The 72,089-nt window shown below is 40.4% G+C and overlaps 2 protein-coding genes across 5 annotated transcripts; both read left to right on the top strand.

The window, feature by feature from the left end:
* Nucleotides 1–2,732: 2,732 nt before the first annotated feature.
* Nucleotides 2,733–4,903, top strand: tomm5 (translocase of outer mitochondrial membrane 5 homolog (yeast)). Its single transcript, XM_020531998.2, has 2 exons — nt 2,733–2,933; nt 3,812–4,903. Exons 1-2 carry the CDS (start codon nt 2,813–2,815, stop codon nt 3,844–3,846), a joined length of 156 nt encoding a protein of 51 aa, XP_020387587.1. The 5' UTR covers nt 2,733–2,812; the 3' UTR covers nt 3,847–4,903.
* A 21,993-nt stretch (nt 4,904–26,896) lies between these two features.
* On the top strand, nt 26,897–70,918 carry fbxo10 (F-box protein 10). 4 transcript variants are annotated; one of them, XM_048592501.1, is made up of 11 exons: nt 26,897–27,006; nt 34,692–35,282; nt 39,312–40,166; nt 48,375–48,524; nt 50,196–50,332; nt 52,250–52,320; nt 53,529–53,681; nt 58,866–59,141; nt 61,246–61,556; nt 67,008–67,189; nt 69,344–70,918. In XM_048592501.1, exons 2-11 carry the CDS (start codon nt 34,698–34,700, stop codon nt 69,528–69,530), a joined length of 2,907 nt encoding a protein of 968 aa, XP_048448458.1. In that variant the 5' UTR covers nt 26,897–27,006; nt 34,692–34,697; the 3' UTR covers nt 69,531–70,918. The 4 variants fall into 4 exon arrangements, with proteins under 4 accessions (XP_048448458.1, XP_020387586.1, XP_048448466.1 ...); XM_020531997.2 differs by lacking the exon at nt 26,897–27,006 and adding an exon at nt 28,263–28,490; XM_048592509.1 differs by lacking the exons at nt 26,897–27,006; nt 61,246–61,556; nt 69,344–70,918 and adding an exon at nt 28,263–28,490 and having other exon boundaries at nt 67,008–67,163.
* The last annotated feature ends 1,171 nt before the right edge of the window (nt 70,919–72,089 follow it).

Here is a 72,089-nt window from a genome sequence, read left to right as displayed (position 1 = left end):
GGTCTTTGATTGCAAATTGTCACTCATTTCTCAGTACTATCCGAGCCATAGGTGAGCAGAATTTCCAATTACAAATGCACATATTTTCAAGGTTAATGCACTCATTATAAGATCAACATCTGTGTGAAATTGTGCGCTGGATTGCAAAAGCAGATGCAGGATTGCAGTAACAAGCACATTGCAAGTTGGTAAATGAAATTCTGCAAAGAGTTTCTATTCTCTTGTTTACATTTTGCCTACTACAACAGTTACATGATGTGCTCAGCAGAGGGAGACAGGATACAGAGCAGAAGGAGCTGTTGTGATTGTAAACCCATATTCAAAGTCACCTTTGTAATTCAAGATCTAACTACATAGATTAGCTGCATATTCACAAGTAGTCCCTGTAGCACAATTGAAAAAACATACATGGCTTCAAACGTACCATAATTATGGATCTCAAACTTGGGCTTGGACTTTCATATGGGTTCTGAAAACCCAATTTGTCCACTTTCCTACCTTCCCCAAAATTGCACACCAAACACATGGGATTTTGCCAGGGATTGTTGTTCTTCCACACAAGATTTGTGTTTGCAGGATTTTTTTTTGCTGGGTGCAAAGGCAAGCTGGTTAGAAGGACTACCATTATTCCTGAAGACTCCAGCCCTGCTCCCAACACGTTTTAAAATGTGAAACCTCACCCTCATGTACACACACCCATGGTCTTCCCTTATCTGTCATGGCCATTCACCCTGTATCCACTACATACAATCCTCAGAGGCTATGCAAGACATTCAAAATTAGTTTAAATGCAGTCAATACAGAGTGAAGCTGGAGGAACACAGTAAGTCCGGCAGCATCAGAGAAGCAGGAAAGTTGATGTTTCGGGCTGGGACCCTTCATCAGGACCGGGGAGGGGGAAGGGAGCTCAGAAATAAATAGAAGGGGGTGTGGGGCTGGGGGAAAGTAGGTAAGATGGTGATAGGTGGATTGTGGAGTTTCATCAGAGGGAAGGGTGGAGCGGAAAGGTAAGAAAGAAGATGGACAGATTGTGTCAGGTCAAGGAGGTGGTGATGAAAGGGAGGGCTGGACATGGGATGGGGCTAGGGGTGGGGAGATTTTGAAGCTAGTGAATTCTATGTTGAGACCATTGGGCTGTAAGCTGCTGAGAAGGAATATAATGTGTTGTTCCTCCAATTTTTGTGTGGCCTCATTGTGACATTGGAGGAGGCCCAAGATGGTCATGTCACCAAGAGAGTGGGAGGGCAACCAGAAGGTGGTATTGAATGGAGCGTACAGAATGCAGATGCTCCGCGAGTCGGTCACCGAGTCTGCACTTGGTCTCTCTGATGTAGAGGAGACCACATCTGGAGCAATGGATGCTGTAGACCAGGTTAGAAGATGTACAGGTGAATCCCTGTTGGATTTGGAATGATTGTTTGAGGCCTTGGACGGAGGTGAGAAGGGTGGTGTAAGTGTAGGGATTAGTTTAAAGGCAGTTGCAAAGAAAAAAATCTTTGACAATCTATTAAAATTCTAGTTCAAACATATTACCATTGATACACAATGTTATCGCAACTTCATAAAATTGTCAGTCAGCCCCTTGAAGAGCTGTCAACTGCCAATTGAGTGTTGGAACTCAGCCAAGCATTCATATTGGCTACAGTTTTTAAAACACTACCATCCCAACTCCAAAGGCTGAAATTGAAAGAAGAATTTGTATCATCTGCATTTAAACAGATTGTCTCTAATCAATGGAGGGGAGCAAGTGTTAAGGTTGTTCAAATGTCCAAATTTTGCCATTATTTTTCTGTCAGAGTTGGCTGCAGATTTAAATCCCAGTGTTACCACATTGGAAAGCATTTTACAACACATTTTTTCCACATTTTTGAATGCATTATGGCTCTTTCTCTAATGGAAATACTGTAATATATTTCAAAGCTTACACATTACTGGTTACTGTAATAGCTTTCTCTAATCTTTCTCTATTTTTAAATAATATTCATCTCCTCCACAGTGGCTCAGTGGTTAGCACTGCTGCCTCACTGCGCCAGGGACATGGGCTCAATTCCACGCTTGGCTGACTGTGTGGAGTTTGCACATTCTCCCTGTCTGCGTGGGTTTCCTCCCACAGTCCAAAGATGTTCAGGTTAGGTGGATTGGCCATGATAAATTGCCCCATAGTGTTCAGGGGTGTGTAGATCAGGTGGGTTATAGGGGAATGGGATGCTATGATCTTCCTGCAAAAGTAGCCTCATATTTTCCCACATTATATTCCAACTGCCAAGCTCCTGCCCAATCACTTAACCTGTTTATATGCCCACACTAAATAAAAACCGAAAGAACTGCGGATGCTGTAAATCAGGAACAAAAACAGAAGTTGCTGGAAAAGCTCAGCATGTCATTCCTTCACAGATGCCGCCAGACCTCCTGAACTTTTCCAGCAACTTTGTTTTTTTTATACGCCCACACTATTTGCCTTCCCACTTATTTTTGTGTCTTGTCTACTGGCTATTTACATTCACTTTCCTCATCCGGGGGGGAGGAGCAGGGTAGGGAGTGCGGGGGAAGAGGAGCACGGTGGGTCCCGGCTCTCGCTCCGGAGTCGGTTCTGTCCCGGCTCTCAGACTTAACTCACGTGGGTCCAGCATCGGAGCGGGACCACCCATTTCCGTGGTCTGTCACGTGACCCAGAAGGGGCGGGGTCAGAGGGCTGACGTCCGGAGCCGCCATTGGCGCGCCTGCTCTTCCAGCTGATTGGAAGCAGGCGGGTCACGTGTGAGTGTGGAGTGGGCGGGGTAAATCGGTGAAGGGTCAGCCGCCCGGTGTCGCCATGTTCAGGATGGAGGCGCTTGGCCCGAAGATGGACCCGGAGGAACTGCGCAAGAAGATGCGGGCGGACGTGCTCCGCTCGCTCCGCAATTTCCTCATTTATGTGGCCATCCTGCGGGCGAGTGAGTACTATGTGGTGGAGGGCGCGGGGGTGTCGCGGCCCTCCCAGGCCTAGCGGGAATATTCCCCCCCCCGCCTTGAGGGGGTAGGGGGAGGTCATCCCACATGCAAACTGGAGGAACAACACCTCATATTCTGCCTCAGGAGCATACAGCCCGATGGCCTAAACAAAGAATTCGCCAGTTTTGAAATCTCCCTGTCCCTGGCCTCATGCCATCCCCGCCTCATGCCATCCCCACCTCATCCCTGCTTCCTTGACCTGATGCAGCCGGTCCATCTCCTTCCCTGCCCCACCCTTCCCACTGACCAATCCCCACTAGCCCCTACCTGCATCCACCTATTGCTATCCCACCTACCTTCCCCAGCCCCCCCCACCCCTCTTCCCTCTATTTATTTCCTAGGTCCCTTACCCCCTCTCAGCCCTGATGAAGGGTCTGTGCCTGAAATGTCAACTCTCCTCCTCTGCTGCCTGACCTCCTGTGTTCCTCCAGCCCCACACTGTATTGACAGTCTAGCATCTGAGGTTCTTGCGATCTGACTGCTCAGAAATTACATGGAGTGTCAACAATTTCCAAATCCATAATGGTATCATTCTAATAATTGTTGCATTCTGTGGTAATAAATTAATACAGTAAGGTGAGAAATCTCACTATTTCATCTTTCATCATGTTACTTGGGGTCAGTAGGATCCATTGCCTAAATGAATTGCCTGTGCTCTTGGCATGTTAACCATTAGATTTTTCCAAGTTATGTTTATGTACAAGTACTGCAACAAAAGGTCCAAATGTAGTCATTAAACTCAACTTGTCCACCTTACCATAATTGCCTCTGTTAGATGTTATGCTGCCAATTATGTTAAATCATGTCCTCTGTTTTTCAGCTCCATTTGTCCTAAGTAAATTGGATAGTATATGAAGTTCACTGAGACCAACATACTGCAGGACAGTAGTCAAGCCAAACTTCATGCTTGTTGGTACAAGATGATAAACTGAATGTGGACAATTGGAAATCTTATTGCTACTAAGGAATGGGTCTTTTAAACTACAGGATAAACTGTCAACTCTCAACATATTGAAAACGTCTGCCTGTGCTACTGAATTAATTGTTTTGTTGTGCTTCTCTTACATTGAGTAATCTACCATTTTATTTTGTACAAAGCCTTCTGTAATTGTTTTGTCACAGATCCCCTCCTGTATCAGTATGCAAAACAAACCTGTTTGTAATACATGGGTGTCTGTCCAGAGTGTGAATCTGATCCGAAGTGCAGCTGGATAGAAGTCAGCTGAGTTTCCCCAACATTAGCAAATACTGCAAATCTTTCTCTATAGTGATTCTGAGAAACATAACCGAATTTTATGAATCAGTAAGGGAGTACAGGGAAACACTTGGGGAAATTCAACTGGCCTGACAGCAACTGTGGGGAGAGAGTTAACATTTCAAGTCTGTCGTGACTCCTCTTCAGAACTGAGTTCTGAGCATTTTCTCATTTTTTTTTCTCTCCAGTATTGTTTCAATCATTGCAAATGCTTGTCATGCCTCTGGTCTTAAGAGGTGCACTGTCAGAAACGATATGGAATATTGATACTTTCCCAGCTGTGATTTGAGTTGTTTTCTGCTGGATTTGCTTTAAATGGTTTTGTATGAAAATTAATGCATTTTATTATCAATTAAAACAATCAGTAATTATTCATCTCCTCTGAATATGAAGATTTAAACTGTCTTGTTACTGAGTTGTGCATGATTTCAATTTTTTTCCTCTGCTTTTTACACTTTTACATTTTCTTCTAACTCCTGTGGTCTTTCTAAGATCTAAATTGTAAGAGCGGTGTCTGCTACATTTTTAGGTTCCTCTGCCTGTCTTATTTTTGTGGAAGCCTTAAATTTGGTGGTTTTCATTGATCAGTTGACGTTGAGGGTGACTTTGTTCTTTTTAAGCAATAAAGTGGAACCAGCTGTTCTGTTCCAAATGAAAGTGGGTAAGTTATTTTGTACATTGTGCCTGTTAATAGTCACTGTTCCACAACTGGAACAGTGTAGGGACTGTAAGAAATACAAGCAGAAGTAAGCAATATTTAGCCTGTTGAATCTGCTGTGCCATTTAATGTGGTGATCAGACCTGCGCACACAAGACTAGGGTTTTTATGATTGCAGTGTAATGTTTGCATTCCTAATCCCAGCCCTTTAAATATGAAAGCCAGCATTCCAATAGCTGCCTTGACTATGTTATATGCCTGCCTGTGACATTTTTAAGAGCTATGCACCTGAAACCTCCACATCCACTGTCTTTTTTTAAAAAAAAAAATCCCTGATCTATCCATTTTTTGATCCAACATAGATAACCTCACTTGTTTATATTAAAATTCATCTGCAATAGTTTTGCCCTTTCACCTGATCCATTAATATTCTATGGAATTTTATGCTGTTGTCAACACTGTCTACAACATTGTCCAATTTTGTCAGTAAATTTGGATGTTTTGACATTTTAGGCAATTATCTAAGTTACTAATGAAGATTGTGGAGCCTCAATTATTCAATACAGATCCCTGCAGGACACCTCTTTTCAAATTGGTAGGATGTGGCTACTTGCCCTTTATTCTAACTGTTTCTTGCCATTCAACCAATTTCCTATCCGTATCCATAATTTCCCTTCAATTCAGTGGGCTTCTATCTTTAGCTGTGTGGGACTTTATCTGATAATCTTGAACTCCACTTGTTTGTCTCTTCCCAATAAACCTTGATGCCTATACAGATAGGAGAAAAAAAAATCAATCTCAGCCTGGCAAATACTTAGTAACCCAGCCTCTGTTTCTTGCTGGGGAACTGGCATTGAAATTTGGAAGCAGAACTTTGTGGAGCTTCTGCAGTGCATCTTCTAGGGAGTACATATTGCTGGTAGAGGGAGTGAACGCTGGAAGTGGTGGATGGGATGCCAGCCAAACTGGTTGTGTCAGATGGTTTTGAGATTCTAATGTTAATAGAACTGGATGTTAACTTGACTTTAATGCACTGTTTTCTGGGACATGTGGGTGAAATTTGAGTTTCTTTTTGTTTTTTTTTCCTATTTCTAGAGAGCTCATGTTTACAGGTAAAATTCAAACATTTAGTTTCTGAGAGATTCAATTCAACTGCAACAATAATAGATTATATTGGTTTAAAAAGACACCCCAGTGTTTTAAACCCAGCCTGTGTAGCTACAGCTGGTAGGCTCCTTGAATGGTGTGAGGGTTCCCCTCGCACAGGTAAAAATCAGCAAAGGCAGGATGAGGGTCTCCATATTGGCTGTTAATTGGCCTCCCTCACACCTTTAAAATATCAAAATCTATTTACCTTTTTAGTGTAATGAATAGACAGTTGGTGACTTAATCTTCTTTTTAATTATGTTATGAAAAGGCAAGATCAACTCAGATTTTTCTCTTTCTGTCAAGTGCAGATTTCTTTGCAACAAATGAAAGTCTGCATTGAATGTGCATACTATCTTCAGGAACTCCAAAAGATATTTGCTAATTATAAACTCAAATCCCCTCATCAGATTATGATGTTTTCTTTCTATGATAGAAGCTTAGAAAATAGGACCAGGTGTAGGCCATTCTTCCCTTTAGAGCTTGATCCACAAGTCATAGGCTCACTATTGTCTGTGTGAAAACCCCTCCTCATTTCAATGATGACTGAGTGTGATTTAACAAGGATTGCAGTAATAGTCTCTAAAGAGGATTGTTGATCTCAAATTGTACCAGCTCCACTTTGATTAACATCCATACTAATAAGAGCAACATAGGTTGAATTCCCAGTTTTAAATTTGCACAATTTTATTAATGAGAAATTGGAGTTAATGTTTCGGGTCTGCTGACCCTTCGTCGGAACTCAGAACTAGAATCTGCTTCCTGGTTGACCACACATTTTTCAGTGGTGCAGGTCTCATAACCTGGAAGAAGTATTTAAATTGTAGACATGTAATTTCCATTATTTTCCTCACTACTTAAAATGTTCATTCTCCCCAACATTGATAGCCCTGTTAGTTTGATATCGCTTAGCCCCACACCTCCTTGCAATGCTGACCAACTTCTCAATCCCACCAGTGCTTAGCCTTCCCTCATCCCTGACAATGTTTACCCCTCACCTCCTGGCAGTTTGCACCCTGGTGTTGATTTTTTCACATTCACCACCTTCTCCCCAGATAATGTTCACCCCAGTATGTCCCCATTCCTGCCAATCTTCACTCTCCTGACTTAATTCCTGGCTCCTGTCCAGCCGATATTGGAAGAATCAGCATTGTTCAGGGGAGGGAGGAACATAGGAACGCAAGCAGGTATTCAAGCCCTTGAGCCTGTTCATCATTCAATGGGATTATGGCTTAACTCCAGATGCCTGTATTTGGCATACATCCCTTAATACTTTTTGCTTAACAAACGTTTACCTCTCAACCCCTGAAGTCTGATAACGTTCTCGTAAACCTACATCATGGTCCATCCTAAGGTGTGGTGCCCAGATGTACTCTCAGTAAGAGATGCTGCAAGAAAGACAGCCACCACTCCTTTGTGCATATTTCCTGGTTTTCTCTCATAACCAAAATGCTGATGAGTTCCTGGCACTGGTAATGCCCTGATTGCCAGCTCGCAGGTTGGTGGATGTGAAATCTGGTGATACCGTACACCTAGAACTCAAGTACTGCAGCAGCTTGAAAGTCAGATGTTATGGTTTGCTGGTTTTCTGAAACATAAGCTGCTTTGGTAAATGAATACCGTGATTGAATCCAGCAGCCCTTAAAAGAATGGTGCATTTCCAAAGGCAACATTGAAAATCACTGAGGAGGTGAGGAAGAGAAGCTGGGCCTTTTTTGGCAGTGTGCATTGCTGAAGTCTTGGTGAGCCGCTTTTGGAGAATGGTGAAAACATATCTGGAAACAACTAGAAGTAACTGTCCAGCTCAGCTCATATAAAAATATAATTGTTCTATCTATTCACACTATGGCTTACATTTGCTTGCAATTAATTCTTACACTGCTTTAAGCACTTGCAATGTTTACCAAGAATTCTCATAATGTAGCTGGGTAACACTACCTCCAAATAGGCATTACTTCTCTCACATCTACATTGAACCAATGGCCCAATTCAAATGGGGCCCTGGAAAGTATGGAAATATCACCAGGTGTTCAGTGCACAAACTACAGTAGGAGGACAATTACAGTCAGAGGATTGTGATAAAGTTTTGGCTCTGTGTCTGATAATGTGCCTTAATTACTTGGCACCTTAAACATTAGTGGCACAATTAAAGCATTTCATAGATTGCACAGGCAAAACTCATTTGATTTCAGCTGATCTAGATGAACATATACTTTTTGGTATTGGAGCCAGAGCCAGTAAAATATTGACATTGTGAATATGATTGTCAACTCAGTTCCTCAAACCATCCCATTTATTTACCAACTTGAATACAGAATTAATATCTCAAATAGAATTTGTCACGTTTCATCTGTCACAATTCAAGTGTTGATGGATGGTCACTGACTCAGCAATGATGCCCACATCATGTCTGATACATATGTAATTTGTGAATGGTGAATGGAATAGGAGATAAGAAAAAGAGGGATGAAATGGATAAATCTCATAAACATTGTTCCAGTAGCTTTCTTAAAGCTTTCTCTGATGGCTCAGGGGGAGTAGATCCATTCAGTTGAAATAAAAATTTGATGAGGTTGTTAGCTTGCTCACCGAGCGGGCTGGTAATCGTACAGACATTTCGTCACCATGCTAGGTAATGTCATCAGTGCGGCCTCCAATGAAGCGATATTGTTCTACTCCGCTTGGAATTTATATGATCCGTTCTGTTAAGTTGAGATGTGTCATTTCCGGTTCTGTTCTGCATGGGTTTGTATATGGGGTGTAATTTCACATGTTTGTTGATTTTATGGGTTGGAAACCAGGCCCCTAGGAATTCCCCTGTGCGTCTGTGGTTGGTGTGAGCTAGGATGGTCATGTTGTCTCAGTTAAATTGATAGCCTTCATTGTCCAAGTAGGGGGGAGTTGAAAGGGGTGATGGTCTAGTGGTATTATCACTAGACTATTAATTCAGAGACTCTGAGAACCTGCGTTCAAATCCCACCATGGAAGGTGGTGGAATTTGAATTCAATAATAATCTGGAAATAAAAGTTTAATGACCATGAAGCTATTGTTGATTGTCAGGGATAATGGTTCACTAATGTCCTATAGGGTCCTTACCTGGGCTAGCCTGCATTTGACTCCAGACCCACAGCAATGTGGTTAATGCTTAACTGCCCTTTGGGCAATTAGGGATGGGCAGTAAATGCTATTCCAGCCAGTGATGCCCATATCCCATAAGTGAATTCTTAAAAAATATGGAGAACAAAGATTGAGGAGAAAAATATAAGTGGGGATTTAGTCTCAGTGATGGTGACCAGGAACTATCATTGAATCATATAAACACCTAATAGTTTCACTAATAGTTTTACAGAAGGGTATCTACTGTCCTTACCAAACCTGTCCTACTCAATATCCTCAGGGAAATGGCTGACTGTTGTCCGCCTTCCAAAATGGTTTAGCAGGTCACATAGTTGTTTCAAACCACGACCAACTTAGCATTGAGGTTTTACCAACAAAATGTGGACTACCATAGTTTAAGAAGGCAGCTGATCACCACTTTCTCAAGAGCAATTAGTGACGTGCACTGGGCAAGTCTGGCAGCACTCATGAAGAGAGAAACAGAGTTAATGATCAGACCTATGTGACAAGCAGAAGAACTGAGGACCAATAGTAATACCAACTAACATTGGAGCTAGGAGTGGGAATTGGGTGGTCAGAGGTTCAGTGAGACTTGGCTTGTTGGAGCAGCTATGCACAGAATACGAACTTGAAGCAATTATGAAGCAAGATAGAAGGAAAAAATGATGTGATTTTGGGGCTAGAGAACTGTACATTAAGTTAAATGAGGACTGGAATAAAATTGAGCAAAAAAAAAGAAAAATTCACAGATTGGGAGGTTGGGAGATTAGATGGATGAAGAGACGATAGGTAAGATAAAAGGAACGGCTGGTATGTGATCAAAACTCATGTTATGCCTATATTAGTCAATTTGAACCAGGTTCAAGGTGTTAATGGAGATATCTTTATTTTTCTAATTTTTTCCCTAAGAACTTGTACTGAAGAATCTGTACCTAAGTACCTTGTACCTAAGATGGTGCCATAAACGGCAACATGTAAACTTTTCACTGTTGTCATTTGAGTACATCTGACAATAAAGCTAATTCAATTCAATTCAAATGTACTGTGAAATACAATAAGCTGCTTTAAACAAATGTCCTTGCTTACTACAAATTATGGGCAAGAGTAAGGGAGACTGTGAGGGAAAAGTGGGGAAATGGAGGAAATAATGGCTGGGAGAAAATAAGAAAACAAATGAAGTGAGAAGCAGAAGGAAGAAAAATTTTGATGAAGTGCAAGAAGTAGAGGAAGGAATGCAAGGGGCTGGGACAGTGATATACAAGGACAGAGAAACAAAAAGCAGGCACATGGGTGGGCCTTGAGCAGGATGTATAGGCTCATGGCAATGTTTCTCCTTTAATTTCTCCACAAATATACTGTCAAAAACCAATGCCTTCTCAATGCAGAGATAGCAAGAGCTGCAGATGCTGGAGTCTGAGACAACACAGTGTGGAGCTGGAGGAACAGAGCAGGCCAGGCAGCATCAGAGGAATAGGAAAGTTGATGTTTTGAGCCAAGACCCTTCCCAATGCAGTCTCACTTTCCTCCCTCATTTCCTCCCTGTTCTCAAATTCCTGATATCATCAACATTCCTCTCTCCTCATAAAGTCAAAGAGTCATACAGCATGGAAACTGACCCTTTAGTCCATCTCGTCCATACTGATCATAATTCCAAACTAAACTAGTCCCATCTGCCTTCTCCTGGACCAAAACCCACCAAACTTTTCCTTTTCATGTACTTATCTAAGTGTCTTTTAAATGTTGTAACTGTGCCCACATCCACCACTTCCTCAGGAAGTTCATTCCACACACAAACCGCCTGCTGTGTAAAAAGTTTGCTCCTCATGTCTTTTTTTAATCTCTCTCATCTAACCTTAAAAATATTCCCCCTAGTCTTTTCATCCCCCATCCTAGGGAAAAGACACCTACCATTAACCCTGTCTATACTCCTCATGATTTTATAAACCTCTGTAAGGTCACCTCTCAACCTTCTACGCTCCAGTGAAAAAGGCCTCATGGCTCCATTCCCCAATTATGCAAATGCATTCAGTTTGTCCAAGTGTAGCTTTATTTACTCCTGTTAGTCCTGCAATCCAGTGATCAGGTACCGTATTAAGATATCTATGAAGATTTGAAAAGTGAAAACAGAAGGTTAACATTCCAGATATAATCAGAACTGTTTGAAAAATAAATTCACACCCTGAGCCATTAACTTGTTTTTCTTCTTTTTCAGAAGATAGTTGACCTACTGTATGTTTCTAATTTTCTACTATCTACAGTGTCTTTTTAAAATCTCAGGATTAATTTTGTTTGCCATAATCGGTTCCGATGATTCCGTATCTACAAAGACTATTGTTGTTACAAACCAAAAGATCTGTCAATGCTGTAAATTAGGAACAAAAACAAAGTTGCTGGAAAAGCTCAGCATGTCTGGCAGGATCTGTGGAGGAGAAAACAGAATTAATGTTTCAGGTCTGGTGACCCTTCCTCTGTTATTGTTGTTACAAACTAATTTTGACTTGATTTATTGATTGTCAGTTATCTGTTCAAATAATGAATAAAATAAGGACCTTGGAAGGTTTTGTAGAATTTGCCAAACCTAAAATAGGACCTGCACCTACAATTCCTGTGCCTGCTATTGGGGAACCATTCAGCGAAGTGGGATTCGCTGCGTGGGATCCTTGCCCAAAAGAGGGACACCATCCATAGCATCCAAGGCTACTCCATCACCAGGGGCCATTCCCCTGAGGACTATATCTGCAGAAACAGCAGCAAGAAAGTTGACACAATTTTTCTCCTTGTATAGTCTTCCTACCAAGATCCAGTCAGATTTTCGTCAAATGCCATGCCCGAAATATTCCAGGAAGTCAGCGATAACCTGTGAGTGACCCACCAGAAATCACCAGTGTATCACCTGCAGTCGTATAGGGTGGCCCCAGACCCTAAAAACTATGATCGAGACAAACTGTCACTAGCATTTCTGATGAAGGGTCTAGGCCCGAAACGTCAGCCTTCCTGCTCCTATGAAGCTGCTTGGCCTGCTAAATTCATCTAGCTCTACACCTTGTTATCTCTTACCAGCTCCCCCATGACTGGGATAAAAATCTAAATTATCCTCTGTTCACCACCAGGGGGCTCAGCCAATGAGACCAGCAGTTTTATTCTTCAATTAGTTTACAGGCACCAAGAGTGACAGCCTCCAAAACTAATCGAAGGGTATTCTTAACAAACGAGGATGAGGAGAGGGGTCCTTGTTACACAATGATAGTGTCCCTATCTCTGAACTAGGAGGGAGGGTTCAAGTCCCACTTGCTCCACATGTCATTACCAATCTAAACATGTTTGTTAAAAATATCCAGGAGAAAAGGTGGGGCTCCTGTGGTGCAGTGATGCTCTCCCTATCGCTGGGCCAGGAGGCCTGGCTTCAAGTCCCACCTGCTCCAGGGATGTTTAATAATATATCTGAACAGACTGATTAGGAAATGTTGTAGATATTAAAATATAAGATTGGCTGAGTTAGCCAAAATAAACATATGTTCTATTGAAAATTTAATGGTCAGGTTATGACCTAATAATTAAAAAGGTCACTGGCCTGATTGTTTCTGAAGGAATGCATGTGTGTTTAATTAAATATTTTAAACTCAGCAGTAATGGACTGAACTGTCAAAGTAACTCTGAAAGGCTGGAGTCTTGGTTTCCAAACAGACCCAGTGAATTATATGTGATATATCATTTTCCAGAGAAAAAGAGCAAGTCTTAATGGGTAATTGATTAATCTAGCTGTGGAAAACGTGACATATTTCTGATGTTTGTCAGTGGTCAAACCGATCAGATCATCGGAAATTGGACAGTATCAAAATTCTAATGCACAGCCTATCTAAAAAGAGTGGAAAAGAACCTGTCTCAGAGCAATAGCTCAGGAGGTCACCTGATCAGCAATTCGGGTTGAGAAAGATCGGACTGATCGTCTGTTTTGGTATAATCCTTGGACAAGTCCACAGGAACCAGTTCACTTGTGATTGCTAGCGTTGCACAGGTAAGAGTTTTGCTGTGTTTTTTGTAGCGTACTTTGCTTTAATAAATATGTTTGGGTATAACCCATTGTTCAAACTACCTTGGGTTATTGAAATCTAGAGTAAACCTGACAGATCCAGGAAAGTAGGAATAATAGCTTTCAATATCTAGAACAGGAGGTAAGGGAATCTTGTGGTGCAATGGTGGTATCCCTATTTCTAAGCCAGAAAATTTGGGTTCAAGTCCCACCTGTTCCAGAGGTGTATCCTAGCATTAGAACAGTTTGATTAAAAATATCTAAAACAGAAGGTGGAAGTCTCCATATTACATTGCATACCCAAGTTCTGAGAAAGGTTCTTATGAGCCAAAGATGTGCAGGTTAGGCAGATTGGCTATGCTAAATTGCCCTATTGTGTGCAGGCTGGGTGGGTTAACTATTGTAAATGTGGGGTTAAAGGGATAGGGTGGGATGTTCCTTGGAGGGTCAGTACAGACCTGATGGGCTGAATGACATCTATCCACAATGTAGGGATTCTATGATTCGATGAGTCTGTAATGTAGTCTGAGTATACATGGAAATTTCCAAGATGGTGATGAAAAAGCATGCAGATAAATTGACAGTATCCAAACCTTCCAGCGAGGAAACTACTGGTGATGACCAAACTGGCATTCCTCCAATGCCTGGCAGGAAAGTCTGGAAGCACAGATCTGCATTGCAGGGCACACCAACATCTAGCATTGAAAGGCTATTGTAGAGACACCTTATACACAAGGACAGGCACATAGAACATACAATCCCTACAGTGTGGAAGCAGACCATTCAGCCCACCGAGTCCACATCAACCCTCTGAAGAGCATCCCATCCAGACTCAACCCCTACCCTAGACACTATGGGCAATTTAATATAACCAATCCACCTAACCTGCACATCTTTGGACTGTGGGAGGAAACCGGAGCACCCAGAGGAAACCCACACAGACACAGGGACAACGTGCAAACTCCACACAGACAGTCACCTGAGGGTGGAATCAAACCCAGGTCCCCGGTGCTGCCCCGGTGAAGAATCGGAACAGGCACCATCTCAGGCTGCTTGCTAGCTCAATTAGTGCTCACTCATTTAGCATCTCCCTACTTACTCACATCATCTATGCCTTGCTCTGCCTGCATTGCCTTGCCGTGCCAGTTAGTGTAGTCAAACAACCAGGATGTTTGTGCCTGCTCCTCCTGCAATTCTTGGACATTCGCACCAAGGAGAGTCAACGTGCATCAAGCAAGAAAACCCTCAGCATGCCTGACCCATCCAGGAGCGAGCAGCCCCAGGATCTCCCAACAAACCATAAGGGCCAAAGTACCCCAATACCAAACACCACATAAGGAACGTGGGACCACACGAAGACATAGAATCCCGACAGGGCAGAAAGATGCCATTCAACCCATTGAATCCACACTGATCCTCCGAACAGAATCCCACCCAGACCCAGTCCCACACCTTATCTCCACAACTCCACATTTACCTTACCTAATCCACCTAATCTACACATCCCTGGACACCACGGGTCAATTCAGCATGACCAATTTAGCATGACCAATTCAGCTAACCTGCACATCTTTGGACTCTGGAAGGAAACTGGAGCACCTGGAGGAAACCCAGGAAGACATTGGAGAATGTGCAAACTCCTTACAGACAGCAATGCTAACCACTGAGCCACCGTTCCACCCATAGTGTAGGACTTCTTTATATTTTGTGCAACCTGAGTTCTGAGGAAGAGTCACCAGACCTGAAACGTTGACTCTGTTTTCTCCTTCACAGATGCTGCCAGATCTGCTGAGCTTTTCCAGCAACTTTGTTTTTGTTCCTGATCTCAACAATACAACCTGGGAACAAAGACAACCAAATTATTTTTCCAGTGTTTCCCTTCTGCCCAATAACCTTCCTTCTCTGTATGACTGTTTGTGTGTTTAAGAGATAGTTTATAAGGGGTTAGAGTTTTAATTGGTAATATTATATGATATTGGTTTATAACTGTTTACTTGTAATTTCCTTTTTTTATTCATTCAAAGATGAGAGTGTTACTGGCTAGACTGGCATATATTAGCCATCCCTAATTGACCAGAGGACAATTAACAGTCAACCACATTGCTGTGGGTCTAGCATCACATGTAGGCCAGGCCAGGTAAGTATGGTTGTCTCCTTCCCTGAAGGGCAATAGTGAACCAGATGGTTTTTTTCCAACAATCAATGATAGATGCCATTGCCCATCATAGTCAAACATCCCTATTCTTACCCTAATTTATGTGTCCAAAAGTGTTAGTGTGAATGAAGTGGTCAGCTATGTCTGGAGCAGAGAACTGTACAGTGCAAGGGGAGTGAATGCCTTTCGTTTGACTGGGATTTTTTTTGACTGCTCAGTTTTTAGTTTCAGTGCATAGGTCTGAGTGTAATGTTGTTTCCCTCTAAGGGGCCTTACATAAATGGGTCTCGAAGCCCCTTCCCTCACAGATCAAAGCACTTACCGCACTGCAGTAATGGTCACAGCTACCTTCTTTCCCATTACGCACTTTCAATGTTCATTATGATGGAAGGTGAAAGTGAACACTACTCAGCTATGGGCTTCTAGCTTCAGCCTCTTCATGTTGGTAAGGTCCCAAACACCCAAATCTTCATCCTGATTATCCTTCATGGAAACTCCACAGATGTTGCACATCCCCAGATCCCCATCTACGGAAACCTGCACCTGTCCAGCCCCTGGCATTTGAGGTGACCATGCCAGGTGTGGTACTACATTGATACCCCCTTAAAGCCAGGGTGCTCCTGACCGTGTATAACCCCTTCCTCCTTATGACCCTATTCTCTTCCATGCTGTACTGCCCCCTCCCCCTTTACAAATCCAGTTGCCCCTCATTTCACTGTTGTCATTCTCCGTCCACCCTAGTCTTGGAGCTCCCAATACACACAAATCGTTTCCTGCAGACTTAATGGGCCTGTTTCTGTTCCTGTTCTTTGTTTTGTTTGAGTTTCTTTCCTGAAACAGCAGCTCCACTCATTCTCCCCATTCTCCTTTCCCCCTAGTTTCTGTTGATGGACCTGACAGACTGACCCCCTTGAATGACCTAGCTCAGACAAAAAGTGCCCAAATCCCTGACTGGTGCCTGTAGATCTCCTCTAGCCACATTAACCCTATCAGGCTGGATGCTATGGAGTCACAGGAGCTACAGTAACTCTCTCCCCAGACAGCAGAGGCACAGGTCCCCTGACCAAGAACACCCTGGCCAGATGCCTGACCATGGCCAGTACCCTAGATTGGTATCAGAGGCTGCCTTTGACTGACTGACATGGGATCCACTGACTGATGGGTGCCTCTGTGGACCTTGGTGAGAATTACTCCCCTAAGACCTTGAGACATGGCTGCTTGCTTGCTGCACGTGTAGTGTGTTTGTTACATGGTGCCAGGGGTGAGATTGACATTGCACACTGGTATACAGCAAGATGCTCACCCCATGGGCTGAGGGCTGTTTGACCAGTGAGCCAAACTGCTGGATTGTGTGTCTTCAGTGATTGGCATGGAACGGCAAGGGAAAACATGGACGCTGTGAACGTGCAGGTGGTCGCTAAGTGAGGAAGCACTAAGAAACCGCATGAGAACTCCTGAAAAAATGGGAATCCAATGATGCATTGACCCCCTCTGTTGATCCACAATGCCCTCAACTGCATCTCTTGCATTTCCTGCATTTCTGCCCTCAAACTCCATCCCCCCCAACAAAAGTTTGGACACAGTTTCCCCTTGTCCTCACATACCACCCCACCAACCTCCACACTCAGTGCCATCATGCTCTGCCTCTTCTGCCACCTGCAATCCGACCCCACCACCAAAGAGATATTTCTCTCCCCGTCGCTATCTGCCTTTTGTAGGGACCGATCACTCCGCAGCTCCCTCTTCCGTTCCACACTCCCCACCAACCCCATCACACCCGGCACCTTTCCCTGCAACCGCAGGAGGTGCTACATCTGCGCTTACACTTCCCCTCTCACTTCCACCCAAGGCCCAAGACAAACTTTCCAAATCGGACAGGATTTATTTATTTCCCAGCTCTCTTCCCGCTATCCAGTCCTGACGAAGGGTCCCGACCCAAAACGTCGACTTTCCTGCTCCTCTGATGCTGCTGACCTGCTGTGTTCCTCCAGCTCCACACTGTATTGATCCAATGAGCAAAGATGGGGAAGGATAGAGACCATGGTGTGCATGTGTGTGTGTTTCAGATGTGGTTGGTGTGTGTGAATGTGTATGAATAGATTTACATTATAGAAGGCCTGGATGTCTGTTATTCATCATTTGTTGCCATTTAAAAAGTTCATGTTCAGATAGTTTCATATAAAATCAAAATAACGATGACGGCAGATGTGTAAAAACAAAACTGCTATGGGACATTTTTGTACCTTTCAGCTAACTTCCTATTACTATATTTTTCACACCAAACTGTCTGCTCTCACACATTCATGGTGATCTTTAAAAAGTCAACCGTTTGAATTAGCACATTCATATATTCTTCGATGACTCACTCATTTCAGAGACATGACTACCACTTGCAAATAAACCCATGCTCACATTTGACAATTGTTAAGAACAAATTTCTAGGGAAGGGGAAGTCAAGGAGTTGAAAATATGCTAAACAGGAACCTCCATTCATCAATTTAAGAAAAGACACCAAGCAGCAAATGATAGAGTTGTTGAGAGTTGAAACTATTACTGAGAGCAATCACAGGATCTATAAAGGTAGTCAGTACAGCCTGTCAATTTGTAGAGTGTGATATATCAAGATTGCATCAGTGCAAATTACCACAAAGCTGTTATTTTTCTAAAAATCCAAAACAGTTTGCTAATGTCCTTTGGGAAAGAAAGCTTGTCACAATATCTGGTCTGGCCCATATATGATTCCAAGCCACTCACAACAATACAGTTGATGCTTATCTGTCTCCTGAACGGGACTAGCAAACCACTGATTTTTATCAAAGCACTTCCAATCGTTCAAGAAGGAGGTCCCTCGCCGTTATGTTTTCAGGGCATCTAGGGGATAGACAATAAATGTCAACCTTGCTAGTGATGCCCACAGCTCAAGAATGATTACAAAGAGAATTGTGTGCAGAATAATACATTATGTAAACAGTGCCTTGTTGCAGCAGGATGGCTCCAATTCACAGAACGGGGACTGCTTGCTGGAGTACATCACCAAGCATTGTCCATTTAATCTGGTCATTCAAAGCTCCGTGAACCCAGGTGCCAAACGCATTCCAGAGATAGCCTCCAGTGATACTGTGACCAATGTAACACATTACTTAATGTTGAAACTGGTTAGTTCTTGTCTAAACTGTATAGAGTTGTTTCAAACATTTTTAATTAACGGTGAACTAATAACCAACTTATATATACCAAATGTTTACTTAATAAGTTTAAAATAATAGCACAGTATTTAAAAATCCGTACGATCAACCAATGTTCATTATAGCTGCTTGGCAGCAATTTATGTAGATATTTTGTACAGAGATTATTTTCTGTGTCTGCATAACATATTCCTCTTACAGATATATGAGTACACAATTCCCAACCACAGAACTTTAAATCCTGTTGTCACAGTTTTCCCATGCCTTTATAGTCATTCTTTAAGGAAAATTCCAGACTGATAGCAAGAGTGGAAATCATTGTACCTTCCTATCAATGGTGGTGTAAGAGAGCCTCAGTTCAACATCTGTCAGTTCTCTGGCCTGGGCTGAAAATACTCTAATCAATTCTATTTCTCAGCTTACTAAGTTGCTATAAGTTTCCAATTTAGTTAGAAGTAATGATGTAATGTAAGAGGCAAAAAGGAGCAGTGTGTCTGGTCAGGGTGGCATAGTGGTTAGCACTGCTGCCTCACAGTGCCAGGTACCTGGGTTTGATTCCAGCCTTGAATGACTGTCTGTCGGGAGTGTGTTCTCCCTGTATCTGCGTGGGTTTCCTCCAGGTGGTCTGGTTTCCTCCCACAGTCCAAAGATGTGCAGGTTAGGTGGATTGGCCATTCTAAACTGCCCACAGTATCCAAGGATATACAGGTTAGGTGGATTAGCCATGGGAAATGCAGAGTTACAGGGATTGGTCTGTGTGTGATGCTCTTTGGTGGGTCAGTGTGGCCTCGATGGGCCAGATGGACTGCTTCCACACAGTAGGGTTTCCATGATTCTAGATTCCTACAGGCAATCTGGGACACTGTCATATTACTTTACATAGAATCTACAACACAGGCACAAGACTTTCAATGCAAAGGTGCAAGCTGTTGTTATCCTTAGCCTCCTCCTTCCTCACTTTATGTAATCCTATTAGCATAATCTTCTGTTTCTTTCTCCCTCATGTGTAAACATCTTCTATAATGCATTTGTGTGGTATCAATTATTCCCTGTGATAGCAAGTCTAACAGTCTTAAGGAAGTTTTTCTTGACTTTCCTGTGGGATTTATTAATGACAATCTTAAATGATTGCCTTTAGTTTTGGATCCACAATTAAGGAACATGGGCATTGTTGTACCAGGCACGGGTGATAAACTAAGGAACAGATGTTTACATATGACCATACAAATATGGAACAATTGGCTATTTGACTCCTCAAACCTTCTCCACCTTTAATCAGATCATGGCTCATCAGATTGTAACTTCCAATCTACATTCCCATCTACCCTTGATAAACTTTGACCCACTTGCCAATCTTTCCCTAAGACAAACTATCCATTCTGGATATTCTCCTTGCAGTCCTGCCACCAGACAATTATTTTTTACTCTCTGATGTCTAGAAGTGCTTTCAAGCACACCTGAATATTTTTTCCGAAATTCCAAATCGGCTGTAACTTTTCACCTGTTATCCACCCCCACCATATTATTTTCCAAATAATAACCAATTTACATGCAAATGCCTTTAAGACCACCAGGCAACTCTAAAAGTTATAGCAGTGATAACACACTGCCAATTTAAGTGATTAATTGATGCCCATTGTCCTGGGCTGCTGATATTTTCCTGAGGCATGAAGTCAGCTTCTCTGCAGCTTCCTTGGTTGAAGGTTGGGAGAGTTGCATTTGGAGACTCCCTGTCCCAGGGAAGGGACCCCAAGTGACAAAAGCCAAAACTGCAAAATTGCCTCCTCCACTGTAAGAATTACCCTCTAACAACCATATCCTACCTACCTGTTTCCAGCAGAAAAAAATATTTCCTGTTCTCCTCTGAGTTACATCAAAATGGAAGTGCTCAGTCAAACTTCATGCAACCTCAGCACTGGCCATCTCTATTGGTTGCGCTGCTGAGGCTGTAATGGATGGGTCCTCTGACTGAGATGATATTGTGGGCAGCTTGTCTCCTGTCCTTAATTGAAGGCTGCCCGAGGGAGATCACTGCTGCAGCCTCACTGCCCCCTGCAGATGCTCAGAAGGAACATACTGACCCAATATCATGAATTAACTTCTTCAAGTAAAAATCCGGTCTACTTTTCTACAGCTGCCCTATCGAACCCTTTCATTGCTGTAATTTCCTGCATAGGTCACTACTCTGTCTTTTCTTGCATTAGGAGCTACAGTCTGATAAACCTTTCTGTGTAGATTAACCTTTCAGATTTTTGTATTCTGTTCTTTAAAAGTTCATCTACAAAATCATAGCATAATCAAAGTCATCATGGTTTTATGAGAGTGAGATTGTATTTGACAAATTTTGTGTCTTTTGAAATCTAGCTAGTAGTATAGATAAAGGGAAATCTGTAAGTGTAGTCCGTTTGGGTTTCCATAAAGGTATTTGCTAAGCCACCATGAAGTTAAAATGCAAGATAAGGGCTCATGGAGTTGGAAATAATAGATTAGCGTGGATAGAGGATTGGTTAACAGACAGGAAGCAAACAGTTGGGATAAGCAAGGATTTTCAATTAATGGCAGGCTGTAATAGACTGGAATGCTGCATGGATCAGTGGTGGACAAAGATACAGATAGTAATGTATCCAATGTTGATGGAGATACAAAGCCAATTGGGAATGTAAGGAGGACACTTTAAAATATTTCAAAGAGATAGAAACAGGTTAAGTGAGTGGATAACAAAATGGCAGATGGAGTACAATGTGGAGAAGAATGAAATTATTAGTGGGAATAGAGAAACACAATATTTTCTAAAATTAGGAAAATCCATAAATATTGATGTTTGGATGCAATGTGTATAACCATAGAAGGAACACAGTTAGTTAGTATGCGGGTAAAGCATGCATGTTGATCTTTACTGCAAGGGAGTTGCGGTACAAGAATAAGGAAGAATTGGTACCATTGTAAATGGATTTGGTGAAACCGCACTCCAAAGTTTTGACCTTCATAGTTAAGGAATCTTGAGGCAGCACAGTAAATATTTATTTGATTCCTTCCTGGGCTGGGAGGTATATCCTATGATGGGAGGCTGAGTAATTTAAGCCTACACTTGCTGAAATTTTGAAGAATATGAAGCGACATTATTGAAGTGTGCAGGACTCTGTCGGCTGGCACTGTTCCTACTGAGGTCGTTTGTTTTGGTTAGAGAATTGAGAAGCTGGGGGCACAGTGTCAGAATCAGAAGGCAATCATTTGGAATGAAATGAGGAGAACTTTCTTCACTCAAAGGGTGGTAAATCTCTGGAATCCTGTACCCCCGAGGTTGTGGATGCTCCATAAGTTAATAAATTCAAGATTGAGATGAACAGATTCTCGGTCTCTCAACTAAACAAAAGATATTGTGATCAGGCAGGTTAGAGGCAGCCAATAACCATGATCGTATTGAATGGCAGAGCAGACTCCGGGGTGTATAGTCTAACAGAGTTTGGTGACAACAGCTATTCAGTACACTCGGACTTCTGTTGACTTGCAGAAGTATTTGTTGTCAAGCGTACATTGCTGTAAGTTAGGGAAGTTGAGCTGACATAGTCGATATCATGTTGAATCTCTTCTTCAATAGGAGCATTTTGAGGGGTGGCTCCCAAGCTATAGGAAGTGCTCAATGTATTCCAGATTTTCTCCTTCAATAAATACGGCCAGTGAAATGTTTAGCTGACTATATGTGGGTTAATATGTGAATTATATTTTGGCAACATTCAAGGACAACCCACGTTTCTTGATTCAGAATTCAAGAGATCACGTGAGGCTAGCAAATCCGATACAATGTAGGCGATGACACTGCAGTCATCTGCAAACTGCAGATTGCGTACGTCTATGGTGGTGAACTTAGTTTTGCCACAGAAGCAACAATGTGATGGAGATTTCCATCTCAACATTATTCAATATTGACATCAAATCAAAGGGCAGTTAATCTTTGGTGAAGTGAATAACCACTGTTAAGTAGATTGTGAATAGTATGGTGGCTACCATTCAGCCTTGCTTGACCACAGTCCAGATTTGGAAGCTAGCTGTTTCAGATCTCCCACTCAAGATAGTTCCAGGAATGTGCTAGAGATCTTTTGGAGCAAAACTCAGAGTCTAATGAGTTAAAGGCTTTGATTACGTTGATAAAATAGAGTTGATGATCTTCTGGACAATCTTGAATATGCTGCAAAAAAGACCATGTTTTCTGCAAGATTGTACACAACACTATGTTTATGGATTTCCTCAGCCACAGGAAGTTGGTGATTCAGGAGAATGTTTGTCAGGACTAGACCATTGAGTACAGGAGTTGGGACACAGTTGTGGTCAGGATGTTGGCACGGCCACATTTGGTGTACTGTATACAGTTCTGGTCACCCTGCTGTAGGAAGGAGAAATGATTTACAAGGATGTTACCAGGACTAGAGGGTTTGAGTTATAAGGAGAAGCTGGATAGGGTGGGACTTTTTCTCTGGATCATAGGAGGCTGAGGAATGATCTTATAGAGATTTATAAAATCATGAGGGGCATAGATAAAGTGAATAGCAAAGGTCTTTCGCTAGGGTGAGGGAGTTCAAAACTAGAGGGCATAATTTTAAGGTGAAAGGAGAAAGACTGAAAATGGGCTGAGGGGCAACTTTTTCATACAGAGGTTGGTTTGTATGTGGAATGAACTGCCAGAGGAAGTAGTAGATGCAGGTACAGTTACAACATTTAAAAGACATTTGGACAGGTGCACAAATAGGAAAGATTAAGAGAGGTATGGGCAAGAGCAGGAAAATGGCACTAGTTTAGTTTAGGAAACCTGGTCAGTACAGACAAGTTGGACTGAAGGTTCTGTTTCCAGGCTGTATGGCTATGACTCTAAGAGGAAAATACCACAATAGTTTCCACAGCATTGTTTATGTGCCTTTTGAAGACAGGTACAATTGTCACATTCCTGAAGGTGTGGAGAAGTTCTTTTATTTCTCAATTCCATAGGATGGGTGTATGGAGTCTGGATGTGAGCAGAGGTCCAGTAATTGTGAAGACCTCAGCTGGAAAACCATCAGGACTGCAGACTTTGTTGTTCTTCATTTGTTTGAATGCCTATTGTAGCTTTCCCATTGATAGGTAATTAATCCTGGATTCTATCACAGAGTATCTGGGGATGGTGTGGAGAGTACACTGCCATTGCGGATTTATACTTGAGTTGTTCAAAATGTTTTTTTCTAACGATGACAAATGGAATTGTCATCCTTAGATAGACAGACTTCATCCTTTAAAAGGATGAATGTTTTATATTGGAGACATGAAATATGACTGTTCTTTAGACATTAATTATAGTTGTGTTGTGTTGAATTTCTCTGGTGAAGTATACTTTTAAAAATCTATCTCACTTATGAAGAAACAATTCATACTTCACATCATTCTTCCCAGAAGACTACCCTCTAATTTTAGCATGGAAACAGATCGTTTCAGTCCAGAGTGAGAGATGAGATCGTAAACAACAATTCACTTGTGGGAAATAACATCATTCCAGAAACACCATAACACTTACCAGGTTATAATAGAATATAATAAACCTAAAACTGTGAAAGATTGCAGGCCGAATATTCTTTGAGCAGCTTTAGTGCCTGCTTAAAAACCTACAGTCTGCCTATTCGTATGAGTGAGAGAAGCTTGTTGCTGAGTTTATCCCAAATCTATTAAGATTAACATAATGCAAATGGAAATGAGCCTTTTCTATGTTTGATGCTACAACTTCATTTATAAGAGCATGGACTTAGTATCTGTAGGCCATTCAACCCATCAAGTCTGCTCCACCACACAAATCTGATAACCACGAAATCCACTTACCTGCCTTTTCTCCATAACCCTGGGATTCCCTTGCTGATTAAAGATCTGTCTGTCTCAGCCTTGAATTTCATTTTACACATAATTAGAGACAGTCCCAAAACACATCAAACTAGTTCAATCACTTCAGTTAAGTTGTTCTTGGCCTGCATTGATGCAGGATCTCATCTGAAAGACTTTCTCTATTGTATGTAGTGTCACCTGCTGTGCATTTACTTTTGTTCTGTTTTTATTCCAGATTCTAGCAATTTGGTCCACAAACAATAACTAAAATTGCACCAGGAGAATTGTCAGCTTTTAAATAAGATGCTGTTAGTGGAACATTGTTGGATGATAATTGGTTTGGCAATTTTTGTCCCACTTTAGTTTAGTCCAATGGTCTCCTTTCCCATTTATGTTATATTTAGGCTTGTTCAATTTTCTGTTGATCCTCCCTTTTGTCTTACCCATATAGCTGTGACATTGTCCCATTCCAGTTCAGGGGAAGTTCATCTCATTGGTGTATCTCCTTCCTGCCCTAGTTTTGCTATGAGTACCCGTAAAAAGCAACTAATCATTCTCAAGCTTACACTTCAGCTTAATATTAACTAATGGAAAATAAGGAAATGGCAGAGGCTTTGAATAATTATTTTGTATCTGGCTTCACGGTAGAAGTTACTAAGAATACTGAAAAATCAAGGGACCAAACAGAGGGAGAAACTTCCAGCAAGCACCTTACCTGAGGAAAAAGTACTAGGAAAACAAATGGGAGAAAACATTATCCAGCAATTTGAACTTTTTTCTTTATTTGTTCATAGGATGTAGTCATTGCAAGCTAGGCTAGTACAGTAGTACTTTACTGCCCAATCCTAATCATCCTGGAGAAGGTTGTGTGAGCTGCCTTCTTAAACTGCTGCAGTCCCTGTGGTATAAGGACACCCACAGTATTGTTAGGAAGGGAATTCCAAGGTTTGACACAGTGATAGTATAGCAATGGTGACCTGATAGTTTTATCTCAAGTTCTTAAACAAATTGGCTGTGCATATAATGGATGTATTCGTTATAATCATCCAAAATCCCATAGCGTCTCGACAATGGATTTTTTGTGAACGGAAAGTAGTGTTCCATGGAGCTCAGTTTTTGGGTATTTTGGTGTTCATGGTATATAATAATAATTTAGATTTAAATGTAAGAAGTGTGATTTGGAAACTTGTGACAACACAAAATTGGCCAGTTAATTGGTAGTGAAGAGGATGCTGTTGATTTCAAACGGATATCAATGATTTTGTTGAGTGGTCAGAAAAGTTGCAAATGGAATTCAATCTGGAGAATCACACATTTATGCATTTATGGGGAACAAACAAAGCAAGGGAATATACAATAAATGGGAGGGCATTGAGAATGTTAAAGGTAGTGACAGACCTGGGAGAACATGTTCACAGTGTCTGAAGGTGATAGGACAGGTAGATAAGATGGGAAAGAAGGCATGTGGGATGCTTTCCTTCACTGGGCAGACTATTGATTATGAGAGCAATGATTTAACGCTGAAACCATATAACATACTGGTTAAACCACAGCTTTTGCGCATGGTTCTAGTCAACACATCACTTTAGTCTAGACAGAGGACAGAGGAGACTTGGAAGAATGTTGTCAGGACTCGAAAGTTATAGATAGGAGGAAAGATTAGTTAGGCTAGAGCAGTTTTTCTTAGAACAAAGGTGGTTGAGGGGTGACTTAATCAATGTGCATAAAAATAATGAGGGCCCTGGATACAGTAGACAGGAAGGACCCTGTTTCCCCAAGTGGAGTGATCAAACATCAGGAGGCACAATATAAGTTGATTTGTAGAAGAGTTAGAGGTTACAGGAGGAAAATGTTTTCCACACAGACGGTTGTGGATGTCACTGTCCCATTTGGCGGTTGAGGTGGAAACCCTCTACTCATTTAAAAGCCACCTGGACCTACACCTGAAATACAGTAACCTGCAAGGCTACAGACTAGATACTGGTAACTGCGATTAGAATGGACAGTGAGTTTATTCAGCTGGCACAAACCGGTGGGTTGAATGTCTCCTTCTATATAACTTTCCTTTGTCCATAGTTCCTTAAGGATCATAACTAATTCCTTTCCACAACTTGTTATTTTGGACTGCCAATTCATCTCTGAATGTCCCACATGCTCTTAAAGCAATAGATTTGTTCTTGATGCATTCAGTCCATCCTTTCATCTCGCGTTCCTGCAACAGGAAGGAACTGGAACAAATCTTTTCTTTACAGCAGAGAAGACTGAGGAGGGACATGATTGAGGTGTATAAGATTAGAAGGGGTATGGACATCGTAAATAGAGAGCATCTGTTCCCCGTGGTTGAGAGGTCAATCACGAGGGCATAGTTTTAGAGTAAGGAGCAGGAGATTCAGAGGATGGTGGGCATCTGGAATGCACTGCCTGGGAAGCTAGTGGAGGCTGGAAAACTTACAACCTTCAAGAAATGTTTGGATGAACACTTAATATAATAAAATTCAAGGATATTGGATAAGCGCAGGAATTTGAGATTAGCATACCTTTAGTGGTAATTATGTCGGTGCAGACTCCATGGGCCGAAGAGTCCTTTCTGCGCTGTATGACCGAATGGCTCTATAACAAAAAGTGTGAAGGTAAAGTCACATGATTAATGTTTACCATTTTGGAATTGTATCTAGTGAGTGTATAGTTTTCCTGTGCAAGTTTAGATTCACCTGGATGAGTACCAGCTGGTATTACAGAATATCCAAAAATAATAAATTTTGGGGTGTTGATTTTCTACCCTGTAATGCTGTTGACAAGTTTAAATTCCAGCCATCGGTCAAAAAATATTGGTAGGATTTGAAGATGCTCTGACTGTCACCTTCATATGGACCTTCCGGTAATAACATAACTGGCAACGTTAATGGCTTATGAACTTCTCAACAATAATTGCCCCAGTGCTTACTTAGAGGAATGTTGACTTCCAATTCTTGGGGAATAGAAAGGGAAAAGGTGCCCCAAAATTTTATTTTCAGCGTGAGCTCTGAGGATTTCTTGGTGGGGAAACTTGTCTATTTGAGAGCTTTTTAAAATTTTGCTATCACAATCAGCAAATAGTACCGCTGTTACAAAAAAAAAATCAAAATAGATGAGCATTAATGATTCTTTTCTGTGTTCAAAGTAACTGCTTAAAATATTACAGAATTCACTTCAGCTCTGACGAGGAGTCATCCAGATTCGAAACGTTAACTTGCCCTTTCTCCATGGATGCTGTATGACCCGCTGTGATCTCCAGCATCTGTTGTTTTCAGTTGAGATTCCAGCATCTGCAGGGATTTGCTCCTAAAATATTACACAACTGGCTTTATTTTTTTTTAAAAAAATCAAGTAGTGGGTAAGTGTAGTTGGACAATAGTCTGTTGGAAGACGGAAAAGATGATTCGTCTGCGATGGTTGATTTGTGCATAACCCATAAGCATGTGTAAGTTTATTTCAAACGTGCCTCAGTTGTACCTACAATTTCATGCAACCTATTTAGGATCTGACAGTAAAACTATTTGGAACCAATTGACGCGGCGGTGACTCCTGAAGCGTTCGTGACTGAGGTGCAATTAAATCATATTCCATTCCCCCGAGAAACTGTCAGCATTTTGAGTATTCGGTGCAAGTCTAACTTTTTGAAAATTGCATGTTGGACTGAAAGTGTCAGGGTTTGCAGCACGCCCTTTGAATGGATTTTGTTTTCACTGATGAGATCAGCCGGTGAGTTGCTTTATGTGAGAGTATCTTCTTGCTTTCAGGGATCGGTGTGTGCATTTGGGTTGTCTTGCATTGCTTTGCCTTTTGCGGTTCATCTCCCTAACGACCGTGCGGTTGCTAGGTGATGTCACCCGCAGGCCGGCCGGGGCTCGGGATGCCAAGCGGCGGCGGATCGTGGCGTCCGGGGGGAGGGAGCCGGCTGGTCGGCCGGGGCAGGCAGCCGACTCGGTTCGCTGCTCTCAGCTGCTGTGGGGAGCCGATGGAGCGGTGGAAATCGGGCGGCGGTTGCTGTGGCCAGGCCGGGCCGAGCGGAGAGTGAGAGTCCGCGGTCTCGGGCTGCGGGCGCCATGTGTCGGCCTCACTGAAGAAACAAAAGGTGAGCGCCCCGTCGCTACTCGGTGTGAGTTGGTCCATGAACCCTACTCCTCCTCCCGACATATAACTCTGAAATCGGCACAAACATACTTTTCTAAACGAAGTGTCAAGTAAGAGCAAATCCACAGTGAAAAATCTTTAATTTAAACCCACATTACATGTGGGTGTCTCCATGCATTGTTTTAGTTAATATATAAATATAAACTGTCAGTGATTCCCATGCATTTTCTTAAAAGTTTCAGATCCCATGCATTTTACTAGCAGCTGAGGACAAGGCAAAGTGCTCCATGATGAAGCAGTACCTCACTGAAGGAGACCATTGGGGCCATCCCTAATACTGGGTCCTGTTCGAGTTGTCCAACTAGTTCTACACTCCGGTTTATGCTTTCCAGCATACGATATTTGCCTTTCAAGTATTTATTATTTTCCCTTTTGGAAATTATTATTGAGCCTGATTTCACCGCGTCCCCACCCCTCATTTTCAGGCAGTTTATTCAAGATCATGCCAACTCGCCCCATGAAATAAGTTTCATTATGTCTTCTTTTTCCGCAGTTGCCTTAAATCTGTGTTGTCTGGTCCCAACTCTTCTGTCACTGGGAACAGTTTGTCCTCCTGTCGAAGTCTTTCATGATTTTTGAGCACTTCTAACAAATCTCTTAATTGCTGTGCTGTAAGGAGGACTATCCAAACTTTGCCAGTCTGTAATCCCTGATAGCATTCTTATAAATCTCTTTGACATCCTAAGGGCTTGGAATCCTTTCTAAATGTGCAGTTCCCAGAGCTGACAGCTGAGGCCAAGTTAGTGCTTTATAATGTGACCAACAATTTTCTTTTCATTTAAAGAATCTGGACAGAGAAAAGGTGTTGGATTCAAATTCTAATGTGCTGTTTCCAAATTTCCCCCTCGTCTTAAACAGTATGCGATACGAACACTTGTTCTGGACATTCTGTTAGGTAATTTGACAAGGGGATGCAATTGGAACTTGGTAACATGAGAAAACTCTTAAATCATCTCAATAATAACAGCTCTTTAATGGGTGAACTCATGAACTCTTTTTAGTTATAAGATTGAAATACAGCCACTGTTTAATATCATTGTCAGAGAAATCAATTGTGGTTGAAATATCTTGTAATGTTTTGAAAAATATGATCAAACGTTTTAAGGATAATTTAAAAATAAGTGGCCCATTTAGGACAAAGATGAGGAAATATTTTTTATTTGTGGGTTGTGAATTTTTAGAATTGCTTTCATCAAAAAGCAGTAGATACAGAATATTTAAATAAATTTTTAGGCAGAAGTAGATAGATTCTTGATTACCAATGGGATAAAAGATTTGTTAGGAATTTGCAAGAATGTAGAGTTGAGGTTAAAATCAGATCATCCACGATCTTATTGAATGGTGGATGGGGCTCAAAGGGCCGAGCGACTTACTATTGTTCCTTGGTTGTATGAAAGTTCTTTGTTTTTTCAAGCTATTAAGTGATATCTCACACTTTTTATCTTGGAGTTATGCTTGCTGAGAAAAGATAACTCTAAACAGTAGATAACAAGGTGTAGAGCTGGATGAACACAGCAAGCCAAGCAGCATCATAGGAGCAGGAAAGCTGACGTTTCGGGCCTAGACCCTTCTCCAGCATCTGCAGTTCCTACTAACTCTAACCAGTAATTCAGTTTGGAACTCTTCTGCATAGAATGGTTCAGCTCACCACAGCACTTTTCTCTGTGTTTATGGAAGGCTTGGTCAGTAAAACCAATTTTTGGGTTGCTTCTTGGCAGGAAAGGTTAGTCAATAATCTACTTATGTGAAATATGTATAGAATTCTTGTTTAAGCCCACTTTGCATACTGTGTATTGTTCTGGTCTTTATTTAATAAATAAGATATTGATAGGCACTGGCAAAGGAGCAAAAAAGGTGGGAGGTTAATACCATAACTGCGAGCTTATAGTTCAAGAAAGACTGAACAGGGTGTGGGCTGAGGAGTGACATAACCGGTCTTGAAGGCATTCAGTAAGGTTGATGAAGAGAAAATTGTTCTGATTCTGGTGTGATGTGAGGTGTAGGATTTTATATATATATAAATGTAATTGATTTTAGTGTTTGGGTTTTGAACACGTGTATGAGTGGGTTTAATGTATTTCTGGTGCCTTTTTTTAAATTTAACCTGTATGAGAGGGAGTCCTGGGTTGATAATGGGAATGTATTTGCAGTTGGGAGAGTTTTGTGAGTGGACAGAGTAAATACTGAGGAGTATTAGCTTGCTTTCTGTTTAGAAGGATTAGGGGTTTGTTTTTGTTTAGATTTTGTAAAAAACTTGGAAAACCTTTTTGGTTTTCAGTTTGCAGAGGTCATGGTGGAAGTTAGATGTCTGAAGCAACTTCTTAGGAAGAAAGGAAATAGGTTACTTCAATGTAAAGAGTTTTAGAGTGAAAATTCTAACCCAGAGGTGTTTGGTTGGAACCTGGAAGGGGTTATTTGAAGCTGAGAACTGAGAGCTCCATTGTGTGACTCATCAAGCAAGAGGCTGCCAAAATCCCAAGAGTAGGTGTTGAAAGAAACAGTTATGTTCAACTTAGAGATGTGATATAGAAACACATTCTCTGGTATTTGAGTATTGTAAAGGGATTGTGTTGGGATGTATTTTAACATGTTTTGAACTCTTTTTCAATTTTTTATATATGAAAAACTTTGCTTACTATGCAAAGGAAAAGAAAATAGAATAAACTTCTGATTTATTGTTAAAATTAGTGTGCAACATTGTATGCTTGTTTTGGTGAAAGACTACCTCATTAAATATGATCTATCAAGCCATATATTAGTCTGGAATCTTACTTTGTTCAGACAATAACATCAGCTGGGATTGTAGCATTGGGGAATCTAAAACTAAGGATAATAAATATAAGATAGTCATGAATAAATTCATTGAGCAGAAATTAGTTTAAAATAAGGTTTTGTTGGTCTAGGAGCACATCAGTAAATCAGCATTGGCGATAGCCAACAATTCTTGAATGTGAATTAGGCTACAGGGAGCAGAGTTTTGTATGAGCTTAAGTGTACTAAAGGTGGAAGTTGGGAGGATAATGAAGAAAGTCATGTCTAGAGATAACATTGTTAAGGATGATGTTTAGCTGAGGCAAGAGTAGATACACGTAATCTTTCATACGCTGCAGTAGGCATTCTTCAGTGATTGGAGGATTTGGGATCAGAAGCATAACTCAGAGTCAAATGGAGCATCAAGGTTCTGGTTCAGGCAGTGGCCAGGAAGAGAAATAGAATTGAAAGCTAGGAAATGGGGTTTGTGGCAGGATCTGTGATCTTTCCATTATCTCACAGGAAGGACATTTTAATAATCATCTGACCAGCATGACCAACCAGAGGCATTATATTGTTGAGAAAGGTGGCACTGAGGTAGAGCTGTTCGCTGTCAGGAGATATGTGAAATCTAACTTGCTTTCAAATTATATTGTGGAGAAGCAGCATGCAGATGAGAAGTAGTAGGAGGTGCAGGATGGATCCTTGAGGATCTCTGAGATCATGATGCAGAAATAAGAAGATAAGTCTTTACAAACGGTTCTCTGCCTGTTACTGGATGTATATAAATGAAACTAAGTGAGAATAGTCCTACCCAGTTGGGCAGAGTTTAAGAGATGTTCGAGAACAGTGGTGTGGTCAATCTTAAGACCATAAGACGTAGGAGCAGAAATTAGGCCATTCGACCCATCGAGTCTGCTCCGCCATTCAATCATGGCTAATAATTTCCTCGACCCTATTCTCCTGCTTTCTCTCCATAACTCTTGATCCCCTTGATAATCAAGAACCTATCTATCTCAGTCTTAAATGTACTCAATGACCTGGCCTCCACAGCCTTTTGTGGCAGTGAATTCCATAGATTAACCACTCTGTGGCTGAAGAAGTTTCTCTTTATCTCCGTTCTAATAGGTCTTCCCTTTACTCTAAGGCTCTGCCCTCGGATCCCAGTCTTTCCTACAAATAAAAACATCTTCCCAACATCCAGTGTCCAGGCCATTCGATATTCTGAAAGTTTCAATTAGATCCCCCCTCATCCTTCTAAACTCTAATGAGTATAGTCCCAGAGTCCTCAAACGTTCCTCATATTGTTAAGCATATCTTGTCAAAGGTTGCAGACTAATCAAGAATGAGGACCGAGTTAATTGTACCAGATTAACTCGTTGCTTTTCTAATTTATGCTGAGGTTGTGAAAGACATTATATAAAAGCATGTTCTATTTGGTGTAAACTGGTTCACTGGTACAGTTTTATAGGGTACCGTGCTCCGAAAGGCTTTGGTGAAAAAAGTTGTCGCTCATAGCCTGAGCTACATATTTATTTATTCCTGCTACATATTTGTTTCTGACACTATTTTCATTAATGACTTGGAAGTGATCACACAGAATCTGAGAGTTATTTTTCACAGTTGTCAGTGACCAATCAATCAAAGGCAATCTTCTGACTATGTTGGATTGGATCCTGACTGAAATGATTATAACCATGTAGACTACATGGATTTTTTGAGTTTAACTTGCTAATACTCAGAAACTTGGTGTTAAGTGAATATTCACAAACGATATTAATGGCTCTGAGTGAAAGTGAGTGTTATATTTGGTGTACTATCATAAATCCATTTCTGTACCTTTTTCTGAATTGTAATGGTGTTTATCCAACAACCAAGTCACGATAAATAAGTGATCCAATGCTGAAATTCCTCTGACAGTCTGATAAATATTTCAAATTAAACTCACGTTTGACATCTTAAAAGAATTGTGTATAATAAGAGATACTGAAAGTAGTGGAGAGGATTGAAAATGGGTTAAATTTACCATTCAAAATTTACTATGTTGACCATCGTCCCTTGAGGTCAGTTTTGCTTCTGAATAAGATCTATACTAGGTGTTACACGTCACTGGGGTCGTGCACTGGAAAGTAGCCCTGCTATTCCCTGAGTCATCACATAGGTTAAGATTTTACAAAGTACACAATTCCCCAATTAACCTGATTTTCATTCCCAGGTTCATGGACCAGATTTCTATACTTAACAATAATTATATTTGTTATTAATAAATAAACTCTATCTACAGGTAAACAGTTATGAACCATTAGCATATAATTCTACTATTTAAAACTCTAACCCCTCTTTTAAACTCCCTCTCTATACACACAGATGGACAGGAAAATAAAATGTGGGCATATTGGGCAGAGGGAAAGATTAGGAAGACAGTTCAGTGATCACTGTTCAAAGGGTTTGCTTAGATGATTTTCATGCTTATCTGATTGAAGTTTCTTGATCTTCGTTCTGATACTTTTACTTGTTTTCAGGAGACACGTGACTAGTTCATAGTAATGAAGGCCTCTGCCATATTAATTAAAAGTCTCAGCTTACAGCAACTGCTGAAGGAGAAATAATTGCTTCAAGTTTTAAAGTTTTTTTTTCTGCAGAGAATGGATATAACTCCTGAACCTGTGGAGATCTGATGACCTCTCATTATCTTGCTTTTACCCCCAAGTTATTCAACTACCTGGGAACCCATCATACGGTTGTTGACAGGCGTAAGGCTTTTGTCATCAATTACTCACCACTGGGTCCACAGACCAATCAGCTGCTTGTTGTTGGGTGAATCTCCATTCATACACAGCCCTTGGCTCAAGCTGATCTGCAAATCTTCCACCACTGTTTGAACCAGGAGCTGTCTAAACAGTATGTACAATGAGTGGCATTGGAAAGATTACTTCCTTTCAAAAAAAAAGTGTAGCAATCCTTTAACAGACTTGATTTTTTAAACTGTTCTTTTCCCATTATATCCACATTCAAAACTACAGAAAAATGTAAAGGCGCTGTGAGACTTAACTGGAAAATCTAGGATGACACTTCAATGTTCAGTGTTTCATTGTCCTAAAATGGCATCTTTTCGATGCAAAAAGGTTCTCTCTTCCTATTTGGATGGATGTAGAAGGTTGTGTGCAGCTATGTTGAAAAAGAGCATGGGTGTCCTGTGTAATGTATATTGCCTAACTAACATCAGTAAAGCTGATCAAGTTGTCATTCATTTCATTGCAGTTTGTGCTCAGAATTGGTTATGTAATACGTTATGTTGCGCTTCATCGTCTTTTGTTGGTGTTAACAAAATTTTAAAGACTCAATGACACTATATGAATGCATTTTTTTTAATGGACTGTTTAATTCACAGGTGACGATGGAGATCAGTGGTCTCCCACTGGAGTTGTGGCGCCTGATTCTAGCCTATTTACCTCTCCCAGACCTGGGTCGCTGCTGTGTCGTGTGCAGAGCCTGGTATGAACTGATTATCAGCCTAGATAATACCCGATGGAGACAGCTGTGTCTTGGATGCAGTGAGTGCAAACACCCAAATTGGCCGAATCATCCTGATGTTGAGCCTCAATCCTGGCGGGAGGCTTTTAGGCAACACCATTTAACTTCAAAAATCTGGACCAGAAATGCTCAAGACCTGGAATCCTCAAATTGCTTGTATTTATTTAGACGGAAGAAGGATAGAAAAACTATATTTGTAGGTCCAACAAGCGAACATGTAAACCTCAGGAGTGCCTTAGCAGTTGCCAATGTGTACGATAAGATTATTATTTCACCTGGAGTATATGAAGAACAGAATGAGGTGACATTGAAGGTCCCTGTGGAAATAATTGGACGCGGAAAGCTAGGGGATGTGGCACTCCTTGTTAGTTTTGACCAACACTGTCCAACTGCACGGCTATGCAATCTGGTCCTCATGCCCGCATGGTTCACACCTGTTGTGTACAAGGTGAGCAATCATTCTTGAATATCTAATAGGAATTTAGCAGCATTTCAATTAATGATTCCTAAATTGACCTGCAATCCCATTAGTTGCATGCTGTAATGTTCATCAAGTTGATGACTAATCATATCAGTTAGTCTCTATAAATTCATCTGTAACAGACCCAGCAATGGAGAGCATTGTTCCAAAGTTACCTATTCTTCTCAGACATGCAGCATTCGCCATATGTCATAGTCTCAGATTGCTCATATACAGTATGATTGGTGGCTATTCCTCTTCCTAATTTAAGCAGCTTGTTTCCTAAGAAGGAGATCTTTCACCTTAAGAAACTGAGATTTTCACACCGGATTAATATGTGGTGCCGCAAGGCATTATAGCAAATTCTACAATTCAAGCTGTATTCCAGTACATTCAGTCCCACCTCTTTAAACAATCAAATACCGTGATCATTTTAGAATGTGAAGCCAGATGTGTTTTTCACACTGTGTGACCACTTGTAACATTCAAGTGAGTAGTGTTAATACTTGGAAATAGAATCCATACTGATTCAGACTCCTTGGTGTGAGAGGGCACTGCCAATCACTGACTAGCACCACGAGCTACATTTCCTGCGCCAGCCACCCTGAGTCAGATTGTCAGTTTAGTATCAGACTTGTGTTGAAAGCCAATTCCTAATTTGCATTGTATTAATTATTTTATGTAGGGTCTTTGTCCCAACAGAGGAGATGATTGTCCTGATAGTCTGGATGAATTTGAAACCAGGTTTGAGAAAATTAAAGACTAGAGTTTCATCTAATGTACACCCCAGGCCCAAGAAAATGTCTTGAAGTGAGAGGCCTTCTATCAGTGATCATCCTGCGGCTGTATGCAACAGTGCATTCTGAAAAGGAAGGTTGAGTAAATGCTACAAAGGCTGTGGTTGTCTGGCCTTCTATGAAACTGCTGGTTTATGGATTTAATAGCTGCATGCTCAATCTGGATTATTGTGTACTTTTCCTTGCTGAAACACATCCAATTTCCTACATCTAAGAAGTTTGTGGGTTTAGGTTACAGTAGTAGTATAAATCTGTCAGACATTAGAAGTTCTTGCCTTTTTGCCTAGTAATGGTTCGATTTAGATCTGGTGAGGGAATGGAAGGGTTTTATTGGCTAATGGTGATGTCTGCATTTACTACTTTTTATGCTGTCTTGGCAATTGGTTAAGAAGTAGACTGTAATCATAAGGGCCCTCACATTATTCTGGCCTTCCGAAAAACAATAACCCATAAGGATAGGATTTGCTTACATTTGGAAAAATATGGATTTATTAACGATAGGCAGCCTTTATGCAGAGAAGGATGTGTCTCTCAAACTTGATAAAACGTTTTGAGAAAGTGACAAAGATAATTGAGGGCAGGCAATACATCTTGTCTATATGGACTTTAGCGAAGCCTTTGACAAGGTCTCTTGTGGCAGGTTTGTACAGAAGATGAAGTCACATGGGATCCGCAGTCAGCTGGTAAGATGGATACAGAACTGGCTTAGTCGTAGACAGTAGCGGTGGAAGGATGCTTTTCTGACCAGAGATCTGTGACCAGTGGTGTTCTGTAGGGATCGGTGCTGGCACCCCCCCCCCAATTGTTAGCAATACATATAAATGATTTGGAGGAGAATGTAGGTGGCCTGATAGGTAAGTTTCCAGATGACACAAAGTTTGGGGGAGCTGCAGATATTGAGGAGCACTGACAGAGGATACAGCAGGGTACTGATAAACTGGAGACTTGGGTGGAGAAATGGCAGATGGAGTTTAATCTGGACAAATGCATGTTGGAAGGTCTAATGCAGGAAAGAAGTATGCTGTAAAATGGCAGGTTGGAGCAGAGATGGCAGAAAGTGGTGTTGGTAATAGTGTTGTTGTGGAAAAAATATAGAAATGGAGAGAGCAATTTTTTGCTACTTTTTGAAAATTAGAATTAGAATTATTCACAAAATGGAGCAGGAGGCAAATTCATTTTTTAAAAAAAATCACTCATGGGACGAGGGTGTCGCTGGCCAGGCCAGCATTTATTGTCCAGAGGACAGTTAAGAGTCAGCCACTTTGCTGTGGGTCTGGAGTTACATGTAGGCCAGACCAGGTAAGGATGTTTCTTTCCCTAAAGGACATTACTGAACCAGATGGGTTTTTCTGACAATCGACAATGGATTCAAGATCATCATTGAACTCCTATTTCCAGATTTTTTAAATTGAATTGAAATCCACCATCTGCCATGGCAGGATTTGAACCTGGATCCCCAGGACATGACCTGGGTCTTTGGATTAATGGACCATTGATAATGCCACTAGGTTACCGCCTCCCAGACTTCAGTAAGTATTTACAATGTGTTTTTATACCAGTCCTCAGCTATCATTATCTCTAGTAGCTAGCAGCAATGTCAAGTTAGACTTGTCAGCTCATAGACCACCAGCAAGAGAATACCCATTTCTCACTCGGAGTCCTAACTGCCACAGCTCTTGAATCTGGATAAACGATGATATAGGTATCTCACTGGACACAATGCTGTGTTACTTCTGTGACTGTGGTTATGTGTGATGAAGTTATCACTAGGTCACTGTGATTATACCACTGAGAAGATATACTGCCTTGGTGCAGCACGTGAGAGGATGGGAATCTTATAGTGAGTAATTTGCTTCCTCTCTCTTTTAAAATGCGTCACCTTCTACATTGTGCAAGTCAGGAGCGTAGTGGAATAGTCTCCACTTGTCTGGATGAGTGAACTCCACCCACAAACAAGAAGCTCTGCACCATTTAGCTCAAAACAACTAGCTTGATTAGTACCCTCTCCACCACAGATGTATGTTAAATGGTTGTTGTCATTGCACAGTGCCACAAATTGATGGGGTATAGTTCAATTTTTGTACAGTGCCACAAGCTGAATAGTGCGTGTTTCATTTTCCCCATTTTTGAATGATGCATGATCATACTGATTCAAGATTAAGGAAATGATCCAATCTGTTTCCTCGCACTACTTCACTCACAAAACTGATAGTATATTGCACCAGGGTAACATTTGCACACCACTTAGTAACTATGCCCGTGGACATTGCCTTTAAGGGGTTCTTGTTACCGAGGAGAGTTAGGATAAACAAAATACTAAGAAGATTATAGAGTAAATGCAGATTTCTCTGGAGTTAGAAAAATCCCTATTCCTTAATTGCTTTCTGTTTATCAATGGGGGTTGGTTAGCACAGTTGACTAGATGACTAGATTGTTGTGCAGAACAAAGCCGCCAACTCAGGTTCAGTCCCCCTACTGGTTGTGATAGTTCACGAGTTCACGGAGTCCTGCCTCCTTATCTTACCCCATATTCATGGAGTGGTTATATAACAGTATATAACCAATTGTCTGTCTCTAATAAACATGCCTCTGGATCTTTGTAGACTATCGCTTCTTATATTAATTATTAAACATAACAGTTTAGTTAGTGCTTTGACACAGATCTTGCTAAAATCAGTTGACATGTAAAGGTTGGTCGGATGAATTTGGGGCTGCACAATTATTTAATCACTGAAAAGTCACAACCACTGTAAGTCATACTTAGTTTCACACCTGAATTCCTGATGTATGTTTCAGCCGCACAAAGCCCTTTGTAGCGAAATTAGGAAATCATAAAAATCAACCTTGGACGATTTGGGAATTGTTTGTGTAGATACAGGATACTTCAGCTTATTGACTATTGGACTGGACAAGTGACCCAGAGACTGCAAGTTAAAATGCCATCAATAAATCTGGTAATTTGTGGGTGAGAGTCAGAAATATGACTGTGTAAACTGCTGGCTTGTTTAAAAACCAAATGGTTCACCTGATGTCCTTCAGCAGGGGGGATTTGCCATTTCCTATTTGGTTGACTCAATGCTTTCTGAGCAGGTAGGATTGAACAATAAGTGTTGCCATGTCAGTGAAGCCCCACTCAAAGAAAGGAAACCGTAAAGAACAGTCTTAGTTTAACTTGACATTGATGAACATACATGTTGACTTTGTCACTTTTAATCAACAGACAACGTCCGGCCACGTCCAGTTTGACAACTGCAATGTAGAAAACGGGCAGCTGCAGATCCACGCACCTGGAACCTGTCAAGTGAAGTTTTGTACTTTCAGCCAGTCAAGCATCAGTTTCCACAATGTAGCTCTCAGCATAATTGAAAACTGTGAGTTCAATGGGAGCGAGAGCACATCAGTGACTGTAGAGGGCCCTGGTTTGACTGACAGAAACTGGGCCTGCAAACACTTGGCAGTGGCTGCCAAATCCAACTCCATTTTGAATGTGCCAAGCCAAGCACTTTCAAATGCTTGTAGCTCTGAAAATTATTGTCAGCATTCCTCGAGCAGCTTTAGAACATTTGAATTGAATGATAATGGTTCACGTCACGCTTCGGCCTCCAAACAAAATGTCCAGATACCCTGCATGAGAGATGGTCAATGTAATGGAGACGGATGTGTTAGAAAACGGAGTCCTTGTGAGGGAGATGCCATTACCTTAGAGACTGATTACAGTGACAGTGAAATGAGCACGTACAGTGAGAATGAAGATGATGAGCAGTCTGTGTATAAACTCTCTTACCAATCCCATGGCCTGAGTCGCTTGTTGGCAAGGACCAATCCACTTAGATCTCAAAAGAAGGGAACTGACCTCTTGCAAATGGATTTGGAGTTAAAAACTCTGCAGAAGGAGCTGCAGAAGGATAAAGAGGCCCAGGTTCTTGCCAGCAGCCTACATGGCTGCTTAATCCGGAAGTGCCTGTTTCAGGATGGAAAAGGTGGTGTGTTTGTCTGCAGTCAAGGGCAAGCTAGACTGGAATGTAATATCTTCAGAAATCTGACTTATGCTGTGCGATGCATCCAAAATGCCAAGGTACAGTTAAAGGATAGTGATTTCAATTGCACTTGAGCAAAGTTCAGAGTTTTTAACATCAGGCCACCTCTTGAACACTTTGGGATTTTGCAGTCTGGTGAAATTTGCAGATACTTGACGGATACAATTTAGTGCTGTGAATTATGCCATGTGGAAGAAAGAGAATAAGCAGTGATATGGTCCAGTTTTAAATGGGGTTCAGGACCAGGAAAACGTGGGGTTTATGTACATAAATTTTTGAACATTCCAGAACAAGTCTTTAAGTTTGCTTTTTTAAAAAGTATACAGGATCCTTGGCTTTATTGGTTCAGAACAGAAATGATGAAGTTATACTAAATGTTTCTAAAATGCTGAAGTGTTATATCAATTTCTGGGCACCATACTTTAGGAAGAATGCCAAAGCCTTGGAGAGTGCAGAGAAGCATTTACTAGGATGGCATGCCTCAATTATGAGGAAAGACTTGAGCACCTGAGCTTGCTGTCCTTAGAGCAGAGAAGGTACAGAGGAGTTTTAGTAAAGTGTTTACATTTATGAAGGGTTTTGGTAGATTAAATAAGGAAAACTGTTTCCATGGAGTAGGGTGATTTTAAAAAACATCCAGACTTGAGATAAATGGCAAAAGAAGGAAGGAGTGTTTTGCTTTAAACACGCCAAGTTGTTACGACATGGAATGCACCAGCAGACTACATAGCGGAAGTAAACTTCATCAAAATTTTCAAAAGGGAATTTGATAAATACCTGAAAGTTGGGAGAGTAAGACCAAACAAGTAAACATTGCAAAAAGCCTGGGAATGCTGAATAGACCAAATCATGACTATGGAAATTCAGCTTTCAAAAGTCGCGTTTTTTTTTAGAAAATGGATCCTTGTGAGAACAGAATAATTTGGAGCAGAAGTAAGCCACGCAATCACTCTCAACCTTGCTCTGCATTTGATAAGATTGTGGTTGTTCAGACTGTGATCTCAATTCCACTTGCCTAGTGGCCTTTCAGAACTATCGACTTCCTTTATTGGTCAAAGATCTACTTAATTCAGCTGTGAATACATTCACTGACCCAGCCTCCACTGTTGTCTGGGGAAGAGAATTCAACAGACTAACAACCCTGTAAGAGAAAAAACAATTCCCCCTTATCTCAGTCTCAAATGGGAAATCACTAATATTTATTCTTTGTCTTCTGGTTCCGGTTAACCCAAAAGTTTAAAAATCCTCTCCACATCCAATAGGTTAAGCCCCTCAAAAACATATCTGTTTCAGTAAGATTATATCTAATTCTTCTCAATCTAATGGGTATAAGCCAAATGTGCTCAATCTTGCTTCCTTCCCAGGAGTCAGTCCAGTGGTCTGTCTCTGCACTGCTTCTAACTGATCACAGTGCTATAGCCTAACTAAGGCCCTGCACTGCTGTAGCAACACTTCCCTGCTTTTATATTTAATTCTCCTTGCCGTGAAATGCCAACATTTTGTTTGTCTTCCTAATTACTTGCTGTACCTGCATCTTCATTTTTAGTGATTTCGTGTACTAGGATACACTGATCCCTCTGAGCCATAGAGTTTTGCAATCTCTCCCCATTCAAATGACATATTGCTTTTTGATTATTTTTTCCTGTCAAAGTGGCCAAGTTCATATTTTTGGTCCGTATGTGGAATGAGGTGCCAGAGGGAGTGGTAGATGCAGGTACAGTTACAACATTTAAAAGACATTTAGATAGGTACATGGATAGGAAAAATTTAGTGGGATATGGGCCAAACACAGGCAAGTGGGACTAGTTTAGTTTGGGAAACCTGGTCAGCATGCACTAGTTGGACTGAAGGGTCTTTTTCCGTGCAGTATGACTCTGACTGTTTCCTCTTGAAAACATACTTTCCAACTTCTCTTTGCAACCTGTGTCACATGGAGAGTCTTGTATTTAGTTCTATCATTGTTGAAGTGTCCTGCATTCAGTTCCTTATTTAGTTATAATGTTATACGGATAAGCAATGGCCCTCTTTCTGTCTTAAAAGAGCTGCTTACTGTTGAGGAGTAGTTAGACATCTCTCCACTGTCTGTCCAAATGAATCTGAGCATCAACTGTTGGTGGATTGGTACACGTCAGGTGGTGTGGAACTAAACCTAATCCCTTCCCATCCCATATATCCCAATGGGCACACTTTCCAACACAGGTAAAGGATAGGGAAGAGCAAGAATATTAGCTAAATCTTTGTTTTTGTTGGATTTTCCTTACATTTGTGGAGGGCAGAGATCAGTATTATTCTTTGACTTGACACCATCCAGGACAAAGCAGCCCGCTTGACTGGCACCAAATCTACAAGCATCCACTCCCTCCACCACTGATTCTGAGTAGCAGCAGTGTGTACTGTCTACAGGATACACTGCAGAAATTCACCAAAGATCCTCAGACAGCACCTTCCAAACCCACGACCGTTTCCATCTACAAGGACAAGGGCAGCAGATACACAAGAACACCACCACCTACAGGTTCCCCTCCAAGCCACTCACTTGGAAATCTATTGCTGTTCCTTCAATGTCGCTGGATCAAAATCCTGGCATTCTCTTGCTAATGGCTGTGGGTGTTAACCCACTGCATGTGAACTGCTCACTACCTTCTCAAGGGCAACTAAGGATAGGCAATGAGGGATGGGTAAATAAATGCTGGCCAGCCAGTGATGCCCACGTCACACTAATGCACCAGAGCCTGGGGTTAGTAGTGATGGGCATCTATTGTCATTGGGTTGTATCATTGGATCTGCTGCCAGGCTTCATATCATATTTTTGGGATGATACTTGAAGTAGAACTAAGAAAACATCGCACTGTTAGAAGTACCTTTTTTTCATATGGTCCCACCTTACCCTTCTTGAGTGGATATAAAACTGGCAGCATTTGAAGAACATCAGACTAGTGTTCTCCTGGTGTCTTTGTCAATATTTATCCCTCAACTAACATCGCTAAAACAGATTTTTTGTTTATTCAATTGTTATTTGTGAGATCATGGTGTGCACAAATGATTGTCAAGTTTCCTACATTTCAATATTGACTAAATTTGGAAAGTACTTCCTTAGCATTAAAATGCTTTTGGATTTCCTGAGGTTGTGAAAGACTGTATAAAGAAATGCATATTTTTGCCTTGCTGTGCACTTTTAGCGGGATCCTAGCAACAGACTTTTGCACATGGATTTTCTTCCTCCAAGCTCCTGAATGGCATTTTTATTCATAAACTCCTGAGGAGCCCATGGCTGCTTGTTAGAGATGGCTATTCAAATGGGACACACTGTCTACTATGGACAGTTCTAGCAATAGTGAGGTCAGTTTTCCTTCTAATCTTGGGGTTCAGTACTGTGATGTGCGGCCAAATTCAAATTCCCCTTGAGTAGTGTTTTTGAAAAACCATTTTCAGGGACAGGATTAGTAAATTCTAACAATTACAGAGATAATTACCAACCTATACTTTGGCTGAGGGGAAATAGTTCCTAAAGCCCAGGTTTTTGTCTTTTTGATCTGTATCAAGCCCTGTGCAAACATTTTGTTGACAAAGCTTGCTATTGCTGAACTTGGAATATCTGATGCGAGGAGACGGAGATGTGCCCACTCTGGGATCTGGTTTTACTGTGTTTAGAATATTGGATATTTGGATATTTTGGGATGTTTGTATTTATGGAGGGAACGAACATGTTCACAACTTTAAGATGTCCCAAAGTGCTTCACAGTCAATGAAATACTTCTGAAGCATGCTGTCTTCCAGTTCAGTGACTGGATAATCTATTTTTATTATGTTGGTTGTAGGAATATTATTCTCTCGACATTAGAGAGAACACATCACCTTCTCTTCGAATAGCACTTTACAAATTTTTACATCTGTTTATTCATTTTTACATTTTATTTAGAGAGTAGATAAGGATTATTGTCTCATGAAAATGTAAGAAATAGGAGCAGGTGTAGGCCATCTGGCCCATCGAGCCTGCTCTGCCATTCAGTAAGATCATGGCTGATTTTCTTCCTGGACTCAGCTCCAGTTACCTGCCTGCTCACCATAATCCTTACTTCCCTTAATGGTCAAAAATTTATCTTTGGCTTAAAAATATTCAATAAGGTAGCCTCAACTGCTTCACTGGTCAGGCAATTCCACAGATTCATCTGAAAGCATCTGTTATGTAGCATTCCTTCAGCAGTAAAGTGTATTTATACACTTTCCCTACCTTGTTTATTAACTTGTAAAAAAAAACTACAGCCTTTAAACAAACATTCGGTCTGTGATCACTTTTGATGCTAGTTCAGTAGTTTCTTCTAAACGTTGGATGTGAAACACAGCACCGAATGATTGCACAGTGCAGCACAAAGTTGCATCTGGTAATCCATCTGTTGAACCAGCATCTGTCAGCAGTGACCAATTCAAGATGAAGACTGTACTACTGACAAATAGTACAAATTTGAATGCACGGTTTGTCATATATGAGAGTTGAGGAAGAGGAAAAGAAAACAGAATGTGAACTAGCTGGGAAAAGAATTAATGAGGTAGGAAGAAATGACCAAAAAGTTTCTTTCAAAATTCATTTGTACTAAAGTGCACTAACTGGTGTTAGGCTTGGTTTAGCTCTTCTATTTATGCAACTGAGGCTAAGAATGCAAGCTGATTGATATGACTAGTTTGCAGAAGAACATTGTTTTTCTGGAAATTAAAGATTTTTGACAGGCTAAAACAAGTTAGTTGAATTCACAAGATCAGTCTAGTATTTTCCAAGGTACATACAAACAATGTTTAAAAAGGATATCTCGCCTTTTTTACTTAAATCCTGTAGAGAAATAAATTCTAACTAACAATGTTAGAAGGTTAACCCTTTCTATATACTTTTGACTAACCTGGTGCTGGCGAGAATAGGCTTAAAGAAATATGTAAGAATATTGGACCTATCAGTAAATCTGCTCTAAATAAACATACACAAAGCTGTCAGGATCACAATGTAATGTTTAAAAAGATAGCTTCATTTAAATTTGAGATACTAGTATTCAGACTAAATGTCTGAAGAAAGGTCTTTCATACAGGCATAACACATAGACATTCATTAAATACAATATTTAAAAGTTGGTCTCACTCAGTCGGTAACATTCATAGAATTATGGAAACCCGACAGTGCATATAAAAGCTATTCGGCCCATTGAGTCTGCACCAACCACCCCCACAGCAGAGCATCCCATCCAGACCCATCCTAACCCTGTATTTACCATTGCTAACCCACTTAACCTGTACATCCCAGGATAATTCAGCATGGCTAATCCACCTAACTTGCACATCTCTGGACAGTGGGAGCAAACCGGACCACTTGGTGGAAACCCACACAGACACCAGGAGAACATGCAAACTGCACAAAGACAGTCGCCATAAGCTGGAATTGAACCCGGGTCCCTGGCACTGTGAGGCAGCAGTGCTAACCACTGACCTACCATTTTGCCCATGTCTTGGAGTTCGAAGGCTTTTGTCTCAAAACTCCAGGACCTGAGTACATCAGCTAGCTTCAGTACACTATATGTAATGTGTGCTACAATGTCAAGGTTGCCATCAGGTGGATGCAAAAATTCCACGGCTCTGTTCCATAAATGGAAGTTCTCTTGATATCACAGTTAAAATTCCTCCCTTAACTAGCCTAATTCATCTGTGTAGCATTTTCAGAAAATCCTGAAGATGCAAAAAATGAATTCTGTATTCTCCCTTTACATGTTCTTTCTGGAACAGTGTAGGCCCTTGGAATTATGTGCTCTATAGGTCTGTTTGAGTGGACCTCTCCTTGTTAAGAGATTATACTACAGGTCACTTTTCTTTTGCCCACAAATTCTCAATACTTCTTGTTCTTGACAATTTTCTCTCTCATAAGCCTTTCCTCACTGTTGCTTGGCTGTTTTAATTTGGATAGTACATCAAGAACTGTTAATATGTGCACACATTGTGAATCCTTGTTTGACCCTAGTTTGATGTTGCTTGTGGTCTGCATCATAGCTCCCTCAGCTTTGATTTAAATGTGACTCAAATTGAGGTCAGTTTAAATATGTACCGAGTAATCATTAATTCAAAGTGGTTTAATTTTCAATGGTAAAGTCTTACCATTATAGTGTCACATTTTTGTATCATTTGGAGGAGCACTCGAGTCATCATATTTTTGTAACTATGACAGCAGCAATAGTCAATAATGTATGATTTAATTATTGACACATGGTTCTGAAAAATATAAAAGAAATTCAGCCTCTTCAAATATTGAATTCTAGGATATTGTAACATGAAATAAGATCAGAGGTAGGTCATATACCACTGATGCCTGCTTCATCATCCAATACAATAATCTCTGATTCTTAGCTTCAAATTCATTTTTGTGCTCATTCCCATATCCCTGAGCCTAAAAATCTCGGCCCTAAATTTCTTCAGTTATGGAGCATCCATGATCATTTCAGGTTGAGAATCATATGCTGAGTTTGGTAGGTGATCTCGCACTTCTTCACATTGATCTCCATGAGCCACTGTTCTCTTCACTATTGCTCCCTCTCATCCACACAACTGAATGTGCCACTTAGTGTCATCTATAAATATGGATATTAAACTCTTTCTTTCATTCATTCTTTCATTCTATTGACATATATGGCAAAGATATATATGCCTTGGAACAAGTCTCAGGCAGTACCATTTGTCAAATCTTGCGACAAAAATTTACCATCCTTGCCTGCATGTAACTCCAGACCCATAGCAATGTGACTGACTCCTGACTGCCCTCAAAATGGGTTCGCAAGTCATCTGTTCAAGCGAAATTAAGGAAGGGCAACAAAGGGCACCAACGTTCCCTCTAAGCTGTGCAGCCGTGGGAGGTTTGCATACCTCGATCAGAGTGCAATGCATTGGTTTCTTATGGCAGAGCCTGCGTTGCACAGAACACAGAGGTACCTGCAGCAAAAAAATAATTAGAGCGAACACTGTTTGCCAGCGTTACCTACATTCCATGGAAGAATAAGGAAAAAATATTTTGGTGAATCTGCACTGTTACATCTAGCAAGGCAATTTTCTTTCCGGAGGTACAGTATCCAAAACTGAAAATACTGTCCAAGCGGAATCCGAGCAGGACTCTGTACAAGTGAAGCTTCACTTCCTTACTTTTGAAATCTAATCTCTTCAAGGTAATGGTCAGTACTTTCCGTGGCATGCTTTCACTGCTTTTTGTACCTGTATACAGACTTTTAATGATTTTTGTGTCCTGTGTATTCTTCTAGTATCTCCCCATTAAGTAGATCTTGCACTTCTCCACATTTAACTCCATGAGCCATTTCTTTTCCCTCACTTCTGTTCTCTCAGAAATAAACAACTGAATGTGCTTCTTAGTGTCGTTTGTGAATTTGGATATAAATCTCTTCCTTCGTGCAATATATTGAGCTATAGTGGTAAAGAACTCTTCTCAGTACAGATCTCAGACAGCACCACTTTATCACATCCTGCCAAAACTCAATAAATTTTCTTTATGCCTACTCTTTATTCCCTTCAGCCCAACTAAACATCAGTTCAGCTCACAAAGATTTGCCTCCAATTCCATATCCTGTCATTTTTACAGAAGGCCACTCTCAAACCACGGTAAGGAACTACTGAGATACCCACTTTGAGAAATTTTGGAATCGTAATTTGGAGGTTCCCCTTCCACTCCCATTATTTCCTGACCAAACCCAGTATGTGATACATTCTTTGGCTACAATTTTACAAATTGTTGTAAAAGTAACTTTGAAATAGAATGAAAATTCAAGACATTTGAATATTAATTAATAATAGTAACTTGCATACAACTTTATAATGAAACTTTTCTGACCCATGAAGTAATCAAACAAAAATTGACACCAAGCAAAAAAAAAGTCCTTATTAATGATGACAAATGGCTTGGTGAAAGAGGTGGTCTGAGGTTCTTAAAGGAAAGGTAGGGTGAGGTCCAGGGTGTTCCAGAGATTAAGGACTTTTCAGATGAAGGCACAGGCACCAATGATGAGATGAATGAAAGAATTGGACAAGAGTTCATGCATAAATGCCACCAAGAAGCCAAGGCATGTGCTGCATTTGTATGAAATGTAACTGTTTATTGAATTAATAATGTATGGAATTAGTGGGTTGTGAACATGAGTGGCTGCTATAATTCAATATTAATCGAATGTGCTGTGCTTTCAAAATACCTAATAGTACTGCTTCTCACCCTCCAGATTATAATGATAAGGAATGAAATTAGTCAATGCAAAGCATCTGGAATCTTTTTACGATTGGCAGCAGGTGGTCTAATCGCAGACAACAACATCCACTCCAATTCTGAGGCTGGTATTGATATCCGGAAGGGAGCTAACCCTTTAATACTGGTAATTAACTTCTTATTTTGCGTGGCTGTCTGTTTGCTAACATTGATTTTGACATGCAGCACATCTTCTTGTAACTCTTGATCGCAGTCATAGGAAATGGGAGGTAGAATAGGCCATTTGGCCCTTTGAATCCTTTCTGACATTCAACCAGATCATTGTTGATTTTCTACCTCCGTGCCATTTTCGTGCACCATTCTCATATTGCTTGATATCTTTAATATCTAGAAATCTGTCAATCACTGAACCTCCACAACCCTCTGGAGCAGAGAAATCCAAAGATTTACCATCCATTAAGTTTTTAAAAAACTGCTTCTTCATCTCCGTTATAAATGGCTTGTCTCTTATTTTGTGACCGTACCCTGATTCTAGATCCCAACACGACCACCACCAACGCCCGCCGCCACCACCGCCGCCCCCAGCATTGAACACATCTTTCCTGTATCCATCCTTTCAAGCCTTGTAAGAGTTTTGTACGCTTCCGTGAACAGAAATACCAGGATTTTCTCTTAAAAATGCCAAGAATCTTTTTCCATTAACACCCATTAAAAAATACTCGTGTAGATTTCCTCCTATATAATGCCACTATCATTTTGACATTTCTAATAATATTGCATGTTACATCAGTCCCAAATTGATGGGATAAAAATCTCTACCAGTCTTCTGGCTGTACTGATTCTGCATGAATGACTGTAGGTGTTGTCCTAGTGACCAGGACCTCTTGGCACAAAAGAGCCTTCAACTTGCTAAATTGGAGATCATATGAGAATGGTGATGAGCCATGCTGCTACAAAAAAGAAATGCATTTCACTGATATTGGGATTAAACAGTCTTGAGATAGAATAGAGAGTGACTTACTCCACCTAGTTCATAATTGTCTGTTTGATGTGATGGATGCTTCTCTCCACACCAGCCACATCCTTAATTTCAACATTTGTCATAGGGTGCAGTAAACCTAATTTTTGAATCATCGTTCTTCATAATTTATATGTTTGCATGTTCAATTTGTTTTATCGCTGTTGCTAAGTCTCTGTATTTTTATGAGATAACAAAGTGTAAACAAACCCATCTTCATCATACGAGTTGGAAACCTAGATCATCAAATCCAATACAGTACTGTGTTGATATCAACACAACACTATATTGTGTTGATAGAAAGCGATTGACTTTTCTTCAGGAATAAAAATTGACGGTGAGATTCTGTCATGATGTTAGGTGCAATTGGATCACCAAGAAATACAAACTCTTGTAAACACCTGGTTGGGAGTTGGAACAATGACCTAAGGTCAATTATAGCATACTTTCAACACACTAATGTTGAAATATTTGCCTATCTATCTTCAGTGTACAAACATCATTTAATTAGAGTAAGGCTAGTTCTGCTCAACAGCTTTCCTTAACTCCAGTCTCATTGGTATGCAATCACCCTATCCCTAGCTATACAGACTTAGGATAAATCTGCTGGGTGTGGAGAAAGAGCAATATTCTTGCTCTGTATGGATTAACTACTCAAACCAGAACAATATTTGAGCTATTTTACGATGGCTTAATAATGCATTCAGTTTGAGTCTGATTCTTCAGAAAAAGCAGTAGCTGTTGTGTGGCATAGATCATGACACTCAAGCAGTAATACTCAATTGTGGCACTTCCCTCTTGTTTTGTTTTACTCTGCAGTGCAACCAGATTCACAGTGGCCATCGCTCAGGAATTGTTGTGCTTGGGAATGGAAAAGGCATCATTCGCAGTAATCGAATCTATGGAAATAAAGAAGCTGGAATCTACATTTTGTATAATGGAAACCCTGTGGTGAGGTGAGTACTCCAGTAACCTGTCTCACTTGCAGCTTCTGTCATTTTGGTTCTAATCTCTCACGCACAGCAGTGACTCCCTGGGGTTTTGTGTAATGCCTGACTGAGCAATAAAGATATTTGCATGACCTGGAGTTTTTTAAAAATACATTTGTATTTTGATGCTTACCACCTGAGTTATAATGAGGCAATACACAATGTGTTTTGTTTTTAAAAGAGTAATTGCTGAATTTGGAAAACAGCTGCATTACTTCTGAGTGTATATCATGAATAGTTAAATGTAACCTTCACATCTTCATTAAAAAGTAACAGTGGATAAAGGTGCATTGTACACTCAAAGTCTGGGAGACTTGCCATTAGCCATTCAACTGAGCTTGGTTTCAAAGTATTGATTTTATTTTTTGAAAAGATAGTTTGGAATGTTAAACTCTGACTTAGACACTGACCATGATTTTCCAATACACATTTTTGAAGTGTAGATGGAAGTTGTCCATCGGGACCCCATGGAATGCCCATTGTAGCAGACTCTGAAGAAATTGCCCAGGAATTTGAAGATTCCATTTGGCAATTCATATATGCTTGGAGTCCCCAAAGTATCCATTTAGTTTGGAGGTTTCAGCTTAAAATAAGTAAATACTTACTCAAGATATGTTAGTCTATTAAATACCTGTCTAACTCCTGAGTAACTTGTTAAACTTCCCTCACAATCCCACATCTGCACCTCTCTTAGAGCCCTTATACTCTACACATCTCCAACCCAACACTCCCAGAGCAGATATCCCCCAGAACCTGATTTATTACCCCCACTTACCCCACTCTGAACCTGAGATCCCCTTGCCCAATTCAGGCTGACATCTCCTTACCCCTGCCGATCCAGACCTGATATCTCACTTACCCTGCTTCCAGATCTGACACCCCAACCTTGCCATGCCCAATCCTCCCCCACACTCCCTGATCTTCTCTAAACTCTCCATTGTTTTCATTGGTTCCTTACTATCTTGTGCCCTGGCACCCCACCTTGCTGCTGTCCTACCCGATTTGCACCCTAACCTCACACTTACGAGCACTGTTTCATTGCCACTCCTTAGAGAATCTGGCCCAATGTATTTATTTTCAAAAATCCATCATAAATGACTGGTTCTGATTAAAAAAAAAAAAAAAAATCACCATCAAACAGATATTTGATTGTATTTTTCAGTTTTAGCCTGACTTTTAGGTTATAAAGGTGTTGGTGATTAGGCAATTAACATCTTCATGGTACTTCAAGTAGATGGTAACATTATCTAGTCCCAAAATTACCATAGCCAAAGTTTTTGGCTGATGGTACTGGGGTTTGGCTCCGTGATGGCATTCCTGCCTGTTGAGTCAGAAGGTTGTTTGTTCAATGTACCATTCTGGAGATATGAGCACAAAATGCAAATTAACACTTTGTCGTGGTATTGGGGGAGTGCCACATGCTGTGCTGTCTTTTGGAGGAAACATTAAGCCTGTTTCTCGGGTATCCTTGGTCAATTTCTGCATCTCAATCAATACCACTGGAAAACGGATTAGTCACTTATTTAATGGCTCTTTTGCGAGATCTTGTTAGCACAAATTGGGTGCAATATTTTCTCCACTCCAAAACTGACTGTGCATCAGGGGTACTTCACTGAGTGAGTGGCATTTTGACCTCATGAAAGATTCATCATAAATTTAAGATCTTCCTTCACTCTCTCTAAAAGTGCTGAGTGTCATTTGGTACGGATGTGAAAGAGGAGAAGCATCTAAAGGACAATATGGTAGGGGTAAAGGCTGGAGCCCTGGGATATGCCAGTAGTAACTGCGCTGTGGTCTAATGTTCCCCTCTTTAACCACTCTCAATTGAGACAGTAATTGTTCCTGGAGCAATTCATACCCAGTTCATAATGTGTCTCTTCACAGTGGGAATCACATCTACCAAGGACTTGCAGCTGGTGTTGCAGTGAATGAAAATGGAAGGGGCCAAATATTAGGTCAGTTTCCAGCTTCACACAGTGAAAAACACTGGATATTTTAACATACCTGAATTAAAAAATTTTGTGGATCTATGCTTGTTTTGCTGTTCTACGTTTTATCCAAGACTCAAGCGCACGCATTCTTTCAAGAAACTGATAGAGGGTGTATTTTTATTATAACTCGTTTGTATAACCTCCCCAATGTGTGATTTACCTGCTGTATTTCCACTCAAATGTTCATAATTTTGCAAAAAAACTGCATCCATCAGGATGGATTGCACTTCTCCAAACTTCGTCCACATGCAGTACACAATTTTTGTTTGTGTTCTTGGTTTGATCAAATAATTAGAGTTTGGAGCAATTCCGTTCCTGGAAATGAAAAAAATAATTGAGTGGGGGTCAGTTGGTGGAGATCATTTACAATTGGGCTGTGTTCTGATGCTTCTTGCTGACACATTACCTGGTGACATTCACTGTTTACATCCAATAAGAAGTGGTTAGAATCACAGAATCCCTACTGTGTGGGAGCAGGCCATTTGGCCCATCAAGTCCACGCCAACCATCTGAAGAGCATCCCACCCAGGACCACCCCATGCATGTCCTACCCTAGACACTATGGGCAATAACATAGCCAATCCACCTAACCTGCACATCTTTGGACTGAGAGAGGAAACTGGAGCACCTGGAGAAAACCCACGCAGACACAGGGAGAACGTGCAGAATCCACACAGACAGTTGCCCAAGGCTGGAATCAAACCCAGGTCCCTGGCGCTGTGAGGCAGTAGTGCTAGCCACTGAGCCACCCCTAATCAGAAAACCATAAACATAATAGAACAGCTTATAGAAGCACGTCTTAAGTATTGGTTTATGCTATCAGAAAAGGAGGGAAATGTTGGAGAAAAGAAAATGATAGCGAGTTACTGAAACATTCATGAGTCTTGGAAATGGTACACTTCAGTGTTGTCCAGGCAGGTATAAAACTTGAACACGTTTTCATTTCTTACGGAATTTAATGTCCATCACACTTTGTTGCATTAGTAAATTCCACCAAGGTCCAACCCGCACCCAGGGAAATGGGTGTAAATGGCTAAACACTGCCAGTTCCACCAAAAATCCACTGCTTCAGTTATTAAGTGATGGACTGAAAAATCCTTTACAACGCTTAAAGCAGTTTTCGATTCCAAGTTTATTGCTGTCATATTACATGCATCTTGTTTCATTTTTAGAAAATATTATACGTGAGAATCATTGGGGAGGTGCAGATATTCGGCGAGGAGGAGATCCTGTTCTGCGAAAGAATCTTATCTGTTATGGTTATTCAGATGGTGTCGTTGTGGGCGAGCGAGGGAAAGGCTTAATAGAAGGAAATACCATTTATGGTAAGGGTTCAGTGGATTACATTACAGCTAATCTTGTAAATTTCTGTACCTTGTGTAATGAAATCTCAAAGTAGGTTTGTTTTTTGCTATACTAGCCTGAGTGCAATTTATTTGAGTATGAATTAAAATGTCTTGTCTGACAAAGCTTTTTATTTATGTTGGAAAGGATTTCTGGACCTCAAATCAGAATTTTATAAATTCTCGAGCACAGAAGCAGGCCTTTTGGGCCAGCAAACCTATGCCAAAATGTATACTCCATACAAGCTGCCACCTACTTTCAATATCCATCACAAATAAAACAACGTTGAAACAGCCGTTTTACAAAATGCAATATTCTCTTTGTATTGATCTGTTAGAACCCTTACTGGGGCACCTCAACCATGGAATAGCTTCTGGTTATTTTGCTGCAGAAAATGCCCCAGGCCCACTAAAGTAATGAATGGTATTGAAGTAAATCAGTTCAAAGACATCAAGGGGTCTTGGTGAACACAATATTCAGCATCAAAAGCAAAGTTGCTGGAAAAGCTCAGCAGGCCTGGCAGCATCTGTGGAGGAGAAAACAGAGTTAACGTTTCGGGTCTGGTGACCCTTCCTCAGAACAACATCCGCAATTCTTTTGGTTTTAATTGACAATATTTAGCATGCCCTTCCAGTCCAGAGCTGCAACCAATGAAGCCTAGTAGGATGTTAAACTGCAGCAATTTGTAAAATCGTTTTTAAATCAAAGTCAGTAGTTCCTTGGTCAGATGGCACCTCGAGCACTGTGTCGTGCGACATGAAACAGCCACTCTACCTGTGATGGGGTGTATAGAAGAGCCATTAGGCCCCCTTCCCCAGTATTAAAGATGTTGGATAAAGAGAAGTGAAATATTGGCTTTTCAGTCTGAAATGGAGGTGCCTGACAGTTGACAATGTAAAGCTTTACTCGATGATAAAAAGAATGGAACCAGTCGCTTGGAGAAATGCTATTAGACAGTCAGAAAACAGATCATAAAGTTCAAACTAGTAAAAGGTAAATTTTAGTCTAACGTTACAAAGTACTTTATACAGAGAATGATCAACAATTTTAAATAGACTTTGAGCAATGAAAGTGAAAATCCTTGGATGACTGAAGACACAATTAGATGTTCTGATGTGGTGGGGGTCAAAGTGAAATAGATTTGTATTTTAAAAGGAACGTAAATGCAGGAATATGGGTAAAGAACAGATGAATAGCTCTTTCAAAGACTCAGCACTGATACAATGGGTAAATTACTTGTTTCTGTGCTTTTAAGATTCAGTGACATCCTGTGACCAGTGGTGTTCCACAGGGTTTGGAACTGAGTTCACTTTTGTTTGCCATTTACAAAAATGATTTGGATGAGAATGTAGGAGGCATGGTTAGTAAGTTTGTAGGTGGCGTAGTGGACATAGTGAAGAAGGTTGTCTAAGATTACAAAGAGATCTTGATCAATTGGGTCAATGGGCTGAGGAGTGCCAGATGGAGTTTAGTTTGGAAAAAATAAGGTATTGCATTTTGGTAAAACAGACAAGGGCAGGATTTGTACAGAGGTAGGGCCCTGGGTAGTGTTGTAGAACAGAGAGACCTAGAGGTTCAGGCACATAATTCTTTGAAATTTGTGTCATAGGTAGAGAGGATGGTTAAGAAGGCATTTAGCCCGCTTGTCTTGGTTGCTCAGACCTTTGAGTGTACGAATTGGGACGTCCTGTTGAGGTTGTACAGGACGTTGGTGAGGTCTCTTCTGGAGTACTGTGTACAGTTTTGGTCACTCTGCTGTAGGAAGGATATTATTAAATTGGAGAGGGTTTAGAAAAGATTTACCAGGATGTTGCTGGAAATGGAGGGTTTGAGTTATAAAAATAGGCAAGGAATTTTTTCACTGGAGCATAGGATGTTCAGGGGTGACTCTATAGGGGTTTATAAAATCATGATGGGCATAGATAAGGTGAATAGCAAGGGTCTTTTTCCTAGGGTGGGGTAGTTCAAAACTAGGGAACATATTTTTAAGGCGAGAGCAGAAAGATTTACAAAGGACATGATGAGCAACTTTTTTTTTTACACAATGGTTCATTTGTGTAATGAACTGCCAGAGGAAGTGGTGGGTGCAGGTACGGTTACAACATTTAAAAAAAATTTGGATAAGTACGTGAATAGGAGAGGCTTGGAGAGATTTGGGCCAGGTGCGGACAGATGGGACTAGTTTAGTTTGGGATCGTGACCAGCGTGGACTAGTTGAACTAAAGGGTCTGTTTCCATGCTGTATGACTCTGATATAAGGCTGTTTCAAAAGTTGCCCTCAGATGGGCTAAAGAGCTTCACTTAACTCTTTTATCAGATGAACACTAAAAGCAGCTTCTCCAGTTTCTTACTTGACTGATTAGATTTATTAACTAAATGGGAACGTGCTGATGAATTCTCTCGATCTTAATTGCCATTTTTGCCTCTTTTGCCATTGCACTGTTTTTCTGTACAGGACTGCTGAACATTTGAGAAATTTGTCATTAATTCACAGTGATTTCATATAAACAGTCCCACTGGATTGGTTTTAAAAAAAAAAAAAAAATTGCCCTGTAAAATTCGATAGCTGTGATGGGAATAGTTAATCTCTCTGATTTAATTTGCATGGTTGCCAAATCAGCCTGCTCTGTTAACAACCTCCTTCACAGCCATGACAAGACTAGAGTGGGAAATTAACCTTTTACACTTGGAGCTTATAATTATACTGGATGAAATCTGAACATATTTGACCACTTGTGTCCAATTTATTTTGATCAAGGAATCTGGTACTTTAACAGATTTTTTTTTGCCTTAGGCTTGTTTACAATTTTATTGATGATTTGCAGTTACATTGGAATTTGGACTTCAATCAATCAACCTTTTCCATTGAAAATTACAATTTTTAATATGTCTGTTTTATTCTAGAACGATGTGCCAAATATGGCGTTTATCATGCATTGTTCTGGGTTCCATATCATTAGAGCGATATAGAGAAGGTGCAAAAAAGATTCGTAAGATCGACACATTATAACTCAATTCAATTATATCAGGAAAGATTGAATAGGTTTCTCTTTCTCTAGAAATAAGCAGGTTGAAGAGGAGACCTATTTGAGGCCTTTAAACCTTAAATGTACGACCGTAACTAATAAACCCAGAATGGAATTCAGGAGAAGCTTTATTTAAAGTGAGTTGAAAATGTAGAACTTACAATAACAGGGAATAGTGTGAATTACATTTAAGGGGAAAGCTACAAAAGCATATGTGGAGAATGGCAGATCATTATTTAATATGAGTTGACAATGTAGTGATATGTGAATATTTAACAGCGATCATAATACTGTGAAGTTCAGTGTAATATTTGAAAGGAAGAAACGTGGAGCAGCTAAGATTCTAGAATTAGATGAGGTTGACTTTAGTGGAATGAGACAGTCTATCCAACTGTAAACCAGGAAAATTGGCTCAAAAAGGAACTGAATACAACTTGCTGAAAAAAAACAACCATTTACAACTGAAGAGATATCAGTCACCATAGATGAAATAAAAAGCGTACAAAAAGAAGTATAGATCCTAGCAAATGGGGAGAAGTACCAAAAGTGGGAAAGGTTAACAAAGCAGATAGTAAGAACTACAAAAAGTAGCATGCAAAGAAATTGGCACAGGCTATCAAAATCAACACACACACAACTTATAAGTTTTATATTAAGGAAAGAGGGAGGCCAGGAGCAATGTAGGGCCCTTGATATTGCTTATGTCATTAATGAAGATTTTTAAAATGGCAAACATGCTAAATAATAATTTTGCTTCAGTACTTCCAGTAGAGGAAGAGGTTAGCGTGCCAAACATCTCTTTAAAACTACTAATAACAACAAAAAATGTTAGTAAGATAATTGCTCTGTGTGTGTGTGTTTTTTGGGGGGGTGGCAGGGGTTGGTGGTGTGGAGATTAAATGTACTTAAAGAACCACAAAATCCCACAGTACACAGTTTTCATTCCAAGATTTTAAAGGCAAGAGATGAACAGGTTATATTGGATAGTGCAGTGTAGATTAACCAAAATTTATCTGGAATCCAAGAAATATATTACAAGGAGAGATAATACAAACTTGAGTTGTATGTTCAGGAATTTTAAATGTTAAGGGTGATTTGATTGACATTTTCAAGATATTAAGAGGAATAGATAGGGTACGTAGAGAGAAGCTAATTCTGCTTGTTGGGGGAGACTAGGACCAAAGGTCATCGTTTTTTAAAAAAAGCAGAGCCAGCTCTTTCAGGACTGAAATTAGGAAATATTTGTTCATATTAAGGTGGTTGAAGTGTAGAAACATCTACAGATGCAAGATGAGTTCTTAACTTTTACAATCTCAAAATTTAATACATTTTGGTTTAGCAAAGGTATCAAGGAATATGGGACAATGGCTGGTATATAGAGTTAGGCCACAAATCTGCTCAAGGGGCTGAGTGGCTTACTCCTCTTCCTCTGAATAGAAAGTAATGCTGCTAAGGTTCTACAAAGAGGGGAGTGAGAAGGCTTATGTACCTATACCCCCTGAAGTTGCCACAGTGACAAGAATGGTCTTTGATTCCACTCCCAATCAGAACCAGGGTAACTCCCATTAGCAAAAAGCAGTTGGTAAGAGCCATCTCGATCACAAGAGGGCATAGCTTTAGCGTAAGGGGCAGGAGATTCAGAAGGGATTTGGAGAAAGAACTTTTCCACTCAGTGGGTGCTGAGAGTCTGGAATGCCTGGAAAGTAGTGGAGGCTGAAAACCTACAATCTTTAAAAAATTTTGGATGAGCACTTTAAATATCATCACATTTGAGGATGTGAGACAAGCACAGGAAAGCTGGGATTAGTGCACCTTTAGTGGTTGTTATGTCGGTGCAGACAGGATGGGTCAAAGGGCCTTTACTGCGCTATATGATTCTATATCCATGCAAGTGGGGTCAGTCTCAAATCGTATGGCACTATTCACTGTCCAGCCTCCTACATGAACACTAGTTATTAGACATGGTCCTGGAGTGGAGTTACTGATGGAACTGTACACCTATGTGGATTACACTTTTCTGGAAAAGATAGGGGAAGGAAAAGATAAAAATCTGAAAGGACAGATTAATTCTGAATTAAGATGTTCTGAGCTCTGAATCCCAATTCAAGACATTAATTTAATTTGTAAATATTTGTGCAGGTAACAAAGGTTGTGGTGTGTGGGTCATGTCCTCTAGTCTCCCCCACATTGCCAATAACCAAATCAGCCGTAACAACATCTATGGAGTGGCTGTCTTCTGTCGTAAAGACGATGTAAATGACTACCTCAACAACCAAGGAGGCGATGAGAATTTCAATGATGAGGGGGAGATCATCAGCTGGGAAAATGACTTTGATAGTGATGAGGAGAGATACACGTCACACAAGCCAATCACCGTGGCATTGATTGAGTTTAACAACATCAATCATAACGGTGGTAAGTGTGTAACCAAAGTTTATAGCAACTTGTGTAAAGTTTGTTAGAGCCAAGTGACTAATTAATTTCAGCGGTTAATTTTAAATATCTTCAGACAATTCATCACAAAGCTAAGGTAGAATAACTTAATTTAAAATCAAATTCACAGTTTGGCTCAATGAGAATCTACAGTAATGGAAATTGAAGGAAGTACCTTTTGGAATTAAAACTATTATATTTCTTCTAATAAAAAACTGTTAACAAACTACTCAAATTGGTGTGAAATTATGTAAAATTGAAGATGGACAGAGACCCATATGGAGCAGAAACACTTGTGGAGACTTATTGAGCTGAATGACCAGTCTGTGCTGTTAATTCTATGCTTGCTTTTGTGCTGAATTAGACATGAGTTTTTCTTTGGCTTCATGTTTTTTTCCTAAATGAAGATATGCCTTTGGTGAAGCACTTACATAACCACTAGCAAATGCCCCATTTGCTGCCAAGTTTTATCGAAGGATGGGCTCTGGTATCAGGCTAGGGACACGATACTAAGCAAAACATACTGTGGGGCAATTTTTGCTTGCTGGTGCGTTCTGAAATTAGCCATGCCCCATGCCAAGATGTTCCAATACAGTTGTACCACTGGCATCTTCCTAGCAATGAAGAACATTTCCCAGTTATATTCTGTTCACATAGGGCAAGACACATTTAACATCCCATGAGTCTACTCCTGATCATCAGCAAAGCAATAGAAAGGATAGGCTACAGTGCTGTCAAGTGGCACTTACTTCACAATAGACTGTTCACTGGCTCTTTGTTTGGGTTCTGCAAGGGAGGGATACTTTTCAGTAATACTAAAATAAATAACATCCATTGTTCAAGATCCTCCTCTCCCACCCCCCACCCCCCGACAGTGGTAAAGAGTGATTTTGATTTGAGGTGATGGCATGTATTTTTAAAAAAAATATTGCCATTTCACATTTTCCCAACTACCATTTTCATTGACTTCAATTAGCCCTGAAATGTGCTAACACTGTTGAAAATTTCAGAAGTATTCCACTTTCTTGATTATTTGCAAATTTTAGGTGGTGTAGGAAATTTGTTTGCATTGAGAATGAAAAATTGCATGCAAGTAAAAAGGGAAAGTTTGACGAATAAAATGCAGTTTCATTGTAGAACAAGTGATGACAGGTGAGTTGATCATAGTACACCCCATTCCTAAATCTTCTTTCCATTTGGGTGGTGTGTATAATGGGAGGCCAATCTGTTGCCTTTATTTTGACTCCTGGCAGAGGTGGAATAGCCCTTTGTCCCCCCCATCCCACCAACCCCCATGATAGCAGTTAAAGGAAACTGACATGACAGCAATTCTGAAAGATTTTTCAAAGGGCCATCTGAACAGTTTACTGGCTTTTGTCAAGGCTTAAAGTGCAGAGGATTAGCAATTATTAGTAATAGGAAACATCCTATTTGATTGACAGTGTGGATTGCTGTCTGGGCTGTTACTTCTCAAGCTGACTGCTTTAAAAGCCAAATGTATCCCTGCATTATTCTGCATTGATTGTATAACATTCTACCATACATTAACCTGCTCCAGCAGCACATTGTTCAGGCTTTTTTGTTCTCAATGCACACTGCACACAAAAGGCTAATGCAAATCTGATAGTCCTTTTGCCCTAAAGATAGTGTCCTTTGAAATTAAGATGGAGATTGATGAAATATTTTTGGTTAGTGTTGTGGATCAAAGATGGATAATGGAGTGAGGTAGAGGTCAGCCATAATCTTAAGAGAATGGCAGAAGAACAGGCTTACTCCTATTCCTGTGTGGTGGGTGCTAACCAGACCACATTTATTGCCTATCTCTGGTTGTCCTTTGATATGTTGTCTTCCCCCTTGAACAGTTGCAATGCTTGTGGTTATAATGGTGCCCCTAAAATGATGTAATTGGAATTATCAGTGTGCTTAGAACGAAATTCAGCCATAATATAATTGTGTTGGTTACAGAAAGGGGTTATTGCTTGTTCACCCAGTTACCCTTGCTATTCCAGCCTGTGCATTCATTATTATTGCAGTTTCATGTGCCAACTGAAATCCCATTTTCTTCCCTCTGATTTCTTTTCACCAGCTGCTGGACTCTACATAAAAAGCAGTGAGACACTCAACATAATAGCCAATGCAGTCCATGCCAACCATGACAATGGGATTGCCATTTATCAGAGCAGTCAATTCACTCACATCACAAACAACAGCATCACCTGCAACAGTGTAGGTGGAGTTCTTGTAGAAGCAGGATGCAAAGTTGAACTTCGGGGGAATGGTATCTATGACAACAGTAGCCATGGTGTCACCTCAAAGGGAGAAGGGACTGTCTTGGAGAATGACATCCTGGGAAATCATGGATATGGTCTACAGCTACTTGAGAATGCAGACATGAAGGTGGGTTCTGCATCAGAATTTTGAAAGCTGTCTCATGATGCTTGAGGGCCAAACCATTATTTCAATGAACATACAATTGTGGTATTTTGTATCTGTGGCACTCACCTTGTTGCTGCACTGTGATCTCAGCTCACCACTCTCTGCCACATTTGGCTCTGTTAAAAACTACAGAAGTGTTTGAAACTAGAGAAACATTTGCAAAGTAGCACGTTTTATTGGTTCTGCAGTTGTTAAAATTGTTTAGAATTGCTCAATGTTGTGGATGATCCTAGTCTTTGAAGCAAAAAGCACATCTGCGGCAGTGACGCCATGGCACTGTGCTTGCCTGGGAGTGATTGTGCCCCCTGCAGTTGCAGTGGCAGCAAGCACAGCATTGTTCATAGGTTAAATTGTGGAAATGTGCCAATTGATATAACAGATACAACTGCTCAGTCATTACATAAAAATGTTGAAGTCCATCTTTACCAGAGTAGTCAGTCTTTTGATCAACAAAGAGCATGGTCTCCAGTACTGCTTTGTAATGATTATATATGCTACCCCTGCCAAACTCTTTTACCCTGAGAGAAAATAACACACCAGATTCTGTCTCTGTAGCAGCAATTGAAATTAATAACTTAAACTTTAAGCTATGCTGTCCTTTAAAATGGTGGCAGCAACGTTCAAAATCAAAACCCAGCAATTCAAATTTCTGCCTCCCAATCCACAAGCACACTCCCCAGCTTCGCAACACCTCCCACTTGAGAGGAAAAAAATGAAATATTATGATAAAATGGGTTTTTTCCTTTTAAAACCTTAACTCCGTTACATTACTGGATCCATAGTCATTAATCTAAAGTTACACATTTTATACAAATTCTATTTTTTATAACATTGAACACTGTTATCTCATAAATATTTTTCTTTTAAACTCACGATAACGCATCCACGATAATATTTTTGTGACCTGCAACATGTACAATCTGTAAATTAAATGTTTGTAACATGAGACTGTAATGAAATTGTCTGGTGTCCTTGTCCTTAAATCTTTCCAGAAATGTCGAAGGATTGTGATCGATATACACAATCATCTCTGATACATTGTTTGCAATGCAAACATTAAAATGCTCTAAGGCCATTACCAAACTCAATAACTCCTTTTCAACGGTTGAATATTTTCTATGGTGGATATTGAGTTTCTTTAAAAAGTAACCGATTGCCTTTCAATTCCACAATAATCCTCCTGTAACAACACAGCTCCAACCACTACATTGCTTGCATCGATGGTGACTTCAAATGGTTTTAAGAAATCTGCCATCGCTAAAACTGGTGCGGTTGTTAACACTGTTTTTAAATTCCCAAATGTGTCCAGGCATTGTTCTGACCACCGAAATTTTGTGTTCTTTTTTAACAAATCCATCAGCAGTGCCACAACGCTGCTAAAGTTTGGTACAAATTTCCCATAGAACCCGCTCATTCCTAAAAATCATAGCACTTCCTTCTTTGAGGAAGGCCTTGGAAATTCTTTGATGGCCTTTGTCTTCACGTTCCTCAGGGTCATCCGTCCGTATCCGATGTTATGCCCTAAGAATGTCACTTCCACATTCGCGAATTCTGTTTTTGCCAAGTTTATGACCAATTTTGCCGTCCGTAGTCTCTCCAACAGCTCCGCCAAATGCTCCATGTGATCTTTCCACAAATGGCTAAAGATCACTAAGTCATCAATGTAGACAGCACATTTAGTCAATCCTGCAACAACTTTTCTCATAAGCGTTTGAAAAGTGGCTGGTGTGTTTTTCATTCCAAAGGGCAATACTTTAAATTGATACAGCCCATTTGGGGTTACAAAAGCAGAAACTTCTTTGTCTCTCTCCGACAAAGGTACTTGCCAGTAACTGTGAAGTAAGTCCAACTGATGTAAGTGGCTTGTCCTACTTTTTCCATATAGTCCTCCAGCCGTGGAATTGGGTATGAGTCAGATTTGGCCACAGCAGTGACCTTCCAATAATCTACACAGAATCGTTGAGTACCATCAGGTTTGGGAACCAACACAATCGGCGAATTTCACCTGTTTTGACTCCTCTCTATGATGTCTTCTTGCAGCATCACTTCCACTTCCTTCTGAACCTGTGCTGCCTGTGACAGGATTAAGCCTGTAGGGGTGTTGTTTTATCGGAACAGCATTCCCTACGTCAACCTCATGTACTATAGTGTTAGTCCTCCCCATTCTACTTTTACATTTGTCCTCGTAGTGCTGCAACAATTCTTTCAATTCAGTTCTCTGTTCCTGGGTCAGATAGCTCACTATCCTATCCTATTCCTTAAGGACTTCCTCACTAATCAATTTATTCTGAGGCACATCAAAATTCAAATCATCTGGCAGTAACTAATACCTGTTTCGCTGGGTCCTTTTTCCTGTCATAGTAAGGTATCAGCATTTCGCATGACCTACCCAATAATTTTTTTTCCTGTATGGCATCTTTACCAGATAATTCACCTGACTTAACTTCTTCTCAATCTGATAGGGATCACTAAACATTGCTTTGAAGGGATCTCTTACCTCTGGTAACAGCACCAATACTTTATCCCCACGGGCAAACGTATGAATTTTACATTTCCTATCTGCTTCTTGCTTCATTAGGTGCTGTGCCACCTTCAAATGTTGCCTAGCTAATTCACCTACTCTGTTTAATCTTCCTCTTACCTCAGATACATAATCCAACTGTGAGATCTTTGACTTCGGACCTATCGACTTTTCCTTAATTTTAAAAGCCCTCTTGCTTTGTGTCTGAATATCAATTCAAATGGAGTAAACTGAGTCATTCTTTTGGAGCATCTCTAATAGCAAATAAATGAATGGGGTACCTTTATCCCAATGATTTAGCTAATCCTGGCATTAAGCCCACAACTTTGTATTTAGGGTCTGATGCTCCCTGGGATTCAGGATGGTACACACTTGATGTAAAGTGTTTGACCTCCTTAAATAATTTGGCAGTAAAACTGGACCCTTGGTCTGACTGAATCTCCCTGGGGTAGTCCATTATGGGTAAACAAAGCAAGCAACTCCTCCACAATCCTTTTTGCCTTGACATTCCGTAATGGAATTGCCTCTGGAAATCTGGTAGACACATCCATTATGGTTAGCAAATACTGATTCCCACTTCTGGTTTTAGGCAGGGGACCTACACAATTAACTATAACCTGTGTAAAAGCTTCTTCAAATGAGGGAATTGGCATCAAAGGTGCTGGTTTTATTACTGCCTGTGACTTTCCTACCATCTGATACGTATGGCAGCTATAGCAAAATTCAACCCCATCTTTATGTAATCCAGGCCAATAAAAATTCTTCTGTATCTTAGCCTGAGTCTTCCTCACTCCTAAATGACAACCTCCGGGTAATCTGTGTGCTACACACAGTACTTCCTGTCTGTATTCCATCGGCAACACAATCTGGTGAACGTCTGCCAATTTTTCGTCTACGCTAACCTGCCCAGATTTCCATTTTCATCTTAAAATTTTATCATTAAGGTAACATCATTCTGGAATACATTCTGATTCCTTTTCTGGGTAGGCTTTATGATATAAATCCTATATCATTTCATCTTTTTGTTGTAACTCCATTAGTCTTTCAGAACTAAACACCTCTGCCTGATCCTCTATCTGCTTAAGGTTTTCCTTTACCATTTCATCAAACAGAGAATCAGCTAAGTGGACCTCAACTTCATCTTTCTCTTTTGTTTTCCCTTCTTGTTTTAATTTATGGCTGTGGGATCTTTCCAGGGTATTTTTCTTTTAACTCCTCAGATCCCTGATTTTCTTTTGGATTTTCCACTACAAATGGGCATCACTGCCACCTGTGATCCAGCTATATCGTTTCCAAGAACAAACTGTATTCCTGGAAAAGCCATTTTTTTCCATCACTTCCCTAGCCTTGATTGGGCTTTCTACTCTTCTCTTACACAGGGGAACATTAATCTTCTCTCCATTGATTCCTCAGATTACCACTCTCTCGGGCAATATTTCAGAAGGAGTGCAAATACTTTCATCTCTTATTATAGATATTATTATAGCTCCCATATCTCTCTCAATATTTTGGCATCTTTACGTACACTCCCTGTTCTACCTGAGTAAACGTTACCCACAGAGGTGAAGTCTTTGAAGAGATTGGGCACCATCTCACTATCCAGCCCATGACTAGGCTGTGCACTTTCCTGCAGCTCCTTGACTTCTCTTGGGATTTCCTTCACTACCTCAACTAATCCCACTGGTTTAGCCTGTTTTACCACCTCCTTTTCCCCAGTGCCCCTCTTAGACCACCAGCACTGTGACTTTGTGTGTCCCCTTCAATCACAGTGGAAACACCTGAGGCCTTTCACCCCCTTGGGTTTCTTTTTTCACATGTGGTAAACAGTTCCCAGTGTGATCTACTTTTCGCTTTTCATCGAAGGATCTCCCTTTTCCCCAATTTCTGTCCCCCACGGAATGAAATTGCTCTCGGAAGATAGATTTTGGTTTATGTGCTATTGCGTATTCATCCACCATCTCTAGCTCTTCTCGCTGTTTTAACTTTCTGTTCCTCAACATGAGTTCTTATCACTTCTGGAAGTGAGTTTTTAAAACTGTTCCAGCAGAATAATCTCTCCAAGAGCCTTGTATGTCTTTTCTATCTTTAATGCTCTCACCTATCTATCGAAGTTGCTCTGTTTAATTCTTTCAGACCCAATAATAAGTCTGACCTGGTTCCTTTTTTACATTTCTGAACTGTTGTCTGTATGCTTCTCGTGCCAATTCATAGGCACTCAAAATAGGCTGTTTTACTTCTTCATAGCCTCCTGACACCTCCTTTTGACAGCGCTGCAAACACCTCACTAGCCCTGCCTACCAACTTGGTCTGAATTGACGTTACCCAGTGGATGGAGATGGCACAGAGCATTTGGGATGATGCATAACCTGACTGTAATTTCAAGAGACTAAACTCTGATTTTTTTTTTTAAATTTCATATAAGTGGACCTAGTATATATTGGTATAGCATACTATTAGAATCTGGTTTAATTGGGAATAGCTTGTAGTTAGAAGGGGTTTATTCGGTTTGTTAATAGTTCAGTTAATTTGTTCCCTGTTAGATAAATAAATTATTACTTGTTGATTGTAAAGTGAGTGTCAGGGATTTGTTTTATTTAACCACTAGAAGTTGCTGAAGAGCAGGTTACACCACTTTTCACACTCCTTTTGCAGGTTATAGAGCAAGGTGCTCCTCCTTGGGTGTTTCGGTGTTAATTCTCGAGAGTGGGGGTCAACCACTGCTTTATAACAATTGTCATCATTTTAATTTATTTCAGTTTGAATTCATATATCTCAGTTTAAGAGGCATGAATTTTATTGGGTGGCTTTGTGAATGTATCTGACCCTGATCGTTGGTTTTATTAGGTTTGGGATGGATCCATGATTTGATGCTTAGATATGCTTTACTTCAGGTGACGAAGAACAGAATCCAATCCCTTCATGACTATGGAATTGCTATCTTGGACCAAGCTAAGGGAGCAGTGCAAGAAAATCAAATCTTCAGAGGAAAAGTAGGGAAGACCATTTTAGAGAAAACAGAAAACCCAGAAAAATGTACTGTACAAAGCAATGAAATTTTAGCCTGCAGCAAAAAGTAAGTCCTGTCTTTAAGCTTTTTTGTCTTTATCCATGGGAAGTTTTACATAATGGACCAAATATCAACTTTTTCTGCTGCTTATTTTCAACTCTGTGCACCCCACACTTTCTCAGACGGGGATGGGTTTAGTGGGATCTGTATCTCCCAATTCGTGATTTGGGAAGCTCCTGGTGATATTCTGTTCCCTGAGCCTGTGAATTTCAGCTCCATTTTAAAAAGAACTCATGTAATTTTCATTGCAGAGTCAATGCAAATCAAATTGATAGTCAGAATTCTATTGACTGGCTTGCTTTTCGTTTTTTTTTGAGAATAGATTTTAACTTCTAAGTAATTAAAAAATGGTTCTCTCATAGCAGCAACTCGAGTAGTGCAATCAGGATTGAGTCGGTGTTGAGTGAAAAAGTGCTTTGCATTGAATTTCAAAGAGGCTTTTCTCAGCTTGCAGAGCAAGTGGAGGCTCAAACTGAGGACCTGGAATCTTGAATAAGTTCATCAATCCAACACTCCCTGCAGTGATTAGCACTGATATTCCTGATTCCAATGGACAAGCTATTTAGACAGTTCTTTATTTGGGGGAAATGCCATAAGATGAGATTTGAAGTTGAGTTTAAAGATAGTTTTGTGGGATAAGGAGACTGATTGATTGTTTAGATAATGTCCACGTTTTTATTGAGGAAAACATAGCTTCTTCTTGTTCTTTGTTCTTTTATATTGTGGTTACTCTTTTTTGTGCGAATTTATTCAAGACCATTTGAATCTGTATCAGTTGGATCTTGCTTTTATGAAAATAGCAAATGCACTTTGTTATTTTCATATTCTTTCCTTGAAGGCAGATGTGAGGTTGGAGAAAGATTTGCAAGCTGGTTAGCAGTGTGACGAGTTGATATAAACACTTCTTGCATGGCCATGATTATCTAATACCAGCCCAATAGGAAGGTTATTCCAAAAGGTGAAAGCTTTTAATGAGCTCCTACAGCTAACATTATCTATTGATAATGTACATTAAACATTGTTAATTTGGTGTCACAGCGGTAGACACTGTGATTAAATGCAGTTTGTAGACCGGACCCACTGTTAATATTGATGCTAACATGATTAGTTTGCTGTACCTGTTGGATGGTATATATGCAGAGCTGTAACTCTTGGAACCCTTGCCATAATATGCCGCATTATATTTAATCCTTCTTCCATTGTGATTACTAATTACTTCATTGCCCATCTTTAACAGTCTGATGTTCTTGGTCTGGTCTTGAAATGATTCTTTTTGAGTATGACTGAGGGAAATACAGGACCATCTTTTATATATTTTCTGGGATGGTTTATTGAATTTTATCTCGACCACGGTTGTAGGTAAAGAGCGATTGCATCACTAACTTCCATTCATTACATGCCTGATAAAAATTAAATTGGAAGTGACTGCATAATTAATAATTATACGTCAGTAATAAATTGCAAACTGTAACCCAAGACCATCTAAAAGGGATTAAGTTTGAGATAATTATATCTTGAGTTCAAATTTACAGAACAGTCTGTTACTTCCTTAAATAACTGGAACACTTCACCTGTAAAATGGTGACTTTCCATTGACAATAATGGAAGCTAATGGATATTGGTTGGACATTTGCCTGATTTTTTTAAAAATGAAGTGGTGTAAGCGTTGAGCACAGTATTTCTATATTGAACTCCAAAGTTACAGATGTGTCTTCTAATTTTTGTTGTTATCTGCAACCGATCAGGTTTTACATGCTGTCCTTTTCCTATTCCTTTCTAGTTGTTTGGTTCTACACTAATACATAATTTCAACAAACAGAAATTGAAAGATTCTCAGTGTCATTATTAAGGATGAATAAAATTAATCTTTCAGTTTACTGCACAAACTGAGTAATGGTTCTCTTATTGTATCAGTATGTGAATTGAACACCAATGTTACCCATTTTCCATGGGAGGTGAGAATTATAATTAATATCAATATAGAAAATAGGAGCAGAAGTAGGCCATTCAGCCCTTCGAGCCTACTCCACTATTCAGTATGATCGCGGCTGATCTTCCAACACAGTACCCTGTTCCCGTTTTCTCCCCATACCCTTTAAACCCTTAAGCCCTGAGAACTGTATCTAATACCTTTCATCTTTAATGGAATATTTCTGTTAGTTCTTGCAGATCTGGCATAGCCTGGAAACTGGACAATCCTCCAGCAAGGCCGCTTGTTGAAGGGTCAAATCGAGCCACCTCCATGGTCCAGACGCGTCAAAGAGTTGCATCCATGACAACTCGAATAGCTGCAACGGTTGAAGGGGGCTGCCATGATAATGGCAGCATTTTCTGTTCCATTCTTTAATGAATGAAAATCAGCATTGGTACAGATGTGCCACAAAAAGCAACTTAGTGCCTAATTCTGGTATCAATTGTGTTTTAAGTAATGGAAATGAAACTTGGGGCATGTGTTTTTTACTTCACTTCCTTACAGATGATCTTGCATATAATCAAATTCACAGAACAATTGTTGGCAACTTCGATTTGGAGTTTAATAACATGGTGCAGTTCTTTAATAGAAGCTTAGATCTGCTTATTAAAATTCATGGTTTCATACTTTCTGCCTGCATGATTAACAGCTGCCAACCTTATCCACGTATTTTGACTCCACGATGCAATGTGATGAGGGACTTCTGGCCATGCAAATCTGAACCTGAATGATTTCTGAACTGACATCTACACAGAAATAAGATTTCTCCTAGAATCTCAATGGGTGATGGTTAAGCATGGAATTTCATCAGTTTGAGAAGCTAATGTCCATTTCATTTACATCAAACTGATTTCTCTTTGTGAACTAGTACTGAATTTCTCCTAAAGTTTTATCTTTGATGAAAAGAACATTTCAAATCCTGGTTATGGTTATTTTAACTTTCTTTGCGGGATAACTGTGGGAATGCCAGAATTTATTGCCTCTCCCGAGTTGCCCTTGAGAACATTGTGGTGGTGAGCTACCGTCTTGAACTACTGCATTCCTTGGTGTGTTAGGAAGGAGTTCCAGGATTCTGACTCAGGAGTAGTAATGTACTTCTAAATTAAGGTGGTAAATGGCATGGAAATGACTGTGTAGTTTGTGGTTTCCTCATACATATGCTGCCCTTGTTCTTCCAGGATGTAGAGGTTATGGATTTGGAAGGTGATATTGAAAGTAGCCTTGGTGAACTCAGAAATAAAGACAAAGGAGAGGTGGGGCTGGGGAAGGTTGGTGGGATGGTGGTAGGTGAGTCCAGGTGGTGAGTGATGGGGGCTGGTCAGTGAGGTGGGAGGGGTGGATAAGTGGGAGAGAAGATGGACAAGTTGTGTCAGGTGCTCTCTCTTCATTTCTGAGCTCCCTTCTCCCTCCCCATTTCAGAAGAAAAGTCCTGACCTGAAACGTCAACTTTCCTGCTCCTCTAGCTCCACACTGTGTTATCACTGGCTCCAGCATCTGCAATTCATGCTATCTCTCTTGACCATTTGTTCATTTTATCTATTTTTTTTAGAACCTTCTGTACAAAATTTCACTGTCATATTTACTCATGGAACAACTGGACAATCAGTCCATCATCTCTGAACTATGAATTGCTTTGTTTTGATCTTAGATTATAGCTATAGAATCCATTTGGCCCAACACATCCACACCTCTCTCCCAAGAGCATCCCCCTCACCCTTTCCCTGTAACGCTGCACTTCCCATGGCTAACACACCTAACCTACACATCGCTGAACACTATAGGTAATTTAGCATGGCCAATCCACCTAGCCTGCACCTCTTTGGACTGTGGGAGGAAACCAGTGGAAACCCATGCAGACACTGGGAGATTATGTAAACTCAACACAGTTGCCGGAGGGTGGAACTGAACTCAGATCCCTGGTGTTTTGAGGCAGCAGTGCTAACTGCGCCACCTGGTTTATAACCCATTTTTGTTTAAATACATGCAATTAATTGAGGATCTTGCAGGACACTGGTAGAGTCCATACCTTTGGCCCAGAATGTCTGGATTTAATTCCCCCTGTTCTGGAGGTGCATCCCAACAGGTTGATTTAAAATAACTACATTCAATTCAGTCATATGTAACTAAAAATGTTATGTTTGCTTATGAAGTGAGACATCTTGTCTGTAGCACTTTTTCTGCATTCTGAAGATATTACAAAACAGCTGTCAATCAAGTCATTATGTAGGCAAGTATGATAGTTAACTGGTCACAAGCTCCAATTAATAGGTTAAAGATCAATTTTTTTGATGTTATTTACTCAATTGGGCTGAGGTTCCTGAGCTGGTTATTAAACCTGCCATCCATTATCAAGTGGCCCTCATTATAAGTATTTTTAATTAACACAGTCAGACATGTTGTACTATGGCTGGAGGAGGTGGGACATGAACCCAGGCCTTCTGGTGTCATAGCAGCACCCTCATATCCATATTAGTTTGGCCTTTTCTGGGTTTCAAGCTTTGGTCCTTTCCCATCTTAATTTTTTTTAAAAAGTGGCATGGAACACAAATATGCCACCTCTGTTTTTTAAATTATTTTCTACAAACCAGAACAGTCTGCATGTGTCAAGCAGCTGAGTATGATCAATATATTTTCTCACCATCAGCTGCAAAATAATATAAGAAAATGAGCTAGTTATTCCCTTTCTATTTGAATGCAAGTACTGTGAGAGAGCACAAAGGGCTTCAGGTTAATAGTGCATCTGAAAGATGGCATTTCCTTAGTGGACGGAAATAGGGATAATGTTCAAATGCTCTAGAATGAATTCCTCAAAACCAATGATTTATTACCCCAAGCCAAGTTAATTCGAGTAAAGAGCATCGAAACAAGGGATAGGATAATGCAGAAGCCATGAAATGATTCAAGAAATATTTGAATATTGATAGGTTTTGGCAG

The sequence above is a fragment of the Rhincodon typus genome, chromosome 3, assembly GCF_021869965.1.
Source record: "Rhincodon typus isolate 14 chromosome 3, sRhiTyp1.1, whole genome shotgun sequence".
Taxonomy (NCBI): domain Eukaryota; kingdom Metazoa; phylum Chordata; class Chondrichthyes; order Orectolobiformes; family Rhincodontidae; genus Rhincodon; species Rhincodon typus.
The sequence above is the reverse complement of the archived record's forward strand: the minus strand, read 5'-3'. Positions and strand labels throughout refer to the sequence as shown.

What these genes read in the sequence shown, in the direction of transcription:
- tomm5 (XM_020531998.2), top strand. Translation starts at nt 2,813, where the DNA reads ATGTTCAGGATGGAGGCGCTTGGCCCGAAGATGGACCCGGAGGAACTG. An exon ending in TGTGGCCATCCTGCGGGCGA is followed by an intron (nt 2,934 to 3,811) that starts GTGAGTACTATG and finishes TCTGTTTTTCAG; the next exon opens with CTCCATTTGTCCTAAGTAAA.
- fbxo10 (XM_048592501.1), top strand. Translation starts at nt 34,698, where the DNA reads ATGGAGATCAGTGGTCTCCCACTGGAGTTGTGGCGCCTGATTCTAGCC. An exon ending in GAGCTAACCCTTTAATACTG is followed by an intron (nt 48,525 to 50,195) that starts GTAATTAACTTC and finishes TTTACTCTGCAG; the next exon opens with TGCAACCAGATTCACAGTGG. An exon ending in ATTTTAGCCTGCAGCAAAAA is followed by an intron (nt 67,190 to 69,343) that starts GTAAGTCCTGTC and finishes TATTTCTGTTAG; the next exon opens with TTCTTGCAGATCTGGCATAG.